Source organism: Protopterus annectens, chromosome 6.part1 (assembly GCF_019279795.1).
Source record: "Protopterus annectens isolate FY-2018-M chromosome 6.part1, PAN1.0, whole genome shotgun sequence".
NCBI lineage: Eukaryota > Metazoa > Chordata > Ceratodontiformes > Protopteridae > Protopterus > Protopterus annectens.
The window spans coordinates 234,538,951-234,611,039 of NC_056738.1; positions in this window are offsets into that span (position 1 = coordinate 234,538,951).

Below are 72,089 nucleotides of genomic sequence, written 5' to 3' on the forward strand. Positions count from 1 at the left end.
ACTGAACATTGTCATATTTATCACTGAATCATATTTCCCGAAACATTCCTTTATCGCCCCTTTGCATTTCAGAATGAAGTAATGGCTGAATTTCCAGTTTTGGTACAGGCTTTCCTTATCACTGTTTCAGGTAAAAAAAGATGTATGAAACCTTTTTTTCAGTGACTTTGCTACAAGCTCACCTTTGAGCTTGAATCTGATGTAGCAGATTATGTGACAAATTATGAAAAGGAAATCAGGAGAGAGTACATACAAAGCCACAATGGGATGTGGAGACACTGTAAACATAGGTACAGTCAGAAAACACAGGGATAAATGTTCAGAATTATGTTTTATCTATGTGTGGTACTCTAGGGATGGATTTTAACTAGAAGGAAAAGCTTGTAGTGATAGGAAAAGCTTAGCATATACAAAATGCTGTACTTTAAATTGTTCATGCAATTTGATAAGCAATGGCTGTAATATGTTTCACTTAAAAAGCAGTGTATTACATATGTTGTAGCAGAGTGTTATGCATGGGAATGGCACCCCATTGTATGGTACTAGTGTGCAGTGGCTATAGTCTGAAAGGCTCATTTGTGCTATGACTATTGAGCTCATGAATACAGTTTTGGAGGGTTGAGTACACCCATTGATTTTGTTTTCTTCTACAAGGTATATACTGTTGTGTTTGTTAAAAAGAGAGAGAGAGAATGCAAGAACAAGGTCTGTGTTAAGCAATGAATATGTGTAAATTGGTGTATTTTGCATGGCATCCTGTTAGTACTAAATTTCTTTCTGTGAAGATAAGTAATGATTTTGTTTGTCTTGTATGGACTTGATCATACCACTGAGCTATCCCAGATTTTCACAGACTACCATGGTTTTGACTCACTTTTAAGGTTGGTCACCCTTCCCACTAACAACTGGTAATTTTTTGAGAAAAGGTGTTGAAGTGCCCATAATGAATTAGTGCAGTAATCAGGGATGTAGACTGGTGTTACCTCAAATAATGTTAGTTCACATTATCCTAATTGGTCAATGCCTCCAGTGACTAGTACTAGTAGTGATATTATAAAGTCCCCTTGATTATTTCTTGGTTTGTTCCAGATTGTTTGACAGCTATGAACTTGACTGCAATGGTTTGTGTGAATATGTTGAAAGATACATGTGAGAATTGCCAGTTTTGCTAATCCGGATTGCTTTCCTACCTGTGAATTAAGAGGCCTACTTATTGAAAATAAATAGGGAAATAATGAATTTAACTATTAGAAATTATTTTCTCAATATACTGATAAGTTATTACTGAAATGCTTATATGTGCTTCAATGTTGATGCTTTCTCAGTGTGATAATTAGATGGTGGTGGTTAAAACAGTAAAGTGAGTCTGTAAGGAAGTGAATATCTTTTGCTAGCTTACTACTTCAGAATATGAAGCTAGGATACTATCTCATGACTGCTGAAAGGCCAGAGGGGACATTTTTTTTTTTTTTTTTTTTATGTAGAGAGGTTCGAGTCTGTAGCAAGAAGTGGTTGCACAAAAACTACTTTATTCTATTGAATTCTGGCACTGATGTTTCCAGTCAATAAGATTTACTGTACCAATGTCTGTATTTAGTTTTAAATGAGATTATTATGGGAAAGTTGTGATCTGTGATAGACCTATGTCACATATAGCCCAGATTGGATAGTTAGCACTGGATGAATAATAGTTCACTGGTGACATATTTTAATGTGACAGCAGAATGTCTTTAAAGCATAAGGAAATCCCAATTGCAACCAGTAAATAAATAATGTGGGTGCACAGTTATCATGGGTTTGCCCTTTGGTTTTCACAGCCAGAAATACCATTTTATGTGTCATTGTTTACGAAATCCATATTATGAGCGTTTGTGATCTAAAGACACTTTGTGAGTTAACATGTTCGGCTGTGGTGCCTCAAAACAGTACATATAAAAACGTACAGATATTAAAATCTTTTCATATAAAGTCTTTCTTTGATATAAACCTTCATTGAATGCATGCATGGTGGATTTATCAGACAGCAGAGATGGCAAAGTCTGTCTTAACCCAGTAATTTCTGTACCACTTTCATAGACACAGTCCCAAAAACCCTAGTAGGTGGTAACAACTGTTGCAGTGAAGTTTTCTTACTTTTTTTATTTTTACTATGTATTACATTCACAGATAGCTGTTGCAAAATGAACAGCCCTGCCTTGTTTTATATTGTGCCTTTGAGGGTGATTGCTAGCCAGTCGTTTACTTTTTTGTGCTTGTGTGCCTCTGATGTCTCCAATTTGTTTGGCGTTCATAGGTTCGTATTTTCATAGGTGTTTTCTAGGCTAAGGAACACAGAGGCCTTTCTAAGCTTAGCCATGCTTCCCAAACTTCTGACAACTTTGATACCCTTGATAAGTGTAAGGCTTGGGAGATAAAATATTTACAAGCAAGCCCCTGGAGAGGAGATGTTTCCAGGTTGCTGTCCATTAGAGACACAGGTGCCAAACCAGGCATAAATTTCCTGTTCGCCATCCAATTGTCCATGTTGCATTTGAATTGGCTTAAGGAGGAACTCTGTATCACATAGATGTGGAACTTGTTCCAGGGACAGGTTATCCTCTTGGATACATACCTCTCTCTCCAGCAGGTACTATTTATATCACAGTCAAGGTTTAGGTCTTTATGTTTGGGTAATTCTTGTACTGTTTGTTTTGTGGATATGCAGGTCCATCTAGTAGGGTCTAAATGTCCTGTACGACAGGCATACATCTACCCATAACAGCCTGTAGGAGACAGAATACAGGTATAGGGCTTTGAAATGCCTCAGCGGAGAACAGTTTCGTTTATGCCATGTATTCCTTTATAGAGGAACAACTGTGGATGTTCAATTGCTTGATATTCCTGGTTAGGTACATGCCAAAGGGGGCATTGTACTCAATGATAAGTCTGATGAATGCCGAATACAGTGGAACAATGACTTACTTGGACTTAGATGCCATACATTTCTTTAAAGTTGATTAAAAACTTAACTGAATGAACTTGGAAACCCAGCTTCAATGTCATTAAAGTCCATGTAGGTTTATGTCAATACTTCAAATAAAATATATTGCTTATCAGTTTACAGTATGAGAAATATCCACAGTGAATCTTTTAAAATTCTTAAAATAATAATTAGAGTCTTCTCATCTGGTAGGAATAACAGCTTTATTTATTGAAAGCAGCAGGGCAGATGAGCACTGTGGTATCAAGATAAGGGTAGTGCCATTATTTATATAGTCCAGCAGTGAAACATCCCTAAATAAAACAATTATTCAAAAGGAGGAGACTTATAACACTACACACGCCACCCCTAGAGTTTGGCCCACGTTGGAAAATTTCCCCACTGTTTTTGTAACACTGCGCCCACCAGAAATTAATCCTGATACATACATTTTTTTTTATATTTTTATAGACCTCCACCATGGTCTTTTTTATATTAATATATTCTTCAGTGATTATGATAACAAAGCAGTTATTATATTTTTTGCTTTGTTTTTGAGTTTTTATTAAATCAAAGTGTCTTTCTATTCTGTTCACGGTTCCTCACATTTTAAAGATTACGAGGGGTTGCTTGTGCTAGGCACAAGTTTATACCACCACATTTTACTCCAATTTGTTTTGGAATTTTTTTTTTGCTTAATGTTGTTTGCTTAAATATTCTCAAAGACCGAAATCTGTCTGTGCATGGCATAGTCCTCCCACTTATGAACCTTGTATCCCCGTACATAATATGACATCACACATTCTAAATTTGAATAAATGTTTCTCCTCCTTTTTAATTGTTTTATTCATGGATATTTCACTGTTGGAATATATAAATAATGACACCACCCGTATGTTGATACCACAGCACCCATCTGCCCTGCTAGTTTCAATAAATAAAGCTTTTATGCCTACCAGACAAGGTGACTCTATTATTTTAAGAATTTTAAAAGATTCACCGTGAATATTTCTGATACTATAATTGATAAGCAATATATTTTATTTGAAGTATAGACCTAAACCTGCATGGACTTTGAACGAACTTGGGAACCCAGCTTTATTGTTGTTAGTTACGTTTTTTGATGTTTACTGAGCTTTATTGCCTCAGGACAACTGAATAACTTGCCTCTTCTTTTATTCCACCATCACAAGTGCATGACTGATCTACTTTTCATTTGTTTTAACCCCTACCTATTTCTCAGCAGGGGTAGATTTTAGTCTCAAGCACCACCCCAAGCTTCACACAGCTATAATGGAGACATTTTCTCTCAAGACGATCATGGCCACCCCAAGAATTTACTTAATTGAACCACAAACAAGCACCTTCTCAGACAGCTCTTAGACAACCTTTGGACTTTCAAAAGCCTTTGAGGGAAAGAACTCTACTTAAATGCTGACCTCACTCAGAATATCACACTCAAGGGACTTAAACTTTTCAAAAGACTCAACGTAAGAGGAGCCAATGAAGTAACACACAACAAATGTCAAGGTATACTAGACAAAACCAGCCTTGACCTCATGAAATTTCTTATGGACCACAATCATCATCTACAAGATCTGCATCAAGGCTATCTTGAAAAACTAAAACTAGAATGCAACATCAGCCAGGGCAAAATCCAACAAGTTTTAGAAAGAATCCATACTCATGATGAGAGACTAAGAATTACAAAAGAAAGGAAACTTTCGAGAGACATGGGTTTCAATCCTTCCAACACCATGGAAAAATGGACAAGGATCACGCAAGCTGAACCACACCAGAGAAGGCCCCCCCTCCCCATGACAGTGCAACCTAATACAACCCCTGGCACAAATGGATCAGGAACACCAGCCTCAATGTCAGCACTAACTAACATTGATGATTCCTGTGTTAACCTTGCCTCCATGGAGGACAAGCAACAGATTTTTCAGATGAGTAGGAGCTCACCCAGACTGGACCTGAGCTACACCCAATTTTTAAGAGAAATGTAACTTTCACAAAAGAGATTATTACCATCTGAGACTCGGCTCCTCTCCTGTAAACACCACTCACCACAAGGACAAGTCATATAGAGATATGAGAGACCTAAAGCAACTCTGAGCCCCCCCCAGATGAACTTCCGTTGAAAATAACTCAATCACAGCAACAGCACCAACTGAGCTACCAAAAACCAAAATCTGAAACCATTCAACAAAGGCTCTAACTGACACCGAAAAATCTCTACTCAAAAGGGGACTCGCCTTTATCCCACAAAGAAGCAACATTATACAAACCTTTATAGATCTTAAAATGTTCACTCGAAAAATAAACCTGAGAATCTTTTTCAAGGATCTGGAGAATAATAAAAATTAAGTACCACCACAGAGAGATAAATGGGCACTCTCAAGTAAATTTTTGTGCCCCTCCAAACCCCACGGTATCTGCTTTTGAAGCAAAATGCAAGTCTGATATAAGGAGTGTCATTAGAAAACCCAGGAAAAGGATTTACAGTATCAACCCCCAGGAAATAAGAACACTCAAAGACTTCAGCAATGACTCTTCAAGGAGGATCATGAAAGCTGATAACGGGGGGGGGGGGGGATTCTGGTCACCGACACCTCTGCTTACAATGGAAAATTTGAAATAATGCTCAGTAACAATGAATTTTATGACTGTAGTGATTCACATCAAGTCAAAATTGCATACCAGATCCTTACACAGAACTTTCAGGAACTATATGACGATAGCCATATCAGTGATAACTTGTTAAAACTCATTACAGTTAACCACCCATAGATTACTAACTGCTTTGAAATCCCTAAGCCTCACAAAAATGTCAAGGACCCACCTTACAGACCAGTCACTGCAAGTGGGGTCAGTATCATGGAACTGCTATTGGTATTCCTGGAAGTAATGATCAGACCCCTGGGCCAGAAAAATGACTCCTTTGTGCTTGACACCAGTTACTTCCTTCATCAAATCAAAAAAATCCCTGCCACTAAAGAGTCCATACTTGTTACAATAGATGGTGTGGCTTCATACACAGTACTCCCTCAGAATTACTGTTTTAAAGCTGTACCAAGGACTTAAGATCAAATCCCTCAGAACTGCTCATTTTTGCTGAAACAGTTGGCAAATTCCTACAATTCCTGCTCAAGAACAACTTTTTCCATGTCACTGGAAATACTACCATCAGAAAAAAAGGAATTGTGATGGGGGTAGCCATGGCCCCAAGCCTAGCCAACACTGCCAGAGGCAAATAGGAAAGAGACCACATCTATAGCTCACTTTTTTCAGAAGATGGGATGTTATCTGTGTTATATAGATGACATCTTGATCATTTGGAATGGCACAGAAACAGACATTTTGGATTTTTACAAACACATTGACAAATCCACCAGCTTCCTGAAATTTACAAGTTTGCATGACCGCAACAAAACCATCTTCCTGCCTCTCACAGTCACAAAAAAGTAATTATCCAATGATCTCTATAGGAAACCCATCAGGCTGAACCTTTTGTTACACAGTCAAAGCATGCACCCCTTCATCATGAAAAGAAATGTGATCAAATCACAGGGGATCAGGGATAGCCAGAGTATTCAGGGAGCTGGCCGATTTCACCAAAAACCTTATCAACCATGAAAAAAACATTTTGGAATGATGCTATTTTCTTACTTTTATTAAAAATGTCCTGGACCTGATCCATAACTCAAAACTAAGGGACCCAGATTTCCCTGGCAACACTAGCAAGAGAAACATTTAGAACAAACCTGGCGCATCTAATTTTGTTATCTCCATGACCATTACTTATTCTGCTGACTGCAATGATTTCATCAGAAGCATTAAGCACAATTGGATTATTTTAACCAGCAACACCAACCTCAAAGCATCATCCTCAAGAGATAATCCTTAAGCATCAGATGCAACAAGAACCTGAGAGACTATCTGGAACAGGGTAATAATTCAGAACCACCTTCTCTGGACCTCCCGTGTGGTACCTATGCACGCAAGCAACCTTATTGCTCTTATTGCAAATACATGAGCAGAAAGTCCACATTTAAATGCCCCAACTCTAACAAAGAGTATGTTTGTAATAATTTCAGCAACTGCAACTCCAAAGGTATTGTCTGCAGAGTGCAATGCACAAAATGTGAGGCTTTTTATATAGGAAAGACGATTAATAAACTGAAAACTCGCATTGCTAGGTATCTGATAGACAAACAAAAAGGCCCACAAACGCTCTTTCTAGACATAACCTGGTTTCTCCCGGACATGAACACTTTGTTTTTCACATTCTTAAGCACCTTGACTTTATCAAATTCCACGGCAACGATAATGACAGACTAGAGAAAAGGATCTGATCTGGCAACTAAGGCTTGAGGCCAATAAGCCCGCCGGCTTGAATTCCACGATCTCTATTAACAGTGTGCGCAACCTAATCAAACTATTCTCCATGCTTATTACTAAAGTTACTGAATAATTTTTCTCCTCTGCATTATTTGTTTTTTCTCACTTTAAACTATCATGCCTTAAATTCTCTTTTAAGATGTCCCTGGGAATGTGTTTTTTTCTACTAAAAGGTATATGGTGTTTATTTATTTTGAATTTTCCATGTAGTTAGTTGAACCATGTGCTTAGTATCTGTTTCAACTGCTTAACTGATACCCACAGGGAGATCTGATGAAGCAAAAGTGCTGTACCAGGGGCAAACGCTCTTGGGATCACTTTATATTGGTAGTTTGATTTTATGTGACATCACTGTCATTTTCCTTGTATTTTTCTGGTATTAATGTTTCTGGTATTGGCTTTATCATTATGTTTTAGACTGAGTCATTGTCTAGACTGAATTTCTATTACTCAGATTACCTGAATTATCACTTAGTATCGCTACTTTATTTATTTTACCTATTTTATTTATATTTTCAGTCCCTGATTTTCATCTCAGCTTATGGCACACTTTTGTAGTTTCACTCCCATATGGTAATATTGGCTGTTGGCCAGTGACCCTAGAATCTAAGAGCTGTGCCCCCCTATCATGTTATATAGGTGGGCTATCCCTTCCCCACCCCAGGAGTAACCCCTTTCTTTATGCCCCATCTGTGTTTCACATTGTCCTCCTCAACCTAAGACTGGTAATTTTATAATTTAATTCCACTGCAATTTTCCGTATTCTGTGTCTTCAGTAACTATTGATAAATCAACCTAACCCATTGGCAATGCCACTTTTCTTAATTAAGTTTATTACATATGGTATTAATACATAACAATGAAGATGTTTTCCCTCCAGAGACTCTGAGCCATCCCTTCTTTAATATTTAATACTACATAATCCCCCAACTGTTAGAGATCCACATTCCCTCCTCGTATCACTCTACATCCCAGCCCTCCATTACAGGTTCTCTATTAACCCAATTGGTGCCAGTACTATTTATGTTGTTAACGATGGTTGTTTATAATTATTTTTTCTCTTTTTATTTATTTTTTTTCGGTTTACTTTATTTTCTACTTTTAATGGTGTTTTACTTTTACCTATAACTATACCTGCTTCACTACCCTCCCAGTATTCGGCCCGCTGTCTCTTTCTACCATTTTTCCTTTTTTTTTCCCATTTTTTCTCCATGCATGATCTCCCTATATCTTATTCCTGTTAGTACAGGATAGCTCATCTGAGTTACACTCACACATTTCTTTTATTACTTCACACTGTTTTTTTCTCATTAGTCAACTTCTTATTCATTTCACCCTCACATTTTGGCATTTTTAACTCCTTTTAATGTGGTATAACTTATTTCTTCATACTTTGAAGCTGGGGGTCTGCCATACTGGCTTTTACCAGCCTTTCCTCCAATATTGCACGGGCATTGACATAAACTGGCCAATCTCATGTTCATTGTCTTCCACTATCAAACACACGGTATCCCAAGACCTAGTCACTGCCCCCTTTCATAACATTCATGCCCCTCTTTTACTCCATCAGCTAGAGCCTCACACCACCCATCCTACTCCTACTGGCTAACACTTTCCACTCCCCTTCTGTTCTCCTTTCCCCTCATTTGCTCCCTTTTCCTTTTTTCTATTTGTCTTCTAATGCCTGCCAAAACCAGTGACCCCACCTTTATGTCTACCCTATAGCTTTCTATTGGCTATCGCCTTTCCACCCTTCTCAGCCCACCAAATCTTCCTAACATCAAGCTGATTGGTCAGCCCACGGTGTAGCATGCCCACACCTACTACTCTCCTACTGTAGAATCTTCAGCCTGCCATTAATTACCCCACCTAATTTTCTTACATCACGGCGATTTCCATTCCACATAACCCTCCCCATCCCTCCCCTCCTATTTGCTGTTGTTTTCCCACACCCATATTTCTCAATTGGCCCACCCCTAGCACGCCATTTTATATTCATCTATCACACTACACATACCACCTCCTAGAGTTCAGTTCATGTTGGAAAATGTCCCTGCCGTTTTTGTAACACTACGTCCACCAGAATTTAATCCTGATACATACATTTTTATAGTCCCCTGCCACGGTCTTTTCTGTATTAATATATTCTTCAGTGATTACAAGACCAAGCAGTTACTATCTTTGTTGCTTTGCTTTTTGTTTTTTAAAATCCAAGTGTATTTCTATTCTGTTCGTGGTTCATTGCATTTTAAAAATTATGAGGGGTTGTCTTGTTCTAGGCACACGTTTATACCACCGCATTTTACTTCCATTTGTTGTTTATTTGCTTAAATATTCTCAAAGATCACAATTGGTGTGTGCACGACATAGTCCTCCCACTTACAAACCTTGTATCACCATACATTATATGACATCACACATTCTAAATTTGAATAAATGTTTCTCCTCCTTTTGAATAATTATTTTATTCAGGGATGTTTCACTGCTGGACTATATAAAATAATGGCACTACCCTTATCTTGATACCACAGTGCTCATCTGCCCTGCTGCTTTCAATAAATAAAGCTGTTATTCCTACCAGACGAGAAGACTCTAATTATTATTTTAAGAATTTTAAAAGATGTACTGCGAATATTTCTGATACTATAACTGATAAGCAATATATTTTATTTGAAGTATTGACCTAAACCTGTATGGACTTTAATAACATTGAAGCTGGGTTCCCAATTCGTTCAGTTAAGTTGTTTGATATTTACTGAGCTTTATTGCCTCAGAATAACTGAATTACTTGGCTGTTCTTTATTCTACCATCACAAGTGCTAGACTGATCTACTTTGCGTTTCTTTTAAAGTTGTGCAACATACATTGATTTCCTCGGGTCTATATCAGATTGTCAAAGTTTTAAGACTTCGAATCACTAAAGATCGAACTTTAGTGATCGAAGTCTTAAAACTTCAAAACCTGATAAAAATATTTTTAAAACAAAAAAGAAACGAAAGGCTGTAAGTAGGGGGGGCTATGCCCCCCTGCACCACCACAACCCCCGCTACTTAAATATACCAACTCCGAGATCGCACTTCAGTGCAATACAGTGCGGAAATGGAAGATTTCCATTTTCTACACTATAGCGTGATCTCGGAGTTGGTATATTTAGAGAGCAAAGGATGTGGGGGGTGGCCCCCCTGCTTACACCGTTTTGTTTCTTTTTTTTGTTTTAAAAATATTTTTATAGGATTTCAAAGTTTTAAGACTTCAATCACTAAAGTTCGATCTTTAGTGATTCGAAGTTTTAAAACTCTGACAATCTGATATAGACCCAATTTCCTCAATGCTGTAGACACGTGATGATCATGGGCTACATTACTGTTTATTGTATCCTCCTCAGTGCTGGGTCAACTCTAAGGGATGTGTTGGCAATATGATAGTTACCAGGGGTGGATGACTTACCAAAGGATATAATTATGCATTTATTGGCATTTAGTTGTAGTCTATGTTTCTGACACCAGTTGTTTGTCTCTGTGCCCCCTTCCAGGAGAATTTTTGTGTTAGTGTGGCACTCAATGTCAGCTCCTAATTTGCAATCATCTGCAAATTTAGTCAGCTACAGAGTGCTCACAATGGCCTTCAATTAAGAGAAGTAAATACCAAAAAGGAGTCATCCAAGTACTGATCCCCGAGGGACTTCACTCGTGACTGGCCTTTTTGTAGAGGTATACTCCTCTATTATATTTGCCTGGGTCCTTAATGTGAGATGATTGGCTATCACCCAGGTGACTTACAGGTTTATAGCTAACCTCTTGAGTTTGTCAATAATACCCGAGAGGGGTATTGTGTTAAAAGCCCTGGCCAGCTGAAGTAGGCAGTGTGAATCATTTTGTCCTCATCTATTGCTTATTTCACCTGCTAAAAGAAGTCCAACAGGTTGAGTAGGCTTCATCTGCCCTTGATTAAACCAAACCAGGTTAAATCTAATATATGTACGTTTATATCACTCTTGATCATTTCCATGATAATTCTTTCCTTGGCTTTACATACAAGACTAGTGTGACTTATTGGTCTCTAGCAGTCAAGCTCTGTAGATGGGCCACCTTTGTGCAGAGGGTGGAGTATTGATGTCCTCCATTCCAGAGACACACAACTTATTTGGAGGCTACAGTTCAATTGGAATTCCAGAGGGGCTGATAAGGTCATGTTTCATGCTACTTAGAAGGCATGCAGGTATATTGTCTGGGCCCATTTATGCAGTGTTCTTGGCCTTAGAAAGTACATCAAGGGTCTTTTTCCTAGTGATAGTTGTGGGAGTTATAGCAAATATAATGGCCAAATATTTCAGCTCCAAGTTTACACCCTTCCTTCCCCTCAACCTTTGCCTCATGAAATAGCATCAGATATATCTTATGGCTCAGTATGGATGGCACCATTTACAATGAGCCCTGCAGGCAACTGTGTATTGCTTTTCAGGTTGCAGACATAGCAAGAAAATGCACAGTGGTTGCTCCTGGCCTGGGAGGCAAACTTTACTCAGAGGACAAAAAGTCTACCCAAGCCCAAAGTGAAATAATTTGTTCAGTTTGTGAGTCTTTTTATCCTGCTGGATGTGGCACCTCCTGTTGTTGGCCATCATTGTCTTCCCTTCTATTATATAGCCTTTTGAGTTTATGATTCTAGTAAAGTGGCTTGCATTTTCAGTAATGTCTGAACTTCATCATAGTGGGTACTGGTCTGCCTATGCAGCTGTTAACATGCCTGTAGAGTGTTTCTGTGAATAATTCTGCATGGGAAATAGTGTTCTCACTGGTTATGGGGGCTTGAAGTTTGGAAATATTGTCACTTAATAGCATGAGGATAGTCTGAGACTAGTTCCTGATCACTCCAGGTTTGGCTGTGGGTCCAATTTTAATTTTTACTATAAAGATGACCATTTTGTGGTTTGATCTAACCAGGGAAGACATTACAGTAGGGGATGAGCTTCACTCTACCATATTACTCAGGACCAGATCCAGTATGGTTTCTCCTGGTGGGTATATTGAATGTCTGGTCCAGGGAATTTGTTTACAAACTGAAGGAATCTCTGAGGCCATACTTTGGGTGTCAAATAGGATTTCCACTTAATAGCTGGTTATTTAAAGTTACCCTTGAATATGGTACTGGTTTGGATGACGAGAGTTTCCAATTTGTTTAAATGCATGGAATGGGGTTCCTGGGTCATAGAGGGGGAGCTATAGCTTGCAAGGAAGTGGTATTGTTTTTTGCCTGTGGACATTTGTACATGGGCAGCTGAAATGGATTGTCATGTTTCATCATCCTTCAGGTAGACTTATTTTGGATGCAAGTAAAACTACATCCATCTTTAATCCATGTCAGTTTAATAGCGGGTCTAAATGTGCAGATGCCATTGTAACCTTGCACTGTTGGTGTGCTCTCTATGGCTTTAAACCACATTTCAGTGACCACACAAGTCATCATTCTCTAGGGTAGCCAGAACGTTTAGGGAATGCAACTTGTTTAGACTCCTAATATTGAGCAGTGATATCTTTCACATTTTCTTGGTTTTGATTTGCCTTGGTTGAATCTAATATTAGCCTGGCATTGCCTAAAAAAAGGCACTGTGATTGATACAATATTTCAGCTTAAATTTGTAAACCTAGAAAGGAGAAGTCCAGAGCATTCCTGGTAAAGCACTGTGATATGACCATCTCCTTCCATGCAAAGAAATACTACACCCACCTAGAATGACAATAAAAGTAAGCCTATTGTTAGTTACTCATATTTTGTCCATATTATGGCATCACCCTCGGCGAAGGAAATACTGAACAGTCCTAGTCTCATACCAGTCTGAGATGCATATTCCAAGAGTGCCAAGATGTCTCTTCATATAGCGTGGGGCGTTATGTGTTGAGTCAGTCACTCCCACATGGAATTTGACTGAGTCATACTGGTACTTGTGGTCCAATGAGTGGAGTACGTGCATAATTTGGCCAATCCTAGCCCCTAATAAGCAACTTACTTTGACTCGCTCTCCTTACTCAGCCCAGTGACAGGCACAGCAGTTTGTCTTCATGATGGCGTCTGGAATGTCCAGACTATTGGATTGTGTGGTTGCATACATTATGAGATTAGAGGTAGTCTCTCCATGAAATGTGGCTTTATGCATTGATGTGAGTGTTGCTTTAAAACAGTACATTTGGGGCTGTTGAGGGTATTTGTTATGTGTACTTTTTCTAGGTGGTCTATGGGGTTTAGCAAGGTTCCATTAGACTCCCTCAGCATATGGGGGGGCTATCAGTCTGCTTTTAATTAGGTATGAGTTCAGCGTGAGCACTACTAACAACCTTACTGACAGTAGGAGTCCTATTATGTGAAAGCTCTCCCTGCAGTGACACCATCTAAATACATCGCTCATGAATCATATTAGTTTGTCAGAGAGTTAACTGGTTGCCATTAAACCTGCGGCAATTTCTACATTGTCTCAGGATGGTCATATCCACCAAGATGATAATGGAGATAGTGGGAAAGTTGTAATCCATGCCAACAGACTCCTTTTTTATGGATTAGACAGTTGGCGTGAGAAGATAAAACCATGTCTGGAGTATCCAGTTTGCAACTGGGGATAGTGCATGTCACTGCAAAGTAGTCCTGTGTGCTACTTCATATAGGTTAATTTCCAATCCTGGTTTTACAGGAAGAATTTCACTTAAGGTGTCTCTGTCTGTAAAGGCCACTACCAAACCACTGAGAGTACATTAATACATAGACCCTGAAAATTTAAGGGTGAAATATTTAGGCAGATATTCTGAAATTAGAAACAAATCAAGCAGTACATACTTACTTCTTCTTTCGGCTTTTCCCAGTTAGGGGTTGCCACAGCAGATCACCTGTCTGCATATGATTGGCAGTGGAGTTTTATGGTGTCAAGTTGCCAGCCCAGCACCCAACCTTCCACAGAAGGCACACACACATGCACGCACTCACATCTAGGGCCAATTTAGAGTGTCCAATACACCTACAGCATTGTCTTTGGGATGCGGGAGGAAACCGGAGCACCCAGAGGAAACCCACACAATCACAAAGACGACATGCAGACTCCACACAGAAGGCACCCCAGCCAAGGATTGAACCGGAGAACCTCTTGCTGTGAGGTGGCAACGCTAACCTCTGCACCACCATGGCCACCCTCAAGCAGTACTTACCGAAAACAAAGAATTAGCTTGTTGAGAATGATGACAAGCTGGGAGCCCCATGACTGGCTACTGCTTGCCTACTGCAAGTGCTGCACTCATGCAGCATCACACTGCTATTAAGTAATACTGCTATGACTCTTCTCCCAACAGAAGCAAAACATTAGCATCAACCCCAAAGATGAGAAGGCGGCCATGCCTTGCTTGTTGACCCACAGTCTTTTAGCCTTTTCCTGGTAGATGCCTTTAACAGCAAGCAGACCAATCAGAAATGTCAAGCACAGACACTCACTGCACAAAACAGAAGCAGTGAAGAATCAATGCATTCTGCTCCTTGTCTCATCAGGAGTTATTATATATAAGGGACATTGTTTTCAAAGAAAGCAGGGTAAATGTTGGTTTGTGCAATGCCTAGATCAGTTTGATCTAAAAAGTGCATAAGGGGCATGCATTCTCAAGATGTGAAATAGTTTAATGGACTGTCATTGCTGTGGTTGTAAAGTGTTATTGCTAAAGGTTTTAATCATTTTCAGTTATAATCCTGCAATGGCATTTATTGCTGCTGCCACACCCACGTGACCCAAGGCAGTGCTTCTATCCTGTTAGGTTTGTCACAGTATGTGCATGCGGGTCCTCAGTTTTGATTAACTGATTTGCTGCTTTGATACCATAATGGACTCATTTTCATATCTCAAGATTGATGTGGCACATACGCTGGAGAATATGAATATTGCCATTCCTTTAGACTGAGATCTGATTGCCATGAGTCTTTCAGTAATTCAGATGACATCCCTCTCTAGGTTTTTTTCATGCCTCTCCCTCACCACAATTATGACACCATTTCTAGTCTGTCCCTCCATTTGAGTTTTAGACCCTGCATCCCAAACTAAGAAGCTATGCTGCACTGATGTTAAATCTTGCCCTCTGGGTACACAGGCTGTCCAGCCTCATCCTTACCATCATGTCATTCACTTAGAATCAGCATCCAGTCAATGAAGTTACAATGAGTGTAGCAGTCCATAGTTCATTTTCTGCAGGTTAATTTCCTTCCCCGTTGAGCATGTAACCTAAGATGTTCTTTGTGTTTCACTGTTGCAGTCATCACACTTGGGTTATCTGCCTGCAGGTAGCCCTCATTCGGCCTGAATACCAGAGACTTCATCTTCATGTGTCAGATGCTGTTGTTTCTTCCATGATGTCAGGTCATCAGGGGTATAAGAACAGGCAGCCGACATCATTACATCAGTTTTTCTTCTTGCTGACGGAGCCCGAAGCAGCAGCAGTTCACAAGTGTCGGTCGGCCGCTACCTGAATTTTCATGTTCCAGTGGTACAATACTGAAGTCTTCTAAAGATAAGTACCCCATCAGGATCCTTTTTTTCTTGCTCTAACCGATGTCAGAAAAAAATTAATAATTGTCTTGCCTGTGGAAAGCAAATACCACATAGAGATTTCCATTCTTACTGCGTCACCTGTTTAGGCCCAGACCACGACGTGTCTTGCTGTCGGTTTTGTGCCTTGTTTAACGCCTGAACCATCTGTCACCAGGCTCTCTTTGTTGCAAATTACTTTCGCTCTCATTCTCCGTACTCAGATATGTCTTCAGTTAGCCAACCGATGACAGATTTTCCTAAAAGCGCAAGGATAAATTTAGAGACAGACCGCCGCATAGGTCCAAAACTGCAGACAACGCTTCCGATAAGCTAGTCGCCAGTCAGCTGGTACTCAGTGAGATGCATTTGCAGCCCCTGACACCTGCTTCTATGGATTCACAGGTCTCTGCTGAGACCTTTTCAGAGTCCGGTATGCTGTGAGACGCTTCTTCGACAATGGAACCTGCGGATCTCTCTACTTTGGATGGATCCGGAGCCGCTGTGCAGGCACCGGCTTCTGAGGGAGTTTTTCATCCAACCGAGGTGCAAATTCTACCGGCAACCTCTTCAACATCCAAAACAGGTGAGTTTCTTAGGCCCAGTGTACGCACTACACCTAGAAAACCGATGACAAAAGTGCATGCTCAGGCTCCCGCATGCCACAAAAACAGATAATTAGAATGGCTGAAGACCTCATTACCATGCTTAGGGGAAGCCAGCCTTCCTCTGCTAAGGAACAAAGAACCAAGTTCCCTTCAGGTTCTACTGACCAGGAATCAGATGATTCTGACCTTTCTGACTATGAAGACATGCCCATATCCACCTATGAGGATTCTGATGCAGAGGAATCCATTCCCTCTGCCTCTCCTCCAGAGGATTTTTCCTTTAGGGAAACCTTCACACTTTAAGAGAGCATTTCCATTGGGAATGCCAAGACTTTCCTCAGTCTAAAGTGAGACTCAGAATTCTTACAATTGTCTCAGCACGGGCCTTTAGCTATCCCCCCCATCCTGGAGCTGGTGGATAATGTTTTCATGGAATCTAGTGTTAATCCAAACACTTTACCTCCGGCCCTAGGAAACCTGACAGGTACTACAGAGTATCTGATTCTCACTAGTTTTTTTTCAAAAACCCTACTGTGGACCCAGAAACCATCTCCCAGGGACCTAAAGGTATTAAGGCTACTACAGCCAGAAATCCTACCCCTTCGGACAGGGATTCCAGAGCTTTGGACAGATGGGGTAAGAAGGTATACACATCTGCAACTCTTGCTATCAGGGCCTTGAATTGCCAGTTTCACATGCTGAAATATCAGCAACATCTTGTGGGACTGATTAAACAAAAACTGGTAACCATCCCAGACTGTGCAGAAAACAAAGACCTGCAGGAGATTATGCACTACGCAGCTCAATTAAGCAAGCATAATTTGCATTGTGGCTTTGATGCACTACAGGCTTCTTGCAGGGCAGCAGTCACTGGCTCTGTACTGAGAAGACATGTTTGGCTAAAGGAACAGACCATGTCAAATCAAAATGACTAGACGGTCCTTTGAGTAAGGACCGTTTGGCACCAAAGCAGTAGTTGTCCTTAAAAAGATGGAAGAAAAGGCTAAATCTGTGCAAACTGTTAAAGACTCCCTTCAGGTGCAACCACCGAGATTCAGTAGGCACTACCCTTCAAAGCAATGGTCCTTTCCAGCAACCTTTAGGCCTGCCCAGATGAGGCCCAAGGGAGCCAGACCACACAGACTCCTGTCTCAGGGTACTCAGAGATCTAAGCAATGGAGTGCCCCCAGCCCTAAATCAGGGAGTGGAAAGCCATCTCCTCATGGAAAAAGCACTCAATGACTCCTCAAATCTACTTCCTGTCCATTTGCTTGTGCCCCTAGGAGAAAAACTTGCCTTGCATGCAAAAAACTGGATAACCATCACTCAAGACCAATGGGTCCTAAACATTGTATCCCAGGGTTACAAATTTCATTTCCACTCCTTTCCAAACCCAAGTGGGTTTCCAGACCTTCCCCCCAACCAGTGGGCAGAAGCACAAAAACAAATCCTTTCCCTGCCCAATATCGAAGCTGTTCAGCCTGCTCCGGCAGAACGAAGGGGTCAAGGTTTTTACTCCAGGCTATTCCTGGTACCCAGGAAAGAGGGCTCATGGTGCCCAATTCTAGACCTTTCAGTTCTCAACACCTTCCTGGTGGTACCAAAATTCAAGATGCTTACCCTGCAACAGCTTCTCCCTATGTTAGCCAAGGATGCTTGGTTAGTTACCCTAGACTTAAAAGAAGCTTTCCTCCACATTCCCATAAGGGAGTCATGCAGAAAATATCTCCATTTCAGCAGGGTCTATGCATTATCAGTTCTCTGCACTTCCCTTTGGCTTATCTACTGCACCAAGGGTATTCACAAAATGCCTGGCTCCAGCCACTGCATACTGCAGGCAGAGAAATATCCAAATTTATCCATACCTGGATGACTGTCTAATTCAGGCCAACAATCAGGAACTGCTGCTTCAGCACCTGGCATTTGTAAAAAGCCTACTCAATTCATTATGGTACACCATCAACAAAAATAAATCAAAACTGGTACCCAGTCAAAAGATTGTATTCCTGGGAGCAAGCTTGGACACAACTTCCAAGATGGCATTCCTAACTTCAGAAAAACAAGCCTATCTGACAGACTACTTCAAACTAATGGCCACCAAAACCCAGTTATCTGCAAGAAAAATACTGCAAGCCCTAGGGTTCATGGCCTCATGTATTCTACTAATTCCATATGCAAGACTGCATATGAGGAAACTGCAATGGTGCTTAAAAAGTACTTTGGTGCCAATACTCTCAGGATCTGGAAACAGCCATTCCTATCATACCTTGTCTAAGGACAGAGTTCCTTTGGTGGGCAGAAACATACAACTGCAACAAGGGACTGCCTTTCACTCTGCCACAAGGCAACCAGACCCTGACCACAGATGCCTCAGACTATGCTTGTGGGGACCCCACATGGCTGGCAAATGTATTCAGGGGCACTGAAGCCCAAGTCAAATCCACTTACACATCAACCAAAAGGAGATGCTAGCTGTACAGAATGCCCAGACAGCCTTCAAAAAACAAATCTCTCCAGGACAACTGCTTATAAAAACAGACAACACCACAGTTGTGTGGTACATCAACAAGCAGGGGGGAACCCATTCCTACCCCCTCTGCAGGTTAGCAATGGCCCTGTGGAACACAGCCTTGGACAACCAAGTCCATTTACAATCTCAATTCCTGCCAAACACACAAAACTCACTGGTAGACGACTTAAGCAGAAATCTCCTAGATCCACACGAGTGGCAATTGGAGCCCAGCACCTTCAACCTTCTGATTAACAAATGGGAGACCCAAGAGTTGGATCTCTTTGCCTCCCACAACCATCACCAACTAAGCAAATTCTGCACCAGGACTCCACACAGCAAAGCCTGGAAGGTGGATGCCCTATCCTTTCAATGGGAAAACATCTCAATATATGCTTTTCCACCTCTGCCCCTTCTCTCAAGAGTATTACTCAAGATAAAACAAGACGGGCCAAGGACAATTCTAATTGCACCGGACTGGCCTCGCTAGCACTGATACCCACTCCTACGAAGCCTGACACCGGTGCCACCCTGGCACCTCCCCCAGACCCCAACCCTGCTTTCTCAGCAGGAGGGACAGATTTTGCATCCACAACTGCAAACCCTAAATCTGGCGGCCTGGCTTATTCCCTAAATTACCCACCAGCAACCCTTAGCAAACAGGTGCTAGAAGTCATTCTTGAGGTCAGAAGGCCCAGTACTAGGAAATCCTACTCTGAAAAGTGGAGAAGATATTGCTCTTGGATTTAGTCTAAAGGGATGGGCACAGATCTGTCCTTCTTACCTCTAATTCTGGATTACCTAGCAGAACTAGTGCACAAAGACCTATCCTTCTCCTCCATTAAGATACATGCCTCTGCCATTTCAGCTCATTACAATACTGAGCCACCTCTGTTCTCTCATCCTCTCATCAAACAGTTCCTGAGAGGAGCTAATAACCTAAGGCCACCAAGGAGAGCACCCACCCCTGCTTGGGACCTTAACTTTGTACTGAAAAAACTCTCGCTTCCACCTTTTGAACCTGCTGCTTCAGCAGAGCTAAAATTTCTCTCTTTGAAAACAGCCTTGCTTCTAGCCATCACTTCAGCCAGAAGAGTGTCCGAGTTACAAACACTAATGGCTGTGGAACCCTTTATTATTTTCCATGCTGTCAGGGTTTAAGGACTAACCTTTCCTTCATGCCGAAAGTGGTGTCTAGTGTGGCTCTCAACCAATCCATCCATTTGCCTACCTTCTTCCCCAATCCTCAAAACAAAGGGGAACAGATACTGCACTGTTTAGATGAGCACAAACAGCTCAGGTTCTACCTTGATAGAACAAAACCTTTAAGAAAAACAGACCAGCTGCTAGTCATCTTTGCAACAGGGGCATAGGGCAAGGCCATTTCAAAACAAACCATTTCCAAATAGATAGCACACTGTATCCATATTTGCTACAAGCACCATGGAAAACCATCCCGACAGGGGGTCAGAACACATTCCACTAGGGCTACATTTACCTCTACTGCATTCTTCAGGGGAGTGCCTACCAGGGACATAATTGAAGCTGCTACCTGGAGTTTCTGTGCACACCTTCACCAAGCATTACTATCTGCCTATCTTTTCCAAATCCAGGGCAGGATTTGCTACAGCAGTCTTGCAAGGCCTACTAGCCAGCCCCAACTCTTCTTGACTGCCTCCACCCTTCCTCGGCTTTGAGAATCAACCCAAGTGTGATGACTGCAACAGTGAAACGAAGAACGTAGTACAGTTGTGTACAATTACCATAAATGTAGATGCTCGAGTGTATTCACTGTTGCAGTCCTGGTTTCCCTCCCTCCAACCCCCTTCCCCCTTGCTTTATTTATTTCTTATCTATCCAATCTATAGCTGTTATTTCTGCTATTGGTATTTACTTTTTCCTGGTGGTGTTTTCAACATCATTCCCTAGCTTCATATCTGGGGGCTCCTGACATTTGGGGCAAGAAAAAACTGATGTAATGACGTTGGCTGCCTGTTCTTATACCCCTGATGACCTGATGTCATGGAAGAAGTGACAGCATCCGACACATGAAGATGAAGTCTCTGGTATTCAGGCCGGCTGAGGGCTACCTGCAGACAGATAACCCAAGTATGATGACTGCAACAGTGAATACACTCGAACATCTACATTTATGTTAAGTGTACACAACTGTACTTTATGCAGGTGCTCACCACCCATGGGATATGGTTGCACCTGTAGAATTGGTGACAAAATATCTGTGCCTTATTTGAACTCTGACAGAAGTTTGTGGGTTCCCCAGGCAACAGTGTCTGGCCCGAGAACTTGGGTGGTACTATACCAACACAGCCACTGTTGCCAGCATTGCCAATGTACTCTCCACATATGTTTATGCAAGGCTGATGTTTTCAGTCTGTGATGCATTGTTGACAAAAGGCATGGCTTGCTTGATATTCACAGAGCTCATTCACCTAATTGGTGAAGTTTCATACATAATCACTGCTGTTTAAAACCACTTACTTGTGTCATCCAATTCCTTTTATGTGCATCAGTGGAACAAGTGGAGTTCAATCAAGCTTAGCTAACCAAAGTTCCTTCTGTGGTGTGCAGTCATGCTTTCATCCCCAAGTACTTACTGAGTAGCTCTCCCAGCTCTGGTAAGCACTGATAGCACAGCTTGTTACCTGTATGTGCAAATGACATAAGGACATGTCAACCTGGCACAACTTCAATCGTGCATAGGAATGCTTCAATGAGGACAGCACACACCCCCGTGGCTGTTGTCAAGTCTTAAATTACCTGTATAGTCTCCATACAGGGACAAATAGAATTCTACTCATCTGACATTTTTTTCCCAATGAGGGGGCCTTCTATCTGGACATTGTCGGTTAATGGATATGTCCATCAACACTTATGTGCCCAAGCAAGTATAGCCTTTCCTTGTGTAACTGTGTCTTGTACTGGGAATTTCTACATATCATATATAATAACATGGAGTAAAGTTATGCAGATGCCTATATACATCAATGTCAGGGTCCAAATTCTGGTACATAGTCAAAAGTGAGAGTTTAAAGTGTAGTAGAATTTATAACATGACATAACTAAATTATTAGTGAATCAACATTTGGATACATTTCATGTCATTATTGAGCTATAATAATATGTATTGTGTGAGATGTATTCTAATAAAATACTTGTTAAGGATGGAAGCAGACAAGTGCACTTGATCTATGTCTGCAGGAAAGTTCTCTGGGTTATGAATTCTTTTGGCCCTGCTTCCTTGTGCCAAACACAACACTGTAAATGTGATTACTTAGAAGATTTTCGGCCACCGTGAGCTGTATGTTTTTTGTTTTTCTTTTTTTGTTTTTGTACAAAGACCATCAGCTAATTTTTTTTCCTGTCATCACTGATATTTATGTATAAGAAAATGATTACAGTCACACGTGCACACATGATGTACCTGGTATTCTTGAAAAGTAACATTCTGAGGCAAATCTTTTCAAATCAAAGGAACAACTTGAAATACTGCAAATTAAAAGCTGTCCCTTTTTTGTCTATGTGGACCCAGCTTTTCATCTTTTAATTTTTAACTTGTTACATATTCTTCATGTAGTGAGGGTTTCACGATGCGATATACAGAAGAGAAGTGAAAGATCTAGACATCTGCCACGGTGACTTCTACTCATAACCACAACCCATGCATTTTGCATAGACTATGAGGAGACACTTCTCAGTTACCACATTACCATGAATGTAACGTTACCACAGACTTCATGTACTGATTGGCCACCTGTTTATACCTCTATCTTTCTCTTGTCTGCCAATAAACTCGAACAGCAACTGCCATACTTCCATGCTCTTCTCATTCCTGTTTATTATTTTGTGTGGTGCCCTGCCTGTATCAAGATTCCCATGCTCTGCTGAGATGGTTTGCATGGCAAAGCAGGTAGTTCAGAAGGAGTATATAGGTTTCCCAAAGGTGATTTGTTTCAATACGTGTTATTCTGCAGTAAAGTATGCAAAGCTGTCTGGTTAACTCTTGCAGCTTCTTTTTGGACTGGTGCCACCTAGCCAATAGTTGAAGATAGTTATTGTGCTGTCTTAAGTAGGCATTTCCTGGTAAACTCATTGCCAGAATACTCAGCAGTGAATGTCTCTGTTCTCCAGTTGTTCCCAATGTGTTTATCAGTAAGTTTGCAGTTATGGGGGATTTTGTTGTGATTTAAACTTTGAAATGTAGACTGATTATGCTATGTGGTCAGATGCAGGGAGTGTAGTAATAGCATTTACTGTGCAGAAATGTCACCATAGGCTGTGAATCAATACTTCAAGCAGTACAGGTGCTGCTGGTTCTATTTCTGAGCAATTACCTTCAAGGGATTTGCACACAGTCTGCATTAAGGTATGCACACAATTGGAAAACAGTACGAGACAGTCAGACTGTAGAATGTGGTATTGATTTAAGATGCAAATTGTTCTAATTCCTGGTTGTCTATCAATATAAACAAAACAGGAACGGGAACAACTCACCAAGCCTGGACCCAAGTCAACGCAAAGTTAGTTGAAACCTTAAAATGTTCAGCAGTGAATGTCTGTAAACCAGTTTTCAAAGGTAGTTGAGTCACGAACCATACAATACAAAAAATGCCAGCTGAAAAGTACAAAGTCCTTCCTTCAGAAATAAGGAATAGTAGACCAGGTAATTCCACCACAAAAGCTTTAATTAACAAACTCGAACACCAAGCGCTTTCGCCTGGACAATTCCAGGCTTTTTCAAGGTTGTCTATCAATATGCTTACATACACAGATATGGTCTCGACCTCTCTGTGCTCAACATGCCAATGTGTTCTTTGCATAAATATAGTGGTTGCATAAATGCAGATGTATATTTGCTTTAGTTTACTTTCTTGGGTCCTGTGATCCCTCCTTAAATGTAAATGTTTTGATACACAAGCACCATGTTGATATTACTGTGCACCTCCAACTGTCTCTGTGGTATTTATCATATAGATTCTTCTCATACATGCTGGTGTGATGCAATTAAACATGCTAAACCATTGTCCTCTGTACCATGCATATCTATTTCCGGTTTACCTTTGAAAGGTTGGAAATCACAAAGTCGAAACGCACTTGAGTGCAAGTATGATTTCAAGATCTCATATGTGCAAATACAAATTGTGCGACGTAAAGGAATGCGAATGAACTCAGCAATTCGGCTTATTGGGTTTCGCATATATAAATGTGAGCTTGTGTTGTCGCGATATTAGGAGGTGAATCCGTTATTGCAAGTGCTCATTTGTAGCTTCCCTGAACCGCGTAGCTTGAACTGTAAAGTTTTACACAAGTAAAAGTTTGCAAAGCCGCAATGCAGGTAAGAGGTACAGACAAAGTTAAACAACATGATGATAGTGTGTATTGGTTTTACCATAACATAACGGTATTTGTATACTTACAGGGTGATGAAGCAGGTAATGTGCAGTATAAGCCTGGAATATTCAATGCAGTCTATGTGACAACCACAACACAGAAAGGGAGGAAGTTGTTAGTAGTGGATGGGTACCAATACAATCAGGAGAAGGCTGTAAATATGAAGCAGTATTGGTGCTGCATTAGGAAAAATAAGGAGAAGTGTAAAGGGAGGTGTGTCACTGAAGTGGAGTGTGATGGTTATAAATTAATGAAGAGTATGGAGCACTATCATGCTCCCGATGTCCTTAAAACAGAGGTATTCAGGGTACGTGACCAGTTGAAAAGATGGGCAGAACACTCTATAGAGGGCCCCTGTGGTCACTGAACTACTAGCCACCACATCCTCTGATGTAATACATGAAGTACCCAACACAACTGCCTTAAAGCAAAAGTATCACTAGACATAGATATAACAAAAAAGTGGCCACCTTTAAAGCCATGTGGTCATTGAGGGATTTAAGCCCTGACATGCTACCCATTAAATCAGGTGACTTTATAGTACATCACAGCAGTGGTGATAATCATAGTTCTGTTCATGTTGTGATAACTGCTGTGGATAACCTGAAAATGCTCAGTAACTCTGAGTACATTATGGCAGACAGCACTTTTCCAATCAGCACCTCTGAATGTCACCAGGTCTATAGTATACATTGTGCTTTGGATAATGCAAATTGTAGGAAAGTCATTCCAGTGGTGTATGGCATTTTACCTAGCAAGTAGAGACCAGTGCTATGACATGTTCTGGAGTATTGTGCTGGAGTAATATGTACAGCATGATTTCAAATTAATGCCTAATATGGTTCTTAATGATTATGAAAGAGTACCCTTAAATTGTATAAAGAGGCATCTGAGTGGGTCTGCTGCAAAGAGCTGCTGGTTTCATCTCTGCCAGATAGTCTGGCATCAGATTCAAAAGTTACAGTTGGCCTCTGCATTTGGTAGCGATGTGTCATTTGCTATGCTTTGCAAGGAAATCCCAGCACTGGCTTTTGTGTCCCCTGAGGATGTTGCATGCACATTTGCGGAGATTGAAGCAGATATGCCAGAGAATGGTAAGCCGCTTTGTACATTTTTTAAGGAAAACTATATCCTGGGTAGACCATGTAGATATGGTATGCAGGGTACAATCTTGAAAAGGTTGCCTCCCACATTTGAAATTCCCTTCTGGAATCAGTACCATGGGCTATCCTCGTAGCCAAAATGCCTTAGAGGGATGGCATATGAGGCTACGCAGTTAGATGGGGAAAAAGCAGTTATACCTGTTAGATGTGTTGCATACCATCCAGTTGGAGCAAAATCATGTGAATGATATGTATATTAGGCATGAATTGTGTATACCTTCGTCACCTAAAAGGAAAAGGCTACTGGATAAGGAAGCTTCCTTTGAAAGATTTCTCTGCAACAGTGCTAAATTTACTCCACGAGGCTTTGTGAAATTAGTTGCTAAGCACTGTTCATTTTGAAACATGGTGCACTAATTCAATGTATTAGGAAGTATTTTGACTTGGAGCATACACAGCTGTGGTGCTTTTCTGGATTCGGAATGTTTACGTTCCTAAATATGATTGCATTTTGAAAACGGACTGTAAGCTGCGCATAAGACATATATGCAGCGTGATGTTTGCGGAACCAATTACTGTCCTCTACACTTCTTTACTTAGCAAATGGTTGGTTTTTGAGTCTCTCATGTATGCACAGGAGTTACTATAAATAATCACAGGTGCGAATAAGGTCAAAAAAGGATTTCCACTACATGTAATTCAACATTTTGTGAATCAGTGTTGCGTTTTTTCATTTAAATGAGTCACATATATATGACTGTTCCTTTTTTTTTTTTTTTTTTTTACTTTCAACCTTTCAAAGATAAACCATATTTCTCTTCCTTTATAAACTTCCTTTGGTTAGCAATCAGTTACAATCTTTTACTGAGGGGTCAGGATGTCTGCCTGATGAAGTCATCTGCTCAGCAGGATACCTGTTAACTTAGCTTTCCCCATTCCTGAGCAGAAAGGTGACTTGTGTCTTGCCTTTCAAGGCAATATCGGACCCTGCCCTACTAGAGATGCTCCATATCAGTCTAAATCCTCACACATTACCCCCTCACTAAATCTAATATGCAACATCAATACAACTTGCTGGAGAGACAGGTTTGTCTCCCAAAGGCTGTCCCATCTCTGGAATAGACTTCCCATACATGTCAAACAAAGTACACCTTGCTGACCCTCTTCAAGCGCAACCTTGATGAGTGGATGGGAAACCATAAATCTGTCCCAGGTGTTCCACCTTTGTCCCTCAGACAGGGGGTGACAGGTGCTGAATGAGGTTTCTTTTTTGGAAATAATCTCTTGGCTAGGCTTGTAAGGGCCCTAGGGCCATTAGCCTAGTAACCTCCTATGATCCTATGAGAAAGCCTGGGTCATTGTTATTCATCAGGCTTCACAAGTTATGCACTTGTACCCATTTAGGAATTTGAATGGTGCCTTATTTCCATAGCTGAGCTATCTCTTCTAATCTTTGTAGGCAGTCCTGCTGCCATGAGCAAGGTTTGCATACGTGATGGCTGACCTGTTCCTTCATGTCACTACTGTTAGCTTATCTGTGTAAAAATTAAAACTTTTTTCTGTGTTCTGGAATGTGAGGTGCTCCACCCTTTTCTTTTGACGCTCTCCATTGCCCTTTTGTAATACATATGCATAACTCTCAAATGGCCAGACTTCCACCGATATGTGCAGATTTTTGCTCCATATTTTCAGTCTGTTTCTCATAAATTTGTTTTTTTTTTTTCATGACCAGTCTTTTACAAGTAGTTGTGGATTACAGTCAGAAAATATTGGCAGACATTTGAGTGTCAGACATCATACCCTTCAGAAAATTCATGATAATGCAAAGCCCGTTATCCTATCAGCTTTCTATACTTTGTAAGATCAATATTTAAAAATTGTCCCTATTTTTGGGTCTATGTCCCGCCCTTATTAATGGCTTTGTACAGATTTCACGCATTAAGAGGTTGAGAGGTATTTACATATGTAGTGATTGTGTATACTCAGACTGAGTTTGTCATCATATCAGCTGTGTTCTTCTTCCTGTGCCAAGGGCCTCTCACACTGGAACCCAGGTGTAACAGCTAATTTAATGTGTTAGTAACAATGCAGCATTTTGACATTTCCATGGTGCACACATTTCTGATCTAGCTTTTAAATTTATGTGGGACCAAAACAAACCTGCAATGCTGCAATTTCTGCACACAGGTACAGATGACATGCCTCAAAAACCCACACTGCAATGGGATAATCTATGATCATGGAGTTCATGTACAGTTGCTGTTGCTTAACAGTGCCACTTCCCCTCACATAATAAATTGAATCCCTCTCTCATTTTGTTTCTGTACAACTTTGTGTAGAGGGGCATACACATGTATATCACCACCACAGGAATTTTCCTGAAGCTTAAAACAATACTAAACATTGGCTGCTCTTCATAGGTAGTGTGCTTGTCCTACATTTTTCATTCATTTGCCTCACTGGATGCTTCACAGATGCATATAATCATGCAGAAATTGCAGAGGGTTCTCTCTCTCTTCATAGGCTGAAAGTTTTGCTTGTAGTGGAATCTCAGGTTGCATATCCAAATGTGAACCTTGAAAGCCAAACCACTTCCGGCTACTTCAAACCAGTGTATCATTTATCTGATGGTTTTGTGTTGACCAGCTATACCTGTCAGCTTGAAGGAGTACCAGTAACAGTTGAATAACTATTCTGAAACTGAACTGGTACAGTTACACCATAAGTTTTGTGTGTAGGTGTACATACAGAGTCAGCTTGGTGGGCATAGCAGCTGTTGCTTGGACTTTCTGTGCACTTTTCAGCTATTCCAACAGATGTATACAGACACTGGAAATGCTCAATGAAGTAGAAGATTTTAATATTCCACTATGTTCACAAACCTTTCAGGTATGGTGAACCCTTCTTTTTTTATCACACTGAAGAAGGGTAGCCATACCTGAAAGCTTTGTGAACATTGTGGAATACTAAAAGCTTCAACTTCATTGAGCATTTCCAGTGCCTGTATACATCTGTTAGATTTGTTCTGTGTTTATTGTGGACCTGGTTTACCTTCATGCTGATCTTTTTCCTGTTATCACTTTTCAGCTATTGCCATTGAACACAACGTCAAACAATGGCCAGTAATACAATTGCCCAGCAATCTGGAGTCTCATGAGGACTAACTGTGCAGTACAAACTTCTCATTATTGTAAACAGGAGTATCACACTGCTTTGATTTTGTGTTTCAGATGCAGGTACTTCTGTTGCCTCAGCCTTGCATAATGGCAGCCTCTGTCACTTTCGACATGACTTACACTGAGTACAGAAAATGTGCTGTAGACCTGAGTATGGTTACCATCAATTGTGCATATTACATAAATATGGGTTTGCTGCAGTGCAAGGCTGCATAGCTGAAAGGATGGTACATGTGTTACCTCAGTACAAAGTACTGATAGAAGTAGCAGAGCAGGTATAACAGAATGCAATAATTTCCGGATGGATAACAAGACTTGGTTTCCCTTGCCAGGTGTTGCACAATAACAGTGTCATATCTTTGCAGTGACCTCCAGCATATGTACTCTCAGAACATCAAGTCAAGAGAAGTCCCATTCCATTGTGTCCTACAGTTTTGAACCTCTGAACACAGAGGGATAACGCCCACCTAAGCGGTCACCAAGTAGTAGCAGCAGTAGTGAGAAAGAAGAGCGTCCAGACACAAGTATTGGAAATACTGAATGGTGCTTTTGCCAGCATTGTATACCAATGAGTTCAACACTGGAATGCTACTGCTGTGTTTCTTCAATGCGAACATGTGTCAAAATGAATTAACTGGATCCGGCACCAAATTGCATCACAGAGCTCTTCAACAGTGCTTGCTTAACACCACATTTGCTACACATTCTTTTGCATGCGATGTACATGTTTAAAGGTCATTTTCGATTAACACAGTAGACAAACAGGTACAAGCAAATGCTGCTTTCTTTCAGTCATTGCAATTGTCACTGTTACATGTAAGTCAGTAGTACGGCTGTTATGGGACATTTTGGGTCATTAGATAGTCTACCGTTTTAAAGCATGTTAGCTGTTGCAACTGCAACATGGATAATATTCTGGCCTGGGCCAAATAAGATTTTTTTTCTTATTGACACAATATGCACTGTTTTGTAATGCGGAAGTACAGCTAGTAACGTTACTCATAATGCAGCTTAACAGATGAGCATTGTGTATTTCTCCATATCATAGTCTGTCTTTTTAATTAATTGCAATGTTGGAAAGAATTCTGACTGTAAATTTTTCCTTCTGTGTAGAACATACCTATTTGTGGTATATAGTGCATATGTTGTGGATGTATGACAACCGAAAGCTCGGATATGGACATCATGTAGTTATACCATTATGTGTTGTGAACCAAATCCAGCAGAGATTTCCATCTGATGAAAGGGACTATACTGGCTTTAAGCCATTTGAGGGTTTCTGGATGTTTCCAGAATAAACTGTAAGAGAGCTGTACATGGTCAAGAATCTGGACATGCAGGCAACATAGGATAATTCCACTTACTAGTCTGGTATAATATCCTGTAACTGTTTACTGCATTTTATAGGCCATTGCCAGCAATACTTTTATACAATGTATGGTATATGCCTCATGTTTTTCTTTAATTGTAATTACTGATTTCTGAAATGTGTAGTTTAATCTTGACAATAGACTGGGTTATATATCAGATAAATTGGAAGGAAGTGCATTCAGTTATTGCAGTGTTTGTAAGATACCTTATGTAGATGTGGGTGGAATGAATGTATTTTTGTCTTATATGCAACCTAATCCACTATGTGTGAATACAGAGTAACACTGGCATTAAAAATGATATTTCTAAGGTGTTCGATGTTATGGGTAATGTGTTATGCATTGAATCAATAGAAAGCAACACTGCATAGGCAATGTAATGTGGGTGTAGTTGCATATAGATTATGACAGACATTTACATGGCAGAGAATTTAAGAAGGGGTTCAGTACTGTCGATTCAAAGATGGCTGCCATGCTGTAAACACTGCTAAACTGCAGCTCTTCAATTAACCCGAGGAAAATCTCTGATCTGAGTGGATATCAGGAGGTTTAAACATCATATTGATGATAAAAAGTTGCATTTATACTTACCTAATCTAAAATCAGTTAAAAAAGTGGGAAAAAAAGTATTTATCCATCAGGATTACAAGTGATTACTTTGCTCTGAAGAGAGAAACAAACAAAGGACCGTGTGCTTTCTTTATTCTGCCTTTCTGCTTGGGGAAAGAAAAATCTTGCAACAAGGAAGAACCATGGAAACAACTACTACTAAGACAAAGTTGTCAGAACTACAGTCGCCAGTAAAGGATGGAACTGCGAAAAAACAAAGGAATACTAGACAGCAGGAACAACAGAAACCAGAAACTAGATCCAGGACTGATCAGCCACTAAACATGGAGGATATCAAACATGCTTTACTACCTATACAGGAAGCTCTAAAGGACTTGACCTCACAAATACAAACATTTGGAGTTTTATGCAATCAATTGCTTCAGAGAATGGACAAAACTGAGACCAGAATTTCTGAAATAGAGGACAAAATTGACATGCTGGAGAAAAAAAATCAAAGGTATGTGATGTGGATGTACAAGCCATGCAAAATAAACTTATTGATTTAGAAGCAAGGTCTAGAAGAAATAATATTATTATAAGAGGAATCCCTGAAAACATCCAGTATGCAGAGCTAATACCAGCCATAACACAAATATTTGAAATCCTGTTAAATTATGCTGATGGGGTGAAACAGATTGTAATAGAAAGGGCACACAGAGCGCTGAGAGAGGTACAAGCTTCTATTATGCCTAGACCTGTATATGTTAAGATATTGAACTTTCAAGATGTTAGCAAAATACTGTTTACTGCAAAAAAAAAATGGTGGCTATGTTATGTGGAAAAATGTTAAAATATTTCTGGCTTAAGATTTACCATTACAAGTAAGGCAGGCTAGACAGTCTATCTGCTTACTGTAAATTTCTGATTGATAAACAAATTAAATTCCAGATGAAATACCCCAATATGCTTACATTTATGGTGGATGGCACTAAATATTCTGTTTCCAATAGAAATCAGGCAAAAGAAGTGTTTCTGAAAGTTTTTAAAGTTCTACCTGCATCAGAGGGCTGAAAAGAACTTCCATTGAGACTGGCATGTTCCTGTAGTCAGATCCAGCATGTATTTTACCTCAAGGCTTTTCTAATCCTTTGTTTCTTCACTAAACTGTTCAGACCTCTGAAAAAGCAATAAAACTGTTTGTTTATGCTAATCTGAGGGTCTGCTGTCTGGTTTCCAGACTTTTATGACCTCCAAGGTCTATTTCCATTGTGTGGTAAACAGGAAATGCCTGGATTTCAACTGAGTGTGTCGATTTGGATGTAACACTTCCTGTGGTCCTGCTGTGAAAGAGGTCCCCCGTTGTGAGTATTTCTGATGGTTTCCTGGCTTGAGAAGACAAAGAGAACTGAAAATAATATGTTAATGTTCTTTTTATAACAAAATAACATTACAGTATGTACTTAAAGCACATAATAACATGTACTTTTACTATTTTTTTCTTCTTTTATAGGTGTGAACCAAAATCGTTTTTTTTTACTATATGCAGTGAGTGGCAGGCACTGTATAGGGTACAGATTTAAAATGTAGGATGCATTTTTTTTTTCTCTCTCTCTCTCCTCTCGTCTGTAAAAAGTTTATGTACATAATGATTGCAACAAAACAGATACTTAAGGTAGGATAAAATAAGTACCCAATCTACTAAAATGTTCCTTTACACAGTAATAACCTCAGAAATGAGATTTGTTTAACTAATAGTTAAACCAAAGCTGTAGTTAAGTAGCGGTGTTTGGTAGGGAATGTGTAGTTTAGACTTTGATGTAGATATGCTAGAATCTATAGGTTGTAAGTTTAGGAAATGTTTTAAATGTTATTACCTGAAGTTTTTCAATGTGTTGGTGTGTTTAACCTTGTTTATATTTTCTCTTATACAAGACCTATATAAATCGTGGTCCAGGGGTAAAGTGGGTAAGCACTGGTTAGGGACGGGATGTAGAAAATGCTTCCAGATTAGATATAGTGTACAGTCAATACATGTCAATTTGATAATTCCCCTGTTATATTGTTATTTGATACCAAGACCTGCAAATGTGGGAGTTGAACTCATGGAATGTTAAAGGGCTCCAGAACTTGAAGAAGAGAAATCTGTTGCTACACATATTATTACAGGACAAAGCACTGTTTGTATTTCTACAGGAAACACATTTGATGAATGAACAATGGAATGATATTAGGAAAAAAGAACTGGATTAGAGAGCTAGTGACATCAGAAGGTAAGACAAACAGTGCGGGAGTGGCTATAATTATCAAAACCCAATACAAAGATAGGATTTTAGACTCCAAAGTGGATCCAAATGGGCGATGGTGTTATGTGATTTTATCGGATAATGCATTTGATAAACCTATCCTACTTTTGAATTTATATGCCCCATGTAATGATCAACACAGTTTCATAGCATCATTATATCCAATATTAACACAATATGATGGTTATTATTTTGTTGTGGGTGGGGACTGGAATACCTATCAAAATCCAAAGTTGGATAGGTCTTGTCCACAAAAAGCATTTAATAAGCAGGCCGGGATAGCATTAAATGATTTTAAGGAAGATTTTCAATTATATGACCCCTTTTCTTATTCACAAGATATTAATAATGCAAATAAATACACCTTCTATTCACCATGCCACAAAATGTGGGCTAGAATAGATTACTTTTTGATATCTAAAGCACTAACGAATTTAGAACCAGTGGTGGTTATACATACTCATCATCTATCAGATCACTCAAAAATTTCGTTAAAATTTTCTAAAGATTTAAAAGACACAAGAAGGCATAGGGGTTATAATTGGTCACTCAACCCAAATCTTTTAAGTAAAAAAGAGATAGCAGATGGAATTATAAAATATTTGAAAGAATTTACAGATAGCTTGAAGCTCCAAAAACATACTCCTGACATTGAATGGGCGACAGCTAAAGCTCAAATTAGAGGATTTCTTATACAAAAAGCCTCAAATTATAAGAAAATTCATAATAGTGATATTCAAAAACTAGAAATAAGAATAAAACAACTTGATAATGAGCTGATTCAGAATTTTAACGCTCAAACTGATGAGGAAATGTTGAAGCTTCAAAGGGATCTCTTTTTGCTTCATAATAATAAATTAACACTTTAAGAACATAGGTGTTTAGTGAAATATGCTAATAATGTTCAAATACCATCAAAAGCACTGGCAAGGATTATAAATCAATCAAAAACAACTGGATATATTTCGGAAATAAAGTATAACGACACAATATATTCTAAAACTGAGGATATTGTTGATGTTTTTGGGAAAATCTATACTAAGGTGTATGAGGGGCAAACTGATAGGTCTCTACATAACCAGAATAAATGTTTTCTTTTCCAGAATTAGAAGAGAGCCTGCAAAGTGACCTGATTAAACCTATTTGTAAAGAAGAAATAGTATATACAATTCAACATAAGTCGCCAGGGCCTGATGGTATTACAGCTGAATTTTACAAAGAGTTTGCTGATAGTTTGGGAAAAGAATTGTCTCATGTATTTAATTATATAACTAAAAATAAAATTAGTGACCCCCACCTCAATGCGTCAAAAACAATTTTCATACATAAAACCAATTCAGATCCCCTTAACCCAGATAATTACAGACCAATAGCACTAATGAATGTGGATATGAAAATTTTAACATCAATTATAGCATCGAGACTAAAGAAGGTTTTGATATATCTAATTTCTAAAGAACAAGCTGGATTTATGGCAACTAGACAAACTAGCGATAACACACTTACACTGCATAATATGATGACGTATGCTAAGCAAAACAACTATAATATCTATGCTCTTATAATAGATGCCCAGAAAGCATTTGATAGAGTAGACATAAATTTTTTGTTTGATGTGTTACCCTATTTTAACTTGCCCCAAGAATTCATTCAGATACTACAAATATTATATAGTAATCCATACACTACGCTATACATCAATAGGACTTATTCTAACAGAATACAGATTAAAAATGGTACTCGTCAGGGTTGTCCCATGTCCCCCTTATTTTTTAACCTATATCTAGAACCCCTATTTTTATATATCAAGCAAAATTTGTATCATAATGCACCAATAATTTATAGGAATAAAATATTAATGTTAGCATTCGCTGATGATCTTATTTATTGTACAACCCCAATTTCGGACAGTGAAAAGATATTAAAGCTCATAAACAAATTTTCGGTAGTTTCTAATTATAAAATTAACTTACAGAAAATGAATATCTTCCCGTTAAGAACCCCAAAACCTTTTTCATTAATGGCCCTGATGGGGAAGTTAACATCTAAAGAAAATATTAAATATTTGGGTATCAACTTCTCTACGGATAATAGGGACTTTTATAACAATAATGTTAAACGAGTATGGGAACACATAATAGCTGATTGTGACAGATGGAAGCAAAAGTATCAATAGTGAAAATGAATATACTACCACGAATGTTATATATATTTAGGTCTGCCCAATTATCAATTTCGAAAACAGTTTTTAAACAAATGCATAAATATCTAGCTAAATTTATCTGGAACCCAAAAAGAACTAGAATATCTTATGAGAAATTAATGACCCCTAAAACAAGAGGGGGACTTGAGCTACCAAACTTTGAAGCATATTATTTGATTGTAAACACTAATCAAATTTTAAGAATTGCTAATTATGATGTAATGAATACAAAATGGATACCAACTTGGGTGGTCTTGAATCATAAGCATATTTTGGATAGGAAAATAAATCCTAAAGCATTACCCTTTATGGACAAAATTAGTCTGATAAAATATGGGGTCATGGACCACATAATAACCTGTGTTTCATCTTTGCAAACTTTATTTCAGTCCGTAGATTTATTGCAATATATGATGGTTCTTCAACCTTTCCACAGGAATCCTAATTTTAAACTAAATAATCAGCTGATCGATCTCAGCAAATTTCCATTAATAGTTAATCTGACTCTATTTGATATTTTTAATAAACTTGACTTATCGGCTTTACAAATTAGACAGGAAATGAATCTACCTAGAAGGTACATTGTTATAATGAGACAAGTTAAAGAACTTGCCTTGAGCTATTTTAGGAACTTTAAACCTGCAGCCGGATTTGTGGATAAATGCTCTGAATTGTGGCAAGCTATCCAACAAGACACTAAATTTATAGCAACTGCATACAAATTAATTAAGGATTTGAAATTTCAGGACAAAATTTTGCTTTCAGAGTATTGGGTAAACAAAGTAACAGTAACAGACAATCAGATATTAAAAGCAATTGATATAACTAGGAAATCAGTTTCTTTTCAAAACTGATGTACACGCAATTGATGATTTGGAACAATGCATATTACACACATCTTAGATTACATAAATTTAACCCTAGGAATTCTCCAATTTGTCCATACTGTGCAGATCAAACAGCGGATCTTCTTCATATGTTCTGGAATTGTAAATGCGTATATAAACTTTGGAACTCTCTTAAAGTACAACTGCAAAAGATGGGTTATCAAAGTTCTACACTGTCATGGGAATTTATGATTCTACACATTCCTCCAAGAGAGCTTTCCAGATCGCAAACTATTATTTGTAGGAATATTTTTTTGCTGATGAAACTCTATATAGCCACAAATTGGCTAGAACCACATAAGACATCATGGAATAATTTTAACCTTGTGGCTATAAAACATATACTAGCACATAAATTACTTCTGAAACAAACTAACAAAAATATTAATAACCCGAAAATATGGGAAAAGGTCTTCAATATTATATTAGCATGATACTGATTTTAGGAATATATTAAATATAGGAAGCATTTCACGTAGATATTGTATAAATGGTTTGTAGTAGTTACAGTGTATTATGTGTGTGATGTTTATTGTATTTTTGTAATGTTTTTGGAAAATATATTTCAATAAAAATTTATTATGGGAAAAAAAAAAAAGAAGGGGTTCAGTGCTTTGGGGCCTCAAACTTTTCTAATAAAGTTCCTTAACCTGTTAGAAGTGCAGTAGTGAATCTGTAACTATAGGCTTCTTATTCATTTGGGGTGTATATCAAAACCTCGAATGTTGATAACTTTGAATACCAAAACCTCGAACTTTAAAGTACAAAGACTGAAAATTTTGAAGCCGCGGAACATCAAATTCTTTCCCAGGGAAAGAATTTGGTGGGGCGTTTCCGCATCTTCCCTATTTCCTCTACTGTGTTGTGATCTCAGAGTTGGTATATTTAAGTAGGGGGTGTGGGAGGTGAAGCCCCCCACATTAGAAATAGTTTGTAGTGTTTGTGTGTTTCACGTTTTGTACTGGAACAGCGATTTCTTTCCCAAGGAAAAAAAATCACTGTTCTCAGTCTTCGGAGTTTTCAGCTTTTGAGGTTTTGGGTTCAATATTATGACATTCGAAGTTTTGACACTTCTATGCTGTGATATAGACCCATTCATTTGTATAGTCAGTGTCAGAAAAGATAGCATTTTTCTTTGTTTCTATTTGGATTGGACATGGTCTACTACAAAAAAAAAGGCACTGTCAGTAGTGGCAGATGCATGCAGTAAGGGCAAGACACAACCTACTATTAAAAGCTGTTATTTGGTGTTGCTTTGGACCCAAACTTTGTCCTTGCATGCTAGATGTGACCTGATCCATTGTTCCAGTATGCAAGGTATGTGGGAAATGTCTGGCTTACTACAGTTCAACCCTAAAGTATTGACTCCGGTGATTTATATTTGGAAGATGCTACATTCCAAACGTGTGAGTAGTGGTTCACTATGAGCATCAATGAATGAATTAGGTCAATAATAATTGCAGGAAATTCTAGGGCCTTAGATAAAAGTAAGGCATTGTCGGATGTGTGCTATATGCCTTTGTTTAAGTTGTTCACTGGTGATGTCTTGTAATAAGTTATGCACTGATGATGTCATTCATGCAAAGGTGAAGAACATTGTGTGCACCACTATACTGAAACCAAATGGTTTTGGACAACTACCCTTTTGGAACATTCATGTAGTTTGTTTCACTGCAGCATTTAGAGATGTTTGGGTTGGTATGCATGCCATGATTGTTTTTATAAGTGCACATGATCTCAATGCAGTTGCATTAAGTTGATTGTGTCACCTTATGTAAAGCAGTGAGAGTGTATATACCTAACATTGTGGTTTAGCAATATATCAGCACATTATACAATACTTCCATTTAAAGGCATTCACCAGAACCCAAAGTGAGTGAAGGCTAGCAAATACAAGTTACAAGGTTTCAGTATCCCCTTTGCCATAAGTAACCTAGGCTTAAAATGGACCACAAGGGCAGCTTGCCCAGTAAAGTGTGTATAAAACTGTCAACCTTGACATGTTTAAACATTGCTCATTTCAGACCTCACGTAAAAAATTTGGTAACTGAGTACTTGCATACCAAATGCATCTTTGTGGGAGGTTCTTTTCAACAAGTAAATGGATATATTCATGTCAGAGTGAAATGTGATGACATGCAATTACAGGTGGATGTTCTCGGTGTGAACATTCAGTGAAAGATTGTAATTAGACCATGTGATACTGAGATAGTATTGCAAGTAGGAGTTAATTACAGGAAGTGAGAAATAAAACTAAAACAGTCACTGACAATGTCAAATAAAAGAGTGTTTATTTGCCAATCCTTTTTAGCTTGTAAAACTGATCTTGTGGAAAAAGATGTCAGGCATGATATTAGGCAATAGAAGAACTACGTACTAGGAGTCTGAGAAATGTTTGAGAATAACTGCAATTTTCCTTCTTTCCATAGGAAAGATCCTGCAGTAAACATGCCAAACTGCCTAGCCTATGCATGTGCAACACACACTGGGTGACTTGAGGATGGTGTGTCTATACATGTCTTCCCCAGGGATGCTCATCTTTGCACTGTTTGGGTGAGTCGATGTGGAACAGATGTGGGCCACATTCCAACTTTTATGAAGGAAGTGATGCACAGCAAGACAGACAACTATTACTTGTGCTTTAAGCATTTTGAGGATATCATGTTCGAAACAACTATGATGAAGAAACTTCTTCCTCCAGAGCTGTTGAAATGTCAGACTCATTGCCGTCTGAAGAAGAATGCACTGCCTACGAATTTCAGTCGTAACATAAGAGAGACAGACCATCATCATGTCTGCGCATTGCACAACAGGAATGGAAAAAGGTATAAAGAATGAGGTTTGTGTTTTTCAGTATAAGTTCATATAATGAAGACTGGGGCTATGTATATTAGGAAGTTAGCCAAACCATGGCATTGTAATCAAATGTTACAGCAATCCTTGCTGGGGTCAACAGTTGCTCACCCGTACTGTGTAACTGTGGGATGCATTTTGATACTGTATGCTGCATTGCAGTTTTTCTTGATAGCATAACTCTGCTCTTCCAGTGTGTGTCAGGCAGGTGACTGAATTGATAAGGCATTGGTTAATTTATTGATGTAATTCGGAATGCAATGTCAAAGAGATCATCTGGGATTTTTTTCCTATCCCCATATAGCTCCTCGATGACTTGATGTCAACACAGCCAAGTACATCTGGCACAGCAATGCAACAGATGGGTGATGACAATTCTCAGGTAAGCAGAATATATCAATAAAGCTTTGATGTAGATTGTCTGGGTATATGGTCAGGTGTGCTCATTTGTACAAAAGTGTGAGCTCACTAGGTATAATTGTACCTGTTTACTAAGTTTATATGAAGCATTTCGAATGAAATAATTTTCTTAACTAAATGTGGCTAATGTCAGCTCATTGGCCATGGCAATCCAGCTGTTCACACATTCAACATATTAGAAGTGGTATATTCCAGACCACCAAACTGAGACATAGTACCCAGATAGTAAATTATTCCACCTGTGTCTTATTAATTTTTTACAAAGTACCCATTGTTACAAAAAGCTGAACAGTGATTTTGTGTAAGGTTACTGTCACAGAAAACATGTACTTTTCACCCACGAGTCCTTGTATTGATCAAGATCTGTATAATTATTCAACTTGTGTAGAAATAAAAATATCTACAGTAACAGGTAATACTAGTTGCTTCAAGCTACACCTTTGAAATTACATCACTGTCACAAGCATGATTATCAACTGATGGTTCAGCAGGGAAAACAAGTGGTTGATGACAAGTATCAAAACTTGGGTCCAGCAAAATAGCCTTCATTACAAATCACATTTTTAGGGTCTATATCATATGAGCGAATTGTACAAACTGCGAACGCTCATAATATCAAACGTACCGGACCTCGAACTTCCTATTGTGGGGGGCTACACACCCCCCTAAATATATATTCCAACTCCAAGGTCGCATTACAGTGAGGAAAGGGCAAATATCCCATTATTCACTGTACTGTGATCTCAGAAAAAGCACTTCTAGGTCCGGTACGTTCAATATTATGAGCGTTCACAATTTGTGTGATTCGCTCATATGATATAGACCCCTTTTTATGGGGTGTAATGCTTGTCTTTTAGTGTTAATAAAACTAATTGCTATTCTGTAATGCTTGATTGTAGAAAGATCCAGCTCCTGGTCCAAGAACCACAGCTGATGATGAACGTGGAAGTCACAGTTGGCAACAGTGTAAGATATTTGATGCAAACTCTAGTAATGATATAGTGATAACTAATGGCATAATTAACAGTGTAGTGCATAAATTTTCTCTCTTCTTCTCTGGTCGATGCACTACCATTCCATGAAAAGACAGTCAACTCCAGGATGGATATTGACCTTAATGACACTGAATTTGTACAAGAAATGAGCCAGCAGATGCCCATGTCACTAGGTAGTGATTTAAGGTGTACATGTTTTGGGAGCAAAAGATCCATGATTAGCACAGGAAATTAAATGGTATCAGTTGCCGGCAACAAGTCAGAAATTCCATTTAATGTTACTGCAGGCAATAATAAATCACGTTGTCAATGGAATCCAACAATGAAGGTACATTACACAACAAGTCTTGGAACACAGACCTGCCTTTCCTCAGATTACCATGCATGATGCTGAGGCGATGGCTTTGAGTTGGAAAGATACAGCAAAACAGTTTCCAGAGCTGTGTACTACAGTAAGCCAAATATTTAAGGACCACACTTATGCACAAAGGACCATTTCTGGTGATGACCGTGGAAACAACAATGTCAGAAGAAACCAGGACCAAGTTGACTCAGGTGGAGTTGACAACACAAGTTATGGAAATGGACCTAGCATCACCCATACTTGCTTGTAGCACTCCAGCCAAAATTGATCTGCTTTCATCCAACAGGGGTGTGTCAAAGGAAAACATTTCAGTGTCAAGCAATAGTAATGAAAGCACCACTGATGAGCATAACTGGACGAACAGAACTGATAGTATGTCAGCAGTATCGACCGACAGCTGAGAGATAACCAATGACATTACAATGTTGGAGGAAAGTAAAGAAAGCACGCAAGACGACTCCGAATTTTGTGCTCCATCTGTCACTATTTCAACATCAGAATTTGATGACACCTGAGAAAATGAAACTGCTGAGCAGCACACAGCAATGTAAAAAAAATCATAGTTTTTGAGGTTTGCCTGAATGAGTTGCTGATGAAATTAATATGTCCACAACGCAAAACACTAGCATGTGATGATTATTGCAAAAGTTATGTGGGATTAATATTTGCCATTAGAGTACAGTGTTTGAATGGACATGAAATTGTAAATTGGTAAAGCCAGCCAATGTGTGGGTGCATGGCACCAGGAAATCTACTCAGTGCAGCAGCTGTGCTGTTTAGTGGAAGTACATATAGCAAATTTTTTTGCTTATGTGGGACTGGAATTCATCAGGCAGACTATTTTCTATGAAATGCTGCATGAATACCTCTTTCCAGTAGTGCAGAACACTTGGAAATGACATCAGGAAGATCTTATCCAGGATGTAAATGGAAAAGCCATTAAACTGGCTGGTGATGGTTGCTGTGACAGTCCTGGATATTCTGCTAAATACTGCTGCTATAAGTATGATGGACATGGACACCAGAAATTTGTTGGATTTCTCAATGGAGAAGCTGGGTGATGGTATTTCATCTGTAGCTTTGGAGAAGAAAGCATTCCTGAACTGCATGCAGAATTTCAGCAAACTGGGTGTCACTATCAGTGTTGTAGCTACAGACCGGCATCGTGGGATCACCAGTGCAATGGGAACAGAGTTCACAGAAATTAACCATCAGTTTGATCTGTGGCATGTTTCTAAAGGCATTACTAAAACATTTTTGAGGTATATATATATTTTTATATCTATAAATATTTAACATTTGTTTACTGGGAAAGTCAGACTTGGAACAGAGACAATTTTCAGCGGAGGCCTGGGGAGAAATGTTCCAGACATATGTCTTTGTAACGTAGGAGGAAACCAGAGCACTCTGAGAAAACACACATGAATGCAGGAAGGACATGCAGACTCCACACAGAAGGCAATTGAGCCAAGAATCAAACCGGAGAACCTCTTCCTGCAAGGTGACAACTCTACTGCTGCACCACTACACCATCCCATATAGAGAGAGGGCAAGATAATTATATAATCTGTGCAATGTGTGTGTCTGATATAGATGTGTGTATGTGTGTATATATATATTCTGGGTAACCTTTTTAGGTTTAGACTCATTGGTCTGGGACTTTATGAAGAAAGCAATGCTCAGTCACAAATTAAAAAACAAATTACTTTTATGTAGTAAGAGTAAAGGGGGAGTGCTGAGCATGTAAAGAATGAGACAAATGTTAACACCTCCTTTACCTATGCACTGGATTGCTTTCCAGCTAATGGCTCAGTGACTGAACATCTTAGCTGTCACATAAGGGCTGCTGTTGATAGTGGTATGCAAGAGAAAAATTGTCATGACAAATCCCTCAGATTTCAGCTACTTGGATTTTCAAGTAAGAGGTAAATGCAGTTGGTCTGTCCCAATTATGTTTTATAAAACTGAACTGGAAATGTTTTTTTTAATTTTTTTTAACCACCTGTTGCATCAGCATTGAGGAATGCTAGAGCACTTCAGGAATAGCCCTCCAGTAGATTCCATTCACATCAAAACTAGAGAAATGGTAAATGAAAAAACCTGAGCAAGATAAGCTGTGGGTAATATGGTTTGTAACCAGGGAAATGTACCACTGCTCTCTGCATCACCTCATTAATCAACACCCTTTAAAGTGTGGATTGTGGTTATTTCTGACTGGAAAAATTACACATTTGTAGCAGTGAATGGCAATTTCCAGTGTTCTGAACCCTTTTCTGCTTCAGACAGAAAAACAGATCCATTTATGGGTGCATCGACTGACCCAGAATGATGCGAGACCAAACATTGCTTGTATTAGAGTCAGTGGGTCCTTGTAAGTAGCCTGCACTAAGAGTAGCATTGCTTCTGGGGCTATGAAATCACTGCACCTTGCCTGGGAGATTGTCATCTACTTTCTACAAGTCTAGGAATGAGCCGCTGGACTCTTTCCTCATCTCTAGCTTCTCAACTCTCTCACTGCAAGCATCGGGTCAGGTGTGCTGCATCCTGATCTGAATACTAACTGCTCATCTCCCACCTTACATTCCACTACCATTTGTATACATTTATCAATCACCCTCTTTCATGAAATGTGACAAGTGTTTGATGACTCTGTACTGCTCACAATTGTGGAGGTCTTGTTTGTTTTTGCACACTGGCACAGGTGTGCTTATTCTCCAGTCTTGTGGGATACACTATTCTCTCCAAACTGCTAGGAGTATCCTCTAGAGCCATTTCTCCACCAACTCACCCATCATCTTCATCATATCTCTTGTGACCTCATCTGAGCCTGATGCTTTCCCTGACTTCATTTTCCTTTGAGATATTCTTGTATCTTCCAGAGTGATATCATGTTTCTCTGTTGTCAGATGGTTTCTGGGCCAGTAGAGCAGGGTTATCATCATTCCTAAGCAGATTGAAATACTCCTCCTGTCTGCCTATGATGTCCTGCAGACTGGTGAGCATGTTATTTGATTATATGATGGGTGTCAGACTATCTTTTTTATCTTTGTCTTGGCCTTACAACCTGATGCAGTTTCTTTGTACCACTGAGTCTCTCAGCATAAGTTGATATAGTGCCTAGGGTGCTGTTTTCTTTGCAAATACAACTCCTTTCCTAGCTTTTTTTTAGGCAGTAAATATTCCATCCTAACTTTGTTGGTCTTTTTTGTTACGTCTTTCCTTAGCTGACTTCCTGGATATCTGCACTCCACCACCCACTTTCCTTATGCATCTTATTAACAGTCCTGGCTCGGCCACATATCTGTTCAGTAGTCCTCACAGATGCTGTTTTGAGGTGCTACCATTTTTCTTCAACTATAGTGATTTCCTCCTCCTCTTGGAGTGCTGGAGGCCTCAGTAATTCCTTGAAATGTTCCTTCTCTCCAGTCCACTTCCATGTTTTCAGCCTGGTGTCTGTTGACTTTAGAGTCCTTTCTCACCACTGCTTGCAGTCATCACTAAATGCAATCTTGGGTATTGACTAGAACCTAACCTGTATGGTATTACTTCAGGTTGAAATGACGTGTCTATATTAGATTGTTGAACTTTCAAAAGTTCGACCATCTTATGGTCGACACCATGTGATCGAACTTTTGAAAGATCAAACATTTTAATGGAGATCTCCATATAGCACAGAATGGGAAGATTTCCCTTTTCTGCACTGTAGTGTGATCTCAGAGTTGGTATATTTAAAAAGCAGGGGGTGTGGTGGGCGCAGCCCCCCCTTGTGGGGGATGTAGAAGGGTTTGACCCCCTGCTTAAAACGTTCAGGTAGGATTTTTTTGTGTAGTTTAAATTTTTTTATTTTTTTTTATTAGATGTTAGAACTTTTAAAAGTTCAATCATATGGTGTCGACCATATGACTGTCGAACTTTTGAACATTCGATCATCTAATATAGAACTAAAATGGCTACGATAAAAATGACCTCCAGGTCGATAACCTAGTAATCTCCTATGATTCTATGATTGTGGCAACCAGTGGTTTATGCTGTGGGGCATCTGTTTTGCTGTGGTTGACTTTGATATCAGTTATTATACCCTAGTACCCTCTCCTTTCTAAGGGAAGTCTAACTGCGTTTCATATTGGCCATTCTTATACATGAATTTGTGACTCTCTCTTTCTGAACCATGTGTTGGCTACTATCAAGCTGTTTGCCTGACAGAAGTCAAGAATGGCCTCTCCCATATTCCTGATGCCCCACTAATGTGGATCTCAGGCAGCATTCGTATCTTGTTTTGTCTGTCCCGATATGTGCATTCAAGTCACCCATTATCAACACCAGTTCATGTTGTCCTGCTTTATCTAGTAGGTCCTGTGACTGCTTTCTGAATGCACTCTTTCCCTCAGTATCACAACCTTGCTGTGGGGCATTGGCAGAGATTATGAATACTGACCAATCATTATACTGGAATCTGATTGCCATGAGTCTGTCATTAATTTTAATTATATCCCGCACTGCTTTCTGAAGCCTCTCTCTCAACACAATTCCCACACCACTTATAGCCTTTTTCTCCTCCTGAGTAGTAGAGTCTGGATCCCAAGCCAAATAGCTTGCTTGCACTGCCCTTCATTCTTGTCTCCAGGTTACATAGGATGTCCAGCCTCCTCCTTACCATCATGTCATCCATTTCCAGGCTGCATCCTGTCAGTGAACCTACACAGAGGAGCAATTCTTAGTTCACGTTTGGCAGGTTCATTGGTTTTATGTCCAGCTTCTGCTGGACATACCTATCAAAGGTAAACCCACAGCTAAACAACTAGACACCAACTGGCCAGTAGCTTATTGACCTACAGCTGCTGAGCTTATTGACAGGCACACAGCCAATATGGGACACATAGATGCTTTGTGTACTGCATTCAAACCTTACCATACTCTATGTTATAGGTAGTCGATGAAAAGTAAAAGGAACAAGCAACAGAATTCCTATTTAACACATTCTTACTTTTGTTTCCACCGAAATCAAGGAAACATGGCAATATCATAAAAGGAAGAGAATTTCTTGCAAATATATACTGAGCGGATAAGACATTGAAATTGTGCAGTGAATATTAGACACGTGACCCAGGGTCAGAGCAGCTACCCTTACAGTACCTACCTGAATGGTAATTCTGATTACAGAGACTGATGTAAGGTTGTTTCACATGAATTAATGGTCCTACAGTGCGACTGCAGAAGTAAGGGGTACCCAGTGTTGCTTCCTAAATTGCTAGTTATGAAGTGACCGTGACCAGTAATGCCTGAATACACAGCAGTGGCTTCACTTCTAACATGTCCTGGATAAGTCAGGCATGTCTGTCTGTGTACGCATCTTTTGGAAGATGAATTTCTCACTAAGTGTGCATACCTGGCAGATTACAGTGCATTATAATCTGTACCTGGAAGCAAGAATGATACTGTCATGTGGTCTGATGCAGGGAACAGGGTATTTTGATGACTGTAGTTAGTATATTTCAGATTAGTATATAAATGCCACAATAGGTTTACTATTAAATATGTGAACACCACATTATTGTACATTAATCAGTTGAATTTTAGAATATCGAAAAAAATGACCATAACAGTCAGAATGTTGTCACTACCTTTGTCGAATTGCTGCCATAGTTCGCTGTTTAGCATTCGACATGTTATCTGCAATAAATCAGATGTTGATGAGCTTACATCAATGTAATGACATGGGTAACAAGTGCCAGTAGTAGTACAGAAAAAAAAAACAGTAGGATACAAGCTGTCGGTATTGAAATTAAGGATTTACTATCACTGCTAAAGACAGCATAACATCTATTTGGTAAGTTAAGGGTATCTAAATGTACATAACTACATATTAAAGTATTTTTATTTGCAAACTTGACATGTCATTTAAATTTTCATGTAGGATATTATTTGAAATTATGAGTTCAGAGGCTGCGGAAACTGATCCTGGTGTAATTGGGTTACACTATGTTAGTGTAATGTCTCAGAAAGGAAGGAAAATCATTGATGGCTATCAATATTATTTAGTGTTGATTTAAACAAGTATTGTTGCTGTATACATAAAAATAGTGGTAAATCTAAGGGTCAGTGTGTCACTGAAGTTGATGGTGATAAGGATGTATTACAGAAAACTACAGTTCACTACCACACACCTGATATTGTTAAATGTGAGCAAATAAGAGTAAAGGAAAAAATATAACATACAACATAGGAAACACTGGAAGAGCCCTGTAAAATTGTGTCGAAGGTGCTTGCACATACCTCAACAGACATTGTCACTACACTGCTCAATACGGAAGCTTTGAAACAAAGTATACACATGATAAGGAGGAAGACCAGTAGTAATCCTATCAAGGAACTAAGTAGTTTACAGGACTTGACTGGAGACATGCTACCATTGAAGCATGGCCATTTTATAGTAGAACACACAAATATCCATAGCAGTAATGCAGACATCTTGGTGTTGACTACGGAAGGAAATTTAACAGTCTTGTGTTTGTCTGAATACATTTTAGTTGATGGGACATTTCCCATTAGTACTAAAGAATGCAAACAGGTGTACACAGTACATTACTGCTTTAATGTTGCTAATCATAGTAAGATAATACCAGCTGAATATGCCATTATGCCATCTAAAAGTGAAGAATGCTACGATCATTTCTGGAGAACTGTTCTGTCACTGTGTGAAGGGGTTTAAACTAGTTTTGAAACCGCAAATGGTACTTAGCAATTTTGAAAATGCTGCTATTAATAGTATTAAGAGAAGCCTTCCACATAGTGTACCAAAGACTGCTGGCTTCATCTATGCCAGATTCTGTGGAGGCAGATTCAATGCTTAGGTCTGACATCCTTGTTTGAAAATGACAGCGGGTTTTCCTTACTCTGCAAGCAGATTCAGGCATTTAGCATTTGTTGAAAATGTTGTAGGAACATTTAATAGTATACAAGCTACTTTGCCAGACACTGCCAAAGAGTTATGTGAGTTTATCAGCAATAATTACATCTTAGGTAAATCTAAATGGTATGGGATATGGGGTAGTATCTCTGAAAGACAATCACCATTAGATTTGACATTCTGGAATCACTGGGATATATGTAGGAAAGGGAATCCCCATAGTCAGAATTCAGTGGAAGGATTGCATCATCACCTACGTGGTTTATTGGGTAAAAAGCAGCTGTTCATTGTAGATGTTTTACATGCCATCATACTTGAGCAAAACCATAATGAGGATATTAAAAATAGACTTGTGCTGTATTCCTTCATCTCCAAAGAGATGCAGACTTGTCGACAAGGAAGCTATGTTTGCAAAATTGTTGGAACGCCGCAATGACTTCACCCCTGAGGGTTTTATGCAGTTAGTCATGCATCATTACTCATTTTAGTACATGGTGGAGGTATTTGTACTTAGTGGCAGGAGACTTCTACATTCCTATTTGCAGGACCCTAGTCAATATGCATATGTGGAGTGCAACATTTCAAAATAGGGGAGTGGATAACTAGAAACATAATGCCTGCCTCTGATTTGGTGATATGCCTTTTTTGATGTGACTTGCATAAGCAGTGTGAATGCTATACATGTAAGGAAACCGGTAATTTATAGTCAGATAGTGCAGTGGAATACGGATTGGACCAATATGGATGCGTATTTGTTTAGAGCTACCTTCTGGTAACCTGTCCATGCTTAGATGCAACTGTTTGGTGACTAAGGAGCATGAGAAAATGAATATGTTGCTTCAGTTTACAAAATGGTTTACTCTGTGATACTTTTCTTACCTCATCTGAAAGTGCTAAGCTGTCGTCTGTGATTTAGGGTTCTCATACATATGCACAACACCTCATTCTTCATCTTCTTTTGATGAGCAGACAATTGAAGTTACACTGAGGAGTTGTAATGACTGCATAATGAATTCATCTCCTCAGCATGATACCTGTTAGCTCAGCTTGCCACTTGCTGTACTGAAAGCCAGAGTTATTGTTATTCATCAGGCTTCAAAAGTTATGCACTTGTAGGTGTAAAGATAACTGAAATGTGTCTTATTTGCATAATTTGTCTTTTACTTCAGAAAAACTCATACTCTTAGTTTTTATGTGTTGTTGCCATGGGCTATGTGTACATTTCCTAGCTTGCCTCAGCTTTCATGTTACTGTTCAGCTGTTTAAAACCCAGACTTTGGCCTTTATACCCTTTTCTTTTTCTGAAGCCATAGTCCATCCCTGTGGTACATGAGTTGATGTTTGTGATATAATCCTACTAAGTGTTGTCATCACATTTGCTTTGTTGCTGCTGTTGTGCTAAACTGCCTTTGATGCTTGATCCCTGCTGTAACAACTAAATTCATATGATGACTGAAATGCAACAGTCACTGATACACAATTAATGACGGTAGTATAAAAGATATTATTGGAGGTACTCATGTTTATCTAGCGTCTTGAGGAAATGTGTGAAAATTTTGGATAACAGTGAAGAGAAAATCTTGTTGTGGCAGCCTGCAATGGAAAACAATATTGAGAGTAAACAAGAACAGTAGGCACACTGTTTAAAATACTGATAGCAGGTAGTGCAGAGCATGAAGTAAAGATCAAAAAAAGCACACCACCAATGAATATGTGCATACAAAAGCAGTAGTTCTTACAAATAAAAGGAAATATCAGTGGCATGCCTAACAGTTAACAAGTCAGAGGACTGAAATTCTATGCAAGGCAAAAATGTTTTTTTTTTTTTTATGATTTGAATATTAATTTGCTGACATAGCTAATTCTGTCAGTGGCTGAGATGAGTTGTAATCTGTGTATGTTACAGGCATGTTTTCAGGAATACTTTTCAGGAACACTCGTATATTAAAATGCATTTTTGTAAGATTTACAGCGAAAGTGCTATTCAGATGTTAGGAGTAAGGAGAGAGATGAGGGAACACTTTCAATGAGACACAAGGCAGACTGGAAGGTCATCTGACTGATGTTTATTGTCATGCAGAGCTGAACCTTGCAGGGTGGGAAATGTGATACCCTTGTTAGCTGATGGTTGGAATTTGGGAGGAGTAACATAAGAAGAAACTAAAGCAGATCAAAGTTGAATATCTAAAAAAGTCTATTATCTCAGCACTGAGCTTGTAGTTCTGGAAGCTTTTTTTTCCCCTCAAAAACATTTTTATTTTGTTTTCATTCTAAACATATGCAAATGTACATATAACAAACACAATAAAACAATAGCAAAACTATTTACATTCATCCATGTTAAACTATAATTTTATCCATGAGAGGTTATCAGGATTTGTTCAAAAGGTTTTCCAATTTTTGCCATGCTATTTTTTTATGAATAATGTTATGAGTTCTAAAACAAATGGTTTGCAGTTCTTTTTTACAAACAACTTTTGCTAAAATAATAAAACCTTTAAACATCACATCTTGTTTACTTTTCCATTTCAAAGTAATACATTTTCTGGCAAATGCAAGAATTGACCAGAATAACTGAATCTAAGATTTAGGTATCACATTAGGTATAGGAACATAGTGGTGCTGCGGTAGCGTTGTCACCTCACAGCAAGATGTTGTCACATTCGATTCTCAGCTAGAGCATCTTCTGTGTGGAGGCATGCGTGAATGTGCGTGCCTTCGTTGAAGGTTGTGCGTCAGGGCTGGTAACTCGGCACGTAAAAATCTACTACCAAAAACATTAGCGGACCGGAGTTCTGCTGTGGCAACCCGTAACCCCTAAGCCGGAAGACACAACAACATTAGGTATAGGAACATGGAATAGGATTAGTGAGTTAGAAATATGACAGTTATCAGACCACATTAAGAAGGCTCCTGGTCTGCACTCTTGTGGGAGGAGAGGCTGGACTCTGCCCTTCTGAGCTGGGAATTTCTGGTTAAAGGCTTATAGTGCCTGCATATTTCAACTGTTTCTCACTGAAATTGGTACACCTTGTTTGCTGTAGCATAGACTAGATCCAGGCCTGCTGAATCTAGCTCTGTTTGTATGCGTGTTTGCTTGTTATTTCCCTGAAATGCTAATACCACCTAAACCGCGGCTTTTCAGCACTTCTGTGGATCCCTAGTGATATCTGCATTGCTTACTGTACTCATTTCCTTGTTTCACTTAAAAGAAAGTTACTGTTTGTCGTTTTTGCATTTAAGTTACCTGTAACACATTGCATTTAAGTTACCTGGCACTTGCTCACTAAAGGCACTTGCTCACTAAAGCAATTATATAAGTCAGCACTAAAAAATTAAAAGCACTACACTCTCAAAGTCCTCTCGAGAACCTTGTTCCCCATTGGCCCTTTTTTTTTTCAATTATAAAGGAATTCCCAATACTATTCTAGCATGTGCAAAGGTCAGTCGTCAATCTTCTCTCCGGTCCAGCTGGTGAATCTGGGAATCTTGAGGCAATGTTACAACTGCCTCATGTACACAGACAACCCTCTCCTCCTCCCAATAAATTCCAACACATGTGAGAGATGCATCCATATAGCCAAACTGGAGGCTAAGCTCTCTCAACTCAGTACTAGCGTAACCAGTCAGGAGGAGAAGGAAACCACACTCAGTACAATTCCAGTCTCACATAGACCTACCACGACAGCAGACCAAACACATAAACACACAAAAACATACTCGGAGGCTCTAAATAAAAATCTGCCTAAGCAGCAGAGACCTCCAAAGCAGACACCCAAGCAACCGCTACCCCAAAACAAAACACGTGCAACACATATCTCACAAAGCCAGTGTGCCGAACAGTCACAGCCCTTAAGGCTAAACAACACACCTGATACACTTGTAATAGGTGACTATCATCAGGCACACTGACGTCCCGCTCACCAGGCTGAACAAGAAGGTCACGGTGAGTTGCCTGTCGGGCGCTAGGATCCACCACATAACACAAGCACTCAGGTCACTCCAAGGCAAGTACAAATATGACTCAGTCATTGTCCATGTTGGTGTGAATGACCTGAGACGTACCTCCCTGGACTACATGAAGAGAGACATAGAGGAGCTCTCTGAGCATGTGGCCCAGGCCGGTATGACCCTGACCTTGAGTAGCATCTTACCCTCACCAAGAATGATGCCACAATATGAAGACAAGATGATCAATTTCAACAATTGGCTTAATTATTGGTGTCATTCAAAGGGGATCCAGTGCCTGTCAGCCTGGGATGACATGCTCGACAAGCCACGATGCTTCGCTAGGGACGGCCTGCACCTGTCACCCCTGGGCTTTCGGATATTGGCAAAGGCTCTTGCTACCCCCATAGTGCCTTTTTTAGGCAAGGCTCAAAACACAAACCCACCTCCATAGGTATCACAAGGGATAAGAAACTAAGATTAATGCTACTCAACGCCAGAAGTCTAAACCTCAAGATGCATGCACTCGAAACTCTCCTTAGCATGGAGAAAATCGATATCTGTGCAGTAACAGAAACCTGGTTCAAGGCTCCCGAGAGCACCCCAGCACTACCAGGTTATACCTCATATACCATGCTTTTCGGCCCCAAAACTTGGACCGACCCACAAAAGGAGGGGGAGTATCAATATTCGTCAAAGATACCCACACCTCCAGGTTGGTGGCACAGCACGAAGCATCAGAGACTATCCATGTGCAACTAACAGTGGGTAAAACTGCCTTCCAGTTTATAGCCTGCTACAGACCACCCTCCCAAACCCAGGAACCCCACTCGGCCTTCATGAGAACACTGGAAAATATGAAGGTCTCTCCAAACACCATTATATTGGGCGACTTCAACTACCCAAACATAGACTCGGAGCATTACTCTAGCTCCAACGCCCTAGCCCAAAGGTTCCTAGAATTTATAAACTCAAATGCTATGGAACAACTTGTTACCACTCCCACAATAGGGGAAAACATACTGGACCTGATCATCACCAACATGGGGGCTCTATGCTCCAGACCAGAAGTGTATCCCTCACTGGTAAGATCAGACCATAAACTAATCTCACTGGATGTTCATATCCCGACACCACCCCCTGCCCAGAAAACCACAGTGAAAAACTTCTCTAAAGCAAATTTCACATTCCTCAAAACTGAGGTGGAATCCTTCAAAGCCCCCGGGCCTGTGGAAAATACGGCCCAGACTGCAGAATCCTTTATAAACGCATTCTATGAACACCTTCAGGAATGCATGGATCATGCGATCCCAAATAAAACCAAGACCCAATCCTCCAAAGGCAGACGTCCTGTCTGGTGGACCCCAGCCATAAACAAGCTATACAATAGAAGGTGGAAGCTACTAAATGATAGAGCAAAATTCCAAAAAGGGAAGGCATCTCTGATCAGTATTAGCAAAAAACTACGGGCACTCATAAAATCGTCTAAGGCCAGCTTCGAGAGAAAAATTGCACAGGATACTAAGGATAAGCTTGGAAGCAGTGTACAAAATGATGGGAGAAGGACCATATACTAGATTTATGTTAAGTTTGCTTGAATTTAGTTTAACACAATTATTTTTTATGGAAAAAAGAACATTTTTTGCAGACTAAAGGAACAGCCATGGGTGTTGCTTTTGCTCCCAGCTATGCAGTGATCTACATGGGAGAGTTTGAAAAGGAATTAATGTTTCAGAATACATTTTTTGTTAATAATGTTGTTTTCTTTAAACGTTATATTGATGATTTGATTTTTGTGTGTAAAGGAGATATGACTCTCTTTGATGAATTCATGGTGAATTTAAATAACAATCACCATGGCTTAAAATTTGTAGCACACATATCTGAATTTCAAATTCCTTTTCTTGATGTAGAATTTTATGCGGGGGTAAATGGTTTGGTTGAGCATAAAACTTATAGGAAACCCACTTCAGTGAATAATTTTCTGCATGCTAGCAGCATGCACCCAGCACATTTGATTAAGGCTATACCAGAAGGGGAATTGAAAAGGAATTTAAGGAATACTTCGAACAAAAATCTCTGAGAGGAGGTGTGTGATGAAATTTTGGATAGATTATATTCACGTGGATATGAGCATGACAAGCTTCAATCTATAAAACACAGAGAGTGCAAAAATAGAACATTTGGGACACGAGGGCATAAGTATGTATTTGAGTCTGAAAATGCATTAGATTTAAACAAGCTGTTTTTTGTATCCAAGTATTCCAATTTTTCAGGCATTATGGAAAAAGTTATCAGAGATTTGTGGCCTGTGGTGAGTGAAGATCCTGTAATAGGTCACCTTTTTCCCAAACACATTACCTTTTCTTATAAAAGGTATCAGAATTTGAAAGAGATTTTGAATAGAAAAGTTGAAGTTAAAACAGATGGTAAGGTAGGGATGTATAGCTGTGGGAAATGCTCTGTCTGTAATAAAATTAAAAATATGCACGGGGTGAAAATAAATGGAAAGAAGTACACTGCTTTTGAAAGGTTTGATTGTAGGTCATCAGGTGTTGTATACATTTTAGGTTGTGATTGTGTTCCAGCTAAGTGGTATATTGGGCAAACCACTAGACAAATTAAGATTCGTATCTTGGAACATCTGGGTGATATAAGGAGGGGTAACTTAGAGAGCCCCGTAGCTGCACATTTTTGTAGTATACATAATGGTGAGAATGAGATTTAAGTTTAGTGCATTAGCTAGGCCCCATTTTAGTAAAGGAAATTATAAAGCAGCACTAAGCAAGTTAGAACAGAGGATGATTATTGAGTATCATACTTTATTCCCTAAGGGAATGAATTTGGAAATTTAATGAGTGTAAATGAAATTTAACTTATATTTGTTGATTTAATATATGCTAAAAATGAAGTTTTGTAATACTGATAAGTTAAGGTGACTAACAGGTTGTTATATTTATACACATGTTTAAATGAAAAGAATTTATTGTATTAATGAAATTCATTAATTAATTAAATTTGGAGTTTAGTTTGTTTACATTTTGTAATTAATATTTAGAAACTTTGTAAATCAAGAAAAAAAGAAAAAATTAATTTTAAATAGTTAAATAATGGAAATGTTTCTTTCCTTGGAATATGTTTCAGTGGTGAAAGAGTTAAAATGTCTGACATAATGATGTTTAACTAATTAATTTATGCTTAATTAATCAATTAATGCATATATAAAAGAATACTGAAAATGTCAAAGTATGTCCCATTGAAGGCAAACAGCTGAGGTACCAGGACGGAAAGAATAAAGATGGATATTAGCTACTTCTGTGTCTTCCTTTGAATTTTGTGGTGTTTCTGAAGAAATTTGAGGTTTGTTTTCCAGAGGTGTATTGTTACTAAGGATAATCACAAGGCTTTCTTTAGTTATGTTAGGAACCTGGGTGGTAATTCCCAGATATGCTCAGAATTAGTCCAAAATGACAAAAAATACACCGAACCCACAGACATTGCCAACATCCTAGCTGACAGGTTCAGCGCAAACTTCTCCCCCCCCCTCCCCACCAAAAGGGCAAATATCTATTCCAGCAGAGTGCTGCCCCCCTGACATCTCGGATGCTCAGGTAAGAGCCTCCCTCTCCAAAGCAAAAAACACAGCATCAATGGGACCAGACGGTGTCCCGGGCTGCGTCCTACATGAACTCCAAGAAGAGCTCAACCCAAACATAAAACTACTGTTCAATCTCAGCCTTACTACAGGATATGTACCCAAAGAGTGGCGTACAGCAACTGTGGTCCCTCTCCACAAAGGTGGTGCCTCAACGGATCCTGGAAACTATCGCCCCATAAGCCTGACTAGCTTGGTCTGCAAAGCTATGGAAAGGATAATCATGGACCTCATAAATAAAGATATTGGGGACCTACAGACACTGGATCCTACCCAGTTCGGCTTTGTTAAGGGCAGATCCTGCCTCTTAAACCTGGTTGATTTCTTTGAAACAGTCACCAAGGCCATTGACGAGGGGAAGGTGGGTCACACAGCCTACCTGGACCTCGCAAAGCCTTCAATACAATACCCCACTCGGGCATTATAGATAAGCTCACCAGCTTAAATATAAACCCCTATGTCACTAGATGGGTTGCAAACTGGCTCAAGGACAGAACCCACATGGTTAGAATTGCTGGAGCCATGTCAGACTCCAAACCAGTTACAAGTGGCGTCCCACAAGGCTCAGTCCTGGGACCTCTCTTGTTCAGTATATATTTCTCGGAGGTACAGGCCAACACAGAAGGACTGTGGCTGACCAAGTTCGCAGATGACTGCAAACTGGGCGCCATAATCGACTCTCCAGCCAACACAAGCATCCTCCAAAAGGGCCTCATAGAAACAGACAACTGGTGCCAGAGCCATGGCCTCAAGCTAAATGCCAAAAAGTGTATAGTCATCCCCTTTGGCAAAAACAAAGTGCCCACAAATTACCACATAGGTGGTAATCCATTAAGTACAGAAGAAGCAATTAGGGACCTGGGGACCCAAGTTGATAGCAATCTCTCATTTGACAGCCACGTGGCCAAAGTGGTTAGAAAAACATTTTATATAGCCCACCTAATCATGAAGGGATTCACATCTACATCAGGGGAGGTCATCGTGCCTCTTTACTCATCCCTCATCAAGCCCATAATTGAGTACAATGCCCCTTTTGGGATGTACCTTACCAGACACCTGCAGCAACTGGAAAGACCCCAAAAGTAACTCACCAAGAGGATCAAAGGGCTCAAACAGATGCCATATGCTGCCCGGTTAAAGAAACTCCAGCTCTACTCAGTGGCATATCGCCTGTTCAGAGGCGATCTGTGCCTGACGTATAAAGCCATGTCCAACCCGAAATTAATGGACATGCTGCACCTCAGAAAATCCAAATCCTATCGTGCTACACGCTCGAGAGACCTGAACCTCAGTACTGAAATAAATAGGACATGCTGGAAAGACAGATTCATAACCCAGAGGCTCCCTTCACTCTGCCTAACCTGGACTGGGATTTTATTCCAGAGTCCCTCACTGACTCTCTTCAAGAGGAATCTTGATGAGCGGATGGGAGATCGGAGGTTTACCCCGGGTATGACTTCTGTGTCACTGTTAGACAGAGGCACAGTATACTAACCTCAAAAAAAGGGCATAGCAAAATTAATTTAAAATGGGTGGCGAAAGCCAAACACATTCTGGCTAGGCTTATAAATGCCCTACGGCAGATAGCCTAGTATGAACCTATGAACCTATAAAGCATTTACAAAATATCCGAAGTCTTTCCAGTATTGAAGAACTTTTCTACATTCAATGAACATGTGAACCCACTTGGCCTCTAGTAATTCATCGCATTTCCAACATTTACTTTCACTGTTTTGACTATAAAATTTATTTTATGTGGAGTATAGCAACTCCTTCATTATATTGGAGATTGTATACATGGAAATTTATGAATAGAAGAGGTACCATACGTAGAATTCATTAACAATTTTTTGGATTTATCAGATATTTGTTCTCCATTAATCTTTACATAATAATTCCAAAAATCTGAGTCAAACTTAGTGCGTCTTCTCTTAGAATCTTATAGATAGGTGGGATACTTAATTTTTGATAATCTGTCTTTTCAAGACACCTAATAAAAAGCTGAATCAAACTATGTATAGATTCAGTCTCTAGGTTGATTGATACTCTCATTTTGTTTTCTATAAACTGCTGTAATGAGTGTATAAACAACAAACTGTCTTGACTATTATCAAAACTACATAAAAGACAGTTTAGTGGTTTAATATTCTTATTTTCAATAAACTGATACCAGAATATAAAGTGATTTTCCTTTCATTTTTGCATTACATTGATGTTGAAAGAATCTAGGCAATCAGAGGAGTATGCTATAGGTTCCTAAGTTGGTACTAGGCTATCAGCCCTAGCCATAACAATTCCCTGGCTATTTCTTCCCACACTATTTACTTCCCTGGACCCCTGTCTAGCAGGGCGACTGACGTGATCCCCAGAGTGAATTTCCTTTCTCCCATCCAATCGTCAAGGTTCCTTTTGAAGAGGGCCAAAGAGGCACTCTGCTTGACATGTGTGGGCAATCTATTCCAGAGTCTGGGGAGTCTCTGGGTCAGGAACCTATCCCTCCAGCATGTTTTGTTTATTGTGATGACACTTGTCACACTGTTTAAAACCCAACTTATCTTTCTCTGACATAGTAAGGAAAAAATGTTATCCTATAGAAGAAATAAGGAAGGAAATACCAGTGATGTTTTGTTAAGGAATACCACTAGTAAAAAGGAAAGGCCTGTCATTGGAGAGAGAGAGACAGTAACAAAAAGGATAAAAAAATTAATTAGTAAGGAAAAGGGTAGGAAATAGGCCTAGTTTATAGGCGAGTGACAAAAGGCTAACTTGACTTAAAAATTTAGACATCAAGAAGAAAAACTCTCATAAAAACAACAATTTACTACTTAGCTTTGAGAGAGATGGCTAACACATCTGACTAGGAACGTGGCAAGAGAGATCTGGAGTAACTAGGAGAGGGGCATTATGGGTAGGTCGTAGCTGAGAGTTTTTGGCTGGCACGAGCTTGGAAACTGCCGTTATCGGTTCCGAGGACAGAACAGGGGTCCTATCTGTAATGAATGAGCAAAGATTTACAAAATCAGATCTATATATATTTTTTAATTATTGTTTTCAACCAAAAATAATAACCTAGCATAGGTTGTGGCAGCAGTTTGCCGATTAAGAGTGCCCTTCCAAAAACATAGGACATTTACTACTTGTTACACAAAGATAAACTTTGTGACTTAAGACAACCCAAATTCCAAATAATGGACTAAGAATTAAAATGAGGAACATTCCTCTAAAACACCTTCCTCCAGTATAAACAATATCTGAAAAAAATATATAATAATCAAATCTTGGCATACCAAGATGAAACTCCCAGTATAAACACCAGTAACCCTGCATCAACTAATAATTCCAACTCTGAAAGAGACGGGGTGAAGCAACCAATGGTCTACACTCAGTCTTGGAATGGCAAGCCCCTAAGCCAAGACAATGTACCCAACACTTTACTCATAGGTGACTCTATAGTCAGGCACACTGATGTCCCACTCACAGGCTGAACAAGGAGGAAATTACTGTCAGCTGCCTGTCAGTTGCCAAGATCCGCCACATAACGCATGCACTCAAGTCACTCCACAAGTACAAGTACAAATATGACTCTGTCATTGTCCATGTTGGAGTGAATGACTTGAGATGTACCTCCCTGGACTACATGAAAAGAGACATGGAAGAGCTCTCGGATCATGTGGCCCAGGCAGGTATGACCCTAGCCCTGAGCACTATCCTGCCACGCCCAGAATGATACCACAGTATAAGCACAAAATGATTGACTTCAACAACTGGCTACATTTCTGGTGTCACTGAAAGGGGATCCAGTATCTGTTTGCCTGGGACAACATAATTGACAATCCATGATGCTTTGCCAGAGATGGTCTGCACCTGTCACCCCTGGGATTCAAGTTACTGGCTAAGGCTCTTGCAACCCCTATAGTGCCTTTTTTAAGCAATGCTCAAAGGACAAAACCACCACCATAACAGATACAAGCATGCAAAATCTGAAGGTAACGCTACTCAATGCTAGAAGTCTAAACCTCAAAATGCACTCTCTCAAGACACTCCTAAAAATGGAGAACATAGATATCTGTGCAGTAACTGAGACCTGGCTCAAGGCTCCAGAGAGCACCCCTGCAATACCAGGCGACAACTCTTACAACACTTTTCGGCCACCAAACCAGGACCGAAGCACTAAAGGCAGAGAAATGTCCATATTCACCAAGGATATTCACACCTCTGGGCTAGTTGCCCAACACAATGCATCCGAAATTCTACAGGTGCAACTAACACTAGGTAAGACTGCAATCCAAATTGTAGCTTGCTACAGATCCCCCACCATGCCCCAAGATTCTCACTACACCTTTCTAAACATACTAGATAACATTAAGATACACTGTACACATCGCACTGTACTCATCCCTCATTAGACCCATTATAGAGTACAACACCCCATTGCAACAACTAGAAAGGCCACAGAAAAACCTCACTAGAAGAATCACAGGCCTAAACAGATGCCCTATGCCGACTGTCTAAAAAAACTCCAGCTATACTCTGTCGCATATCGCCTAGGCGATCTCTGCTTAACATACAAGGCCATGTCAAACCCAGTGCTGTTGGACATGCTACAGTAAGAAATCCCAATCCCTCAGAGCCACATGCTCCAGGGATCAAAACCTGGTCATCACAATGAACAAAACATGCTGGAGGAATAGGTTCCTGACCCAGGGACTCCGCATACTGTGGAACAGACTGCCCATACTTGTCAAACTGAGCACCTCTTTGGCCCTCTTCAAAAGGAACCTTGACGATTGGATGGGAGATAGGAGATACACCCCTGGGATCACGTCAGTTGCCCGGCTAGACAGGGGACCAGGGAAGTAAATATTCTGTGAAAAAATAGCCAGGGAATTGTTATGGCTAGGCTTGTATAGGCTCCAGGGCCGACAGCCTAGTACCAACCTATGAACCTATAAATTCTTTATAGCACTCCCTCTTTTTGTTTTTTGCCCCAGCCTACTTAACTACAGGTCTTAACCATGCTCATCCCACATTTATCATGCTCCTATTCCAATATGAAAATTTAAAAACTACAAGCTTTTAAAACTGTTCACTTCAGCCCTAATCTAGAAAAGAATAAAAAAAGACATGTCCTTCAATAAATATTTACATTTTTTGCATTTACTGCTGCAATGAGCTGCACTAAGCAATTTATTTTCATTCAAACACATGCTATTTCCCGTGAAATTTTATTTTTACATAAAATTAATACTGAAGGATTAGTAAGAATAATCCCCTTTACAAAGTTCATAAAGTGTTTTTGACAAAACTTGAAATGGTTTGCTTCTACTGAAATGCAGTAATGCAAATATTTCTCCCCATTCCATTTGGGTACCACTACGTTCAATCTACTGTTTGTCCAGTTCCCTTATACTGCTGATATTTACTGTTTCAACAATACAGTGGTGCACTACTAAGATCCCCATCAGGGGAAGAGTCTCCCTTTCAGGGCAGCCATACTCGCAGAGCTTCTCCAACTTCCTGTGAGTAGATTCTTAAGGCTGTTTCCATCACACATGGGAATATAAGAAATATAAATAGTTTAATGTAATTACAATCAATTATATTTTTAAAGTTATTAAATATTTGATTAATGCCATAAGAAAAATGATCAAACTTCTTATTAAACAAAATTCACGTAAAAGCCAATGAGCTCTACTTATTCCATATTGCTCCTTAAATTGATTTTCTGTAGTTCTGATATCAGTTATATGAATTTCATGTGCTATTTTCCAGCCAGATATATAGGTAGGTGTGATCCAATGTAATATTACATTAATTATAACCGATTTGGAATAAAGATCTAAGCTAGGGAATGCTATCCCATTACTGTTCCAAGCTCTAATGTGCCATGTATATTCAATCCTAGGTTTTAAGGGGAACCATAAAAATTTAAGTAGCATGGAATCCTTTTTTTTAAATAAGTTTTTGGGACAAGGTAGTATCAATAACTGTATATAAAACAAAATTGTAGGTAAAATTATCATTTTAATTAAAGAGAGACTATCCTCCATTGTGAAAAACATTTTATTCAATCTTTTGATTAGTTCACTAATAGTGGTTATTAAATTATTGCAGTTTAGTTTAACAGACTCTTTCCATGTACTCTTATACTGACACTCAAATATTCTAATGCATCATTCTCCCAATTAAACAGGCTATTACTGCTACTGAATGGTCGACACTAAATACTTCGCAACATTTCTGCTTATTTTTCTAGCTTGGGCACTGCTTACTGGTCCCTAGTTAGTGGTATATGCTTATTATTGTTTCTTAAGCCATGATTAGTATTACATTATCAGTAAAATATTTATTCTGAGTGTCACTTTTAATTGTAAAGGCCAGCATCTATACCTAAGTACATTAAATTGCTCTATTGAACAGAAAAAGACAGCGATTAGATATTCCAGTGTTATGCTCACTATTTTTTACATCTTATTTTTTTAGCTTGTTTGCTTTTATTATGTTTATTAGATTCTTGTAAGACTGATGGAAGTTTTTGCCTGTCTCTGCATTGCATATCTTTTAACATTTTTTTCCCTCTCTACATTTCTCCTTAAGCTTATACCCTTAGTGCCAGTGTAAATCACCCCAGCTACTGTGTCCTTTGGGCTGCCCAAGTCACAGAGAAATACCTGACTTTTTATTCAAATTCTGCTACCTCAACCCAGCACAGGAAAAGGGCCACTGCCTTCCCTGTGCTGTATTGACCTAGGAAGCTGGAATAGTAGTTAAAAAGTATGTCAAACCTGCTCCTCACTTACTACAACTAATTCCTGTTTCTATTTGTTTTAGGGAGCGCTCCCTATCAGGAATACCAGCAGTCTTAGTCTCCTACTCTCTATCCCCTATACCCTCCATTTGTCTACCCTCTAAACTCTCCCCCCCACTCTTCATTTTTTTCTTCTTCTTCCCCTACAACTTGCTCAGTCTCCCCTTGTGATATAACTATCAATGTCACAAGTAGTTACCACTAGAGAGCAGTATAAGAACACTACCTACCAGTTACTTTGTTCTTAGAAAACAAGCCCGTATACCAAGTTTTTTTTCCTTACCTCTGATAACACCTTTATCCCACCTTTTCTCTCTGTAATTACTCTTATCTTGTTTCACTTCTCACCACTTAAAAGTCCCCGACTTCCTCCTATACTTTGTTTTCCTCACTACCTGCCTTCTTACCTTACTACTTGCCTCTACCTGCTCCGTTTGCCTGCGGGCTCACTCCACTCCCCTACCCTATCCCCTAATCTCACCCACCCCCACTACTTCTACACTTATATCTCTATTGCCACACCCCCCACCTAAACAACAAATCACATTCTACTGCTCGTTGCCATACTAGATTACTACTAGACAATTACATATTGTTACTAGTTATAGCACTATCTCAGCAGGTATTACTTCTCTCCAACCCTCCTCTTTCTCAATCCCTTCCACCTCCAACTAATTTATAATCCCCCCTCACAATGCCAAGTACACCTATGTCTAAACAGGTGAAGCTATTGCTCATTTATGTTCTAACTTTTTTATCTGTACCATATATACTAACCACTTATGAAAACCTCACCTACTCTGAATTTCACTATCCCTACAAGCAAACTTGTCCACTTACCCAGGTAGCCTCCCAAAATCATGTAGGCATAACAGCTACATCCAATTACTTACTCTCAAAGTATCATAGACTAGCCCATGTTGCTTACCCCCATCATAGAATAATCACCAAATCTACTCCATGCATTCCTAAAGCTCTCACATAGACTCAAACAACATTCCCTTCTGCATGGAGACATCTATCCCAACCCTGTGCCAAACAATAAAACCACCACCTGCCCCCATGAATGCAATCCCTCCACCTCTAATAACCTCTTTAGGACTCCCAATTCTCTCTCTCTATAGCTCACCTTAAAGGGACACTATCTCGTTCCTCAAACGGCCTGCCTGCCTCGGACCGAATCTCAAAACACTAACACCCACTTACCAAATGACCTCCCTTGTTTGTGACATCACTAATGAGGTCCCAACAGTCCCACCCACGGCATTACATGTCCTTAAAAATGCTGCAAACTTTTATCCCAGTCCTGTTTTACTTCCCTCAGGAATAAGACTCTGAACACTTTCGTTCTCAGCTTTGTAGGTTGTTCTCCTGCGTGTTTTGTTCAGTAAGTATTAATTTATCTTATTTATATAAAGTTCGATCATGTTTCTAAAACATGATCATGAAATGCAGTAAGTAGCGTGTAATGGTAGGCATTTGTCGAAAATGTAATGTGATACTTTACAGCATTCTATGTCTGCATGATAAGATGTTTATCCAGTTTTTCCCAGTGCAAATGTCCTATATTTTTCTATTACAGTTGATGTGACCCATTTGAAAATTGCCAGCACACAACTTTGCCGATTATGTATCTCTGTGCACGGCAGCTGTTTACTGGTCTGCGATCCGGTGGAAGTGCATTCTAAAGTGAGTCAGGGAAACAGTTGAAATAATGAAACCTCACATATACTACCACACATATCGATAGTAATTTTTAAATAATCTCCCTATTTTGCTTGCATATCTTATGCCAATGATTCAGAACAAATCTTTACATTTATAACGTTTTGAGGAACAGACTACAGAATAAATTAGGGACTGCTGTGGCTAAACCCCATAAGTAATATGCTCTATTGAAGAGTTAGATACTCTGTAGGTCATTCGTACAAATTGTAGTGAACCTTTAATCTCGTAGCACTGCTATTATTATGGATATCATTTCTTGTCCTTAGATAACCTGGTGCCCTACGCATGCAAAAGAAAGAATCATCTACAGAGACAATATACGCTATTTTATTGTTGTTGCTAAACAGCAAACAAGTTCACGTCAGGTGTTTGCAACTTGGTGACATTTTTACGTGGCAGTTGTTAAATTACCCATATTAACCTAAATACGATTTTTTCAGTTTAATTAAAATTTTATTAATAGGTGTCGATGTATGTTACATTTTCTTTTGGATTAATTCTGTTAATGTGGTTTTAAATTGTTGATGACATACGTTGTCATTACAAAAGGGCATCTTTCATGTATTCATGTATATATTTTCATGTACTCACTTAGTAGTTTAACAAAGTAAAGAGATTTCCGTCAACATATTTATCGAAACAGTATAGGTCTCTCCTTTGTAATGTATGCATTCATGAATGAACTTTACTCCACTTTGTAAATAACTCACCAAATTTTACAGAATAATAGAGTACATTTTTTAATTTTAATAGAATAAATGAACCCCCCACTCACCATATTTCATTAGCTGTTGATGGCGAGAAATTGTAGTAATTTACAAATCTCCCTATTTTGCGGCATTTCACTTCTGATTTTGGCCCGATTGTTTGCTCTGCAAGTTAGTGAGGTGTAGTGCTGTGTTTCGGTGTGTGCCTTTCATTTAAAATTATATACATTTGGGTGAGGGCTGACTCCTTGAATAAATACTGATCATGCTGTATCCATACATCAGATGCAAGCAAACGCTAACATTTCAAAACAAAGCCTGTTCTTGCGGACGCTTTTCAGGCTGCTCAACTCCTTATTGGTCGGTAATCTGTTCTCAATGAGGTCCGCTTTATTGAAGCTTGCGACCTGATTGGCTGCAGCAGAAAGTTACAATTTTTTACTCTGCTCATTTTTAATTTAATTTTTATTTCTTTATGTAATTGTACATATGGGTGCATTACGGGTGGAGATTATGGTAGATGTGCATATAGCATGTACACATTATAAAATCTCCAAAGATGAACTCGGTCCCAATAAACCAGAAATGCGAAAATATTCACAGTATAAGGCAGACGACCAAAGGATTCAGTAGTAAATTGTCTTTATTGAACGTCACAAACAGGAAACAGTAAAATAAATCAAACACTTTCAGGATGCTTACACCTTCTTTTAAATAAATAAATTAATTAGAATTTAATTGTTATAAATAGAATTAAATAAAGCTCAAATTGAATTTAATTAAAATTAGAATTAAAAAGTCACTGCAAAAATACGTTTTATGACAATTCCAACTTTTGAAACTTTTGAAATCAGCCATTAAAACACATATTATACTAGTATATAGTAGTTCACTAACAAAACACAACGTTTTGAATGTGTGTGCATATTTGTAAAAAACAAACAGACTGTCATATATTCAACAAACATCCTTTAAACCATTCCTAGTATGAAGAAAACTCTGATGCATAAAAAACTGTTAAAGATGCAGCTATATCCAACATTGTAAACAATATCATATATGACCCCCGAACTTTAAATAATTCCTGTCTTTATGTACTAGTAAATAACATTAAAATGAGATAGCTTGATAATATATAAAATACATATATGTGCAAAAATGCTAATAAATAACTAACTAATTAAACCATGCATATTTAAGTCACGTTGTTAGTCTCAGTAAGCATCTTGAAAAAGCCTGATATTGATCAGGCGAAAGCGCTTGATTTATTTTACTGTTTCCTGTTTGTGACGTTCAATAAAGACAATTTACTACTGAATCCTTTGGTCGTCTGCCTTATACTGTGGATATTTTCGTATGTACACATTATACCCAAAGTCCTTACTTTTGCCAATTCGTCCCGTTTGAAAGATGGGTTGTTTTTCTGCCAAATTAGATCACAGTAAGTAATCACTGCTGATTGAGTCTCACACTTCATATGCCTTTCTATACGAGGAATATTTCAAAAGTCTCCCTATTTGACCACATTTGTTCCACTTTTACTTAGGTTTAAGCCCATATTTATTGCTTTGACAGGTAGAGAGGTGCTGTGCTTTGACATCGACATTATTTTGTAGCTGTACATTGGTGTCTGTATTTCAGTGGGTGCTAAAGTAACTAGCACGGTACTATCTAGTCAGTCTCGTCCACTTCATTGAAGCATGCAACCAAATTGGCTGCAGCAGAAAGTTCACATTTATTTTATTTTTTTTTTATTTTCCATTATTTTTTTAAATATGGGTGTATTACAGGTGCAGATTAGGAAGGGCATGCTTCTGTCAGGTCATTAGTACTACTTGTGTGGTTTTCTGGCAAATTAGATGACAATAAGTAATGAATGAAATTACACTTGACCCCACAATTTGGTTTTACACTTCGGATATGTTCTACACTTATTTTTAGGATGGTTTGAAATATAATTTTGAAATATAATTTTGTATTATTATTTTACTATTTCACTGTTCAATGGAGTCACAAAATAAGGAATGCTTTGAACTTTGTACTTTATGCATTACAGTCGCCGATGTCAAATAGTCCCTCACTTAGCACAGGTATAACTCATCAGTCTTAATTACCTCATTCTCGACTTGTGATTTGAGTATATCACCATGTACACAGGCTAATGTTTATTATATCAAACTATTAATATTAATTAATGATTACCAATATGTTAGTCCTTGTCAGTTATGAGTACCCACATTAAACAGAGTGTATACATATATGAATAATTTCCCTCCAGGCAAATTGGGACACAGTCTGAAATGGGAAAGATACATTATGCCTCAGATGCCTTTATTAAAACAAATGGGGGTCTAGCCATGTCCACCTGACATGCATCCATCCTTTTGGGCTGCATTGCCTTTATTAATTATGCAGTCTCACTTATTCGTTTCTCCACTTTGTATCCTCTCTTTCATGTCACCTCTCTGTCTTTTTATAACATTGCTTTATACCATGCACTTCTCTTTCATGATGCTTTCTTCCTCCTGAGCCTCACCTTATTATCCAATTTGTATTGTTACTTTGTGAGGTACAGTTGTCTTAGGTTTATAGGTTGCTACTAGGCTATCGTCACTAGGGCCTATGCATGCGTAGCCACATGCATTACATGGCTATTTCATACCACAGTCTGTACTTCCCTGGACCCCTGTCTAGCAGGGCAACTGATATGATCCCCGGGATCAATTTCCTATCCCCCATCCAATCATCAACATTCCTTTGAAAGAGTGCCAAAGAGGCACTCTTCTTGACATGTATGGCCAGACTATTACAGAGTACTGTTAGTCTGTGGGTCAGGAAAAAATCCCATTCCAGCATGTTTTGTTCATTGTGATGACAAGGTTTAGATCCTGGAGCATGTGTCTCTGAGGGATTTAGATTTCTTTGTGTAACATGTCCAACAGCTCTGGGTTTGACATGGCCTTGTATGTTAAGCAGAGATCGCCTCTGAGTAGACGATGTGCGACACAGTATAGGTGCAGTTTTTTTAGATGGCCATCATATGGCATCTGCTTTAGGCCTGTGATTCTTTTACTGAGATATTACTGCGCCCTTTCCAGTTGTTGCAGATGTCTTGATAGGTAAATACCAAATGGGGCATTTCCTTCTATAATAGGTCTAACGAGGGATGAGTACAATCACCTTCTTTTTTTAGGATGACAAACCCTTAGTGCTGAGATGTGCTACATAGAAGGATTTCATTACTGTTGTGGTGATGTGTTTATCGAAGGTGAGACCACTGTCCACCTGTGTTCCTAAGTTTGATATCTCACTTTTGGCATTTAGTGTACTGCCAGCTATGTGTTAATTCACAGGTACAAGTATTTTGCCCAAAGGGGATAACTATACATTTTTGCATTGAGCTTGAGCCCATGGCTCTGGCACCAAGCATCTGTTTTTGTAAGGCCCTTTTGTACAATAGCCAAATCATTTTGAGATTCAATAATAGCTCCCGGTTTGTACTCATCTGTCAACTTTGCAAGCTACACTCCACTATTGTGGGCCTGTACTGCAGAGAAGTAGATGCCAAACAAGACTGTCCCCAGCAATCAACCCGGAGGTACTCCACTTGTCAGTTGTCTGGAGCTGGATTTGTAGTCGGCTACTTTTACAGTCTGGGTTATGTCAGTTAGCAATTTTGCAACCCATCTATTGATGTAGGGACTAATGGCCAGCTTACTATAGTTATCTATCATTCCAGAGTTGGGTATTGTGTGCAATGCCTTGGCTACATCCAGATAGGCTGTGTAAGTTACATGAAAATATGTTCCATGGCATTGCAGATCAGGATCGTCAGACTGATGGTGCAGTAGCTGCCAGGATCCAAGGTGCATCCCCCCTTGTGTAGTGGGATAAATTGTACTTGCGCCACTCAATGGGCACGATGCCTGATGTGACACTATGATTAGAAATGACACTTAGGTGAGGTGCCAGTTAATTGTGTAGTTCATGTACTACACAGCCTTGGATGTTGTCTAGTCCCATGGATGCTGTCTTAGCTTTGGAGAGTGTGTTTTTTTGTGTGTGTTGCTGTTATTACCATAATTTTGCAATCTTTTTGGTATTGAGATGGGCCCTTTAGGGTGTGAGAGGGGTTGAAGTTTGCCATGAATTAATCTTCCTGATTATTGGCAATATCCTTCTGATCTTTATATTTTAATGACATTTGGTTGAATCTCAAAGCAGATTTGACCTTTAGACATTTAGATTCTTCACATAGCTATAGAATGCCTTGTGGTTGTCTTAGCTTTCAACATTAACCCATTTGTCTCAACTTACTTCTTTATTGAAAGAAAATTTCCATGACTGGCATTCTTTTTGTCTTCCTGATTTTTAAGCCAACCATTGCATTCAGACTTTGCTAACATGTTAAAAGCATGATATACCTTCTGTTATCCTTTGGTTTGGGGTCACCTTTGCTTCAATTTTTTTCCCCTAAACAGTAACCACTTTGCTGCCCTGGTAAATAACGTGTTTAAAGTATTAATTGAAAAGTATAGTTGAACAGTAACACTGCATTTATTCCCCAATTCCTAGTTTTCCATTCAAGTTATCCATGCAGGACAGAGTTGTACAAACTTAAAAAACATCCATGTCAAACCACATAGAAAATCATTGCTTCTACAGAAGGTGTAGGGTAATTACAACTTTGAGACAGGGAAGATGAAAATCATTTGCATAATGTGTTGATACTGGAGGTGAGCATATATGAGTATTGTGTGTAATTGTTAGTTTATCATGGGGTTGTGGTAGCGAGTGCTTAGGGCAGTAATTCACCTTGGTCCAGCCTCATATACAGTGTTGCCAAAATGGATCATTGCTACAACTGCATGCCATTGCCTTTGTATGTGCTTCTTTCAGATGTTACAACATGGTGAGGTACACAGGACTCTCACAATACAAAAACAAATGTCACTACAGTTCCTTAGTTGTATACAGTACAGCATGAGCTAAAAGGTTAGGTGGCCTGGTTGTAACAGGGTGACACTTAGACTTGAAGTGTCCCAGGATACCCATCGTGACATTTGTTGCGTACCCTACAGTGCTACCACTGCTCTTGTCCTACCTGTAATTATTATTACTACAGCAAACCGTGTGTGTGTGTGTGTGTGTGTGTGTGTGTGTGTGTGTGTGTGTGTGTGTGTAAATGCCTGAGTCTCTGTTTGACTGAACATTGCCCTGCAATTTTTCTTTGGAACAGTGTTAGTGAGGAAACTTTGTGGACGTTCCAGTTGTTGGAACATGCCTTGGCATATTTATCAAGAACAAATGACATTGTTATGTCATGTGAACAAGTTCTGACTACCTGCAGTTGTGCTTTCAGTTAGTCATCTAATGAGCTATTATGTTGTAAATCACCGACAGACAGAAGATAACTGTTTACACTATGCTGTTTTACAGGAGCATAATATTTAGGCATGACATAACTAGTTAAGTGATCCTCTCCTACAGAATTAGGTCAAGAGCAAATAAAGGTGGTTACTGGAATAGCCCCTATATATTTAATTCCCTGGAATAATCAATTGTCCTTTGTCAAGACTAATTTCCTAAGTGGTCTGCCACTGTTTCATGATCCCTGTAATGTAGTAGATCATTGTTATGTTTCTCTTATACATTTACAAGCAATATTTAACCCATGCTAGTGGTTTACTTTGCAATGCTTGCTATGCTTTTTTTAGTGTGATCCGTTGCCATACATACATTCTTACCCTTATTACAGTTATCCACCAGGACTATTTTCCAACCAATTATCCTGTTCTCCTTATGCAGTTCTTCAATTGCCTGTTTGTTCCTTTTCCATACTTGATTATTCTTGTGCATGAACATAAAGTTTATCAACAATAATAATTCTGCATAGTTTATACCTGAGCGAAAGGCAATTTATCCAACAACAGTGATAATTACAACGTGCAGGTTAACTCTTTAGTAAGAGCATTGCATGTTAACTTATATTTAAGAGCATAGCTTCTCCTGTTGCTCTTCATGTTCTTGCCAGTTCAGGGTTTGCAGCTGAATACTTTTTATTCATATCTACCTCTTTCTTCAAAAATGCTAATACCTCTTAACCATAAGTTAAACTACTACATCAGTGCCTGTGTTTTCATAATTATAGCCTTCTATTACCTGTGCTTAAATGTCTGCAGCAGTTATTGCATCCCATTTCATATCCAGTGTCGTTAAAATGTTTTATTCTTACTTTTCCTCTTTGTATCCATTTATCATTTTAAGTTCCGCAAGATCCACATACTCCCCAATATGTCTCTTAGTCCTTTTCTTGGCAGTCGTTTCATTCCTTTCACCTTGTGTCACAATTCACTAAAAAAAATCTGCAGTTTTTCAGTACATTGCGCATTGTTATTATTTTCCTTTTGGTAACACAATTTTCTTAATTGCTTTACAGTTTTCTATATTCTATACTTCAATGATGGCATGTGATACCTCCACTTCCTTTCCATTGCTAACATGTGTTTCTGTGTTAGAACTTGTTCACTTACTTATTTTGGTGTAGGCTAATATATCTTGTTTACTTCCCTTACATGGCATGGATCTCTATGAACAGTTCTAAGTACTGCATTCATTTCTGGTTATCAAACTTAGGACTTCCTGTGTTATACTCACCGTAACCAGTCTGTTTCTTTCAGTTATATTTCTTTTATACTGAGGGCATATTTACTGTTTTCCATTTCCTGTGTGCATTGCATAGCATCTTCTTGTGACACATTCTTGTCCATTTCATCCTGTACCTTCTGTTTCTCTATCACGTGGGAACTGACTTCTAAACATTCACTACATTCGTCTCCAAAGTTTCCCACTACATCTTCATCTCCAGCTTCACGTTAAGGTTTACATTGGTTTCCTGTTGAAAGACACCAAAATCTTTACAAATGGCACCTCAACAATTGCTCCGCATTTGAATATTTTCGCCAATATATTTGCAGATCCATTGTCTACAATGGCTGCACTTAATACTTAATTTCCAAAGTACTGCATAATCTCAATTTGTTCTTCATACGATCATAGCAGGTTAGTAGGCTATTGGCCCGGAGGCTCTTATAATCACAGACGAGACTTTAGCCCATGTTTAGACAATTCAGAACTCAATGCCACTGTCGTGCAGGGACATGCGAGGAATCCAATGGATTTATCTTATTTTTCCCTTCCAGTTATCCATGATACACTTAAAAAAGCGGTAAAGAGGTACTTGGCTTGATGTCAAGAGGGAGTCTGTTCCAAACATGGGTGAGCCTGTGGGACACTAACCATTCATTTGCCTGCATTTCTCTTCACATATCTTTGATGCTTCTCTTTTTGCATTGGTTACTTTTTCTTTCTCCTTTGCATAAATATTACACCATATTACATCTCTTTTTCTTTTCTTTTACATGTTCATGTGTCTTCTTCAGATGATTCCCGATGTTCCAGTTTCTCCCTACTTTGGGCACTTACTCCATCCTGCTGTGTTGTTAGCTCTGTTATTCCTTCTACACCTTAAGCTTCCCTTCGTAGTTACTCAGTTGAGTGCCTGGTGGAAAGTCTCCATTACACTAATTACAGTAAAGCTAGAATTCCTATAGAAGTACAAGCACAAATGCATATCACGTAATACAAAGTGTCAGCAATACTGCCCATAGTGG